Raw genomic sequence first — 63,826 nt, 5'->3', positions numbered from 1 at the left:
TGTCATTCTCTGGCTTTCTCTAAGGTCCTGGCTTGCCTCCCTTTTATAAGTGGGGTAAACCTATTGTGGGGCTTAGCCTTTTCCATTTTTTGAATTCTCTAAATTGTACTGAAGTTGCACATAAGCATCCTGGTAGAAGTCACAACTGAATAGAACCTGTACATTAAATTTATTTAATCAGTTTTGTGTGTAATTTTGGGGTGGGGTGTCCGGGAAAATAGAGCGATTGGTCATTGGAATGGGCTGCCCAGGGAGCTGGTGGAGTCACTGTCACTGGAAGTGTTTGAGAAGAGACTGGATGAGGCACTTGGTGCCATGGTTTAGTTGATTAGGTGGTGTTGGATGATGGGTTGGACTCGATGATCTCAAAGGTCTTTTCCAACCTGGTTCTATTCCATTCTATTCCATTCTATTCCATTCTATTCCATTCCATATCAAAACAGTGAGGCAGCATGTAGTTGATTAGATTTACTGCTGTCACCTACAGTTGAAATGGTGGAACAAGCTTGAACTGTGATAGTACTTCATTAAAACAGTAACCCCAGAAGGCTCCACAGCTGTTTGGTGTGTTATTTATGTGTATTAAGGAGCTAAAACAGCTGCTGATTTCCATAATCAGGCCTCACTTTCCCTAATTGGTAGGGGGAGAGGGTAAAATAAGTGGAAATTGCTGATACTTCCTTTAGAACTTTACCAGTTATCTTTTCTGTTATGTATCTTAATGCATATAATAACTCAAGTATTGGGTAGCATTTATAAATCTAAATAGATGAAAAAAATACATATGAAGGCCAGCAAATTATTTGAAATAGTGTGATTCTTTTTCCTCATGTGCATCAGCCTATAGCACATCATTCTCCAAGCCCAACTGTGTTGCCGACAATTCCAAGGTGGTTTTCTTGCTGAGGAGAGAGACTGTTTACAAAGGCCTGTAGTGATAGGCTGAGGAGCAATGGTTTCAAACGAGAGAAGAGTAGATTTAGATTAGATGTTAGGAACAAATTCTTTACCATGAGGGTAGTGGAACACTGGAATGGGTTGCCCAGGGAGGTGGTGGAGTCACCATCCCTGGAGGTGTTCAAGAGGGGATTGGAGGTGGCACTTGGTGCCATGGTCTAGTCATGAGGTCTGTGATGACAGGTTGGACTTGATGATCTTTGAGGTCTCTTCCAACCTTGGTGATTCTGTGATTCTGTAATCGAGGAAATATTCAGGGTGAGGCTTGACAGGGCTCTGTGCAACCTGATCTAGTTGAGGATGTCCCTGCTGACTGCAGGGGGGTTGGACTAGACCTTTAGAGGTCACTGCCAACTAAAACCCATTCTGTGATTCTATGAATTTAGGTATCAGACTCTCCAAGTACCTTTCCCCGCTATTAAATAAGTCCTTGTGGTACATTTGGGCATTCACTGTGCTGAAAAACTTGCTAATTTCTCTGAAAACAAAGTATGCTGTTGCCTGTGGGTATTTGCAGACCATTCATTTCCTTCCTTTTGTACATTTGGAAGTGCTATAATAACTGGGTGTACCTGGTGTAATTAGCCACTTTTCAGTTCTGTAAATGGTGGATTTTGTTTGTTCTGTAATGAGAATCAGTTGGAAAGGAGCTTAGAGAAATATTTCATCTTGTGAACTGTTTCTAATGAACAGATTGTTTCCTGATGCAAAAGGGAAGCCAAGTGGAGATTTATTCTTTTTTTGTCAGCAGAAGGATACAGCCTCTCCACACATTCTGTCCTTATTTTGAGGCAGATTTGAGCAGCCCTACTGAAAAGCATAGAGAAGCCTCAGCTTATCACAGAAGTGGGGCACTAACCTGCCAAATACAGGGAGATGAATGAACGGGTGAACAATGCAAGTCGGTAAAGTGGGAAAGCTCCTGCGGTGTGAATGATTTCCTATCTAGCATAAGCAAATTTTTCTGCTGTTTATTTCACAAAGCTACACTAAGGAGGCATACATTTTTTGTCACTGATGCTGTTATGAAAAGCAAGCAAGCAAACTCCAGAGATCTCACTGGCTAATGGATGGAATTGCTATTTTGAGAGGAAAAAATCAGTTTTCCTTTAATTCCCCTTCACATCCCCCCAATGTGAGATGACAATTTAGTGCAGGCTTAGGAAATGAAAATGTTTGTTTTCCAGGTGCACTGAAGAGGGTCTGAAATTAGCAAAGGTGAAACTAGATGGAATTTCTCATTGCACAGTGAGAGTCAGCAAGATGGCACTGTAAAACATCCTCAGGAACAGTCAGTCAGCAGGGGATGAGGTCAGAGAAAGGTTAGCAGCTGACATCAGATCAGAAGCCATATGTGCTGACCCTTAATCATAGGCTTTTACAGGCTTTTTTGGGCTGCAATTCAACATAACATTATTGGATTCACCTTTAGATTATGCTGTTCTGCTTTGACATATACAAAGACATATGCAAGTTAATGGCTGTCACCACTACATTATGCAAGCTCTGATGGCAAATCAGCAAGGTGACCACAGCAAGCTCTGCTCCTCAAGGGCCTTCACCATTTGCATGCTCAATGATTGGAAAGCGGCATTCCCCACTGGGGTCAGGTTGGATCATTAGCTTTGTGTATACAGATTAGCCATGTTGCAGTTTATGATTTCAGGTTTTTCTTTTTCCTTGAAAGATTAGTCTTGAGAAGACTGAAAGGGGATCTTACCAACGTGTATAAATACCTGAGGGGTGGGTGTCAAGTGGAAGGCGGCCAAGGTCTTCTCAGTGGTGCGCAGTAATAAGACAAGAAACAACAGGTTCAAACTTGAACAGAGAAGATTTCACCTCAACATAAGGAGAAACCTCTTTACAGTGAGGGTCATGGAGCAATGGAACAGCTGCCCAGGGAAGTTGTGGAGTCTCCTTCTCTGGAGACTTTCAAAACCCACTTGGATGCATTCCTGTGTGGATTACCCTAAGTGATCCTGCTTTGGCAGGGGAGTTAGATCCAATGATCTCTTGAGGTACCTTCCAACCTCTAATATACTGTGATACTGTGAAGTTTATAAAGCTATTTAACGTGGCACTGTTATGATGAAAGTTATCTGCTTGTGCACTGGTGCAAGATCTTTGGTGGGGATTGGTTTCTTCTCCCAGGCACCCACCAACAGAACAAGAGGACACAGTCTCAAGCTGTGCCAGGGGAGGTTTAGGCTGGATGTTAGGAAGACGTTCTTCACAGAAAGAGTTCTGGCCATTGGAATGGGCTGCCCAGGGAGGTGGTGGAGTCTCCATCACTTGAGGTGTTTAGGAGGAGACTGGATGAGGCACTTGGTGCCATGGTTTAGTTGATAAGGTGGTGTTGGGTGATAGGTTAGACTTGATGATCTCAAAGGTCTTTTCCAACCTGGTTCGGTTCTGTTGGGTTCTATTCTATTCTTCCCACTCCAGGAGAGTGAGAAAACCACCTTTCTGACTTTTGTAGACCCAGTGGGCTGAAACTAAGCCTGGTCAGAATTTTTTTAAGGATTAAAATCTCTTACAAAAAAAACTTTGACATTTTCATAAAGGTCTGGAGATGACAAAGTTACAATTATACTTGCAAACCCAAATTGTCCCATTGCTTACAGGATTCTGCAGGCTTTGCTTGTGAAATCATTCTGCAGAGGATTTTTGTGTTAGAATTGGAGTGCAGTTTCTATGAGTTAGTATTTTGGGGTTGTTACTGTAAACTTGAAATAATGACACTGATGCAGTGTTGTATTTATTCAGAAGGTATGTTCCTGGCTTGCTCCCTTACATGGTGCTTACTCAACAAACTGCCAGGATTAATGTCAAGGGCGGCTGAGCACTACTGGATATTGCACCTGTGTAGAATCAAACTCAGGGTTGATTCCCCTCAAATTACTTCATGCAACAAGAGGAAAGGGATTTAGCCAGGAGCTGGCCATTGGGCTTGTGTCCTTTGCCATCTTCATTGTGCATAGTCTGGCTCATGCACTGCGTAAAGCAGGTATGCTGAAGAGGTGGCTTGGTTCTTAGGTTGAATAATATCTGACCCTCTTCCCAGTGAGGTGACTTTGTGGGAGTTGTGTGCTTCTACAGTGCAAGACCATTACTGGGCCCCTAAATGACCTGGAAGCCCACATAAACTGTTAGAATCCCAGCTATTAGCAGGGTATCCCAGTTCTCAGCTACTGAAATCACAGAACTCAGTGTTCTGATCAGCTCTGCTCAGAAGGTGAGGGCAGGCATAGGAATGCATCAGGCTTTTCCATGGTGGACTTCAGTCTTCTGTGTTATTTTTGTATTCTGTCCTTTGTTTGCACTAACTGTTGCTGTGCGAAAGCAGTTAAATCATTCCAACATTTAAGCCTGTGTTTGTGATTCTTCTGATTTCATCTGGGTGAGTAGTTTCAAGCCAACAAGTTCTGGTAGTTCTGTCTTCTCTGAAGAGCTCATGCAGGAGCTGGTCACTTCATTTCTGAGGAATGCAGCTTTGGGGGAAAACTGCTATCACAAATTAAAAACCAGTCTTTGCTATGTTAGGCTGCTGCCGTAGAGCCAACTGCAGTTCCCCAGTTCCCATGACAGGCCTCTGCTTTTTGGTGAAAGTTTGGCACTTCTAAACAGATTTCACCTGCAAGTCATAAGACTTCAAAGCATATACCTATTTTATGGAGGTACACTTTCTCTTTGAGGTCTCATGTGCAGCAGTCATAAATACAGGGTTTACAGACCACAGGGTAGGCATCCATGTTGTGTTGCTTCTCTGTTGGGGCAAGAAGCTCTGTGCAAATCTACAAATTGATGGCAGAGGAAGACATTGAAATCTAATTCACCAGCTCTAATCCTCATGAACAGGGCACCTATTGAGGGTTTGTTCTCATTCTGAAGTGACTGATGACAGCATCAACCTGGTTACCAGGTCCACCTGACAGGGAGGGCATAGATAATACTTTTTCATACCTGAGTTTTAGAGTTCTATCAGGAAATGAAGGCAGTGAGAGTGATTCCTACTCAAGTAGAACAAGACCATGGCTGGTTGATGCTATGCTGTACTGCAGCATGTGGACACAGAACTTGAGGCACATATATACTGAGGAGCTGGACCTATGGTTTATTCCAGCTACATCACTCTTGTGTAACAGAAGAAAGTGAGTATTCTAAAGCAGCTTAACCAAAGTTAAAAGAAGATGTTTGCAGTTAGTTAAATATGAAAGTTTCATAATGAGAACAAATTCCTCTGGCATGTTTTTATTACTTTTCCCACCATATGGACAGCTTTGGACGGAGGTTAAAACAAAAGTTTGATGCTTCTGCTGGAATTCTCCCTATAGAAATAATTACTGAGGGCAACTTCTTAGCTTATCTTTCAATTCCAGACTTGACAACCCTTTTAGATGACTGAGGGGAAGCAGACCTCTCCATTAAATGTTTTCAGGTTGTTCTGCAGACTCAAGAAGATATTTATCCTCTGTTCATGTATTTAAGTTGATCTTTGTGTGGCCAGAAACATCTGTTTTAAACAACAGAAGCTGAGATTATTAATCACTGTTCTATAGGAAGGAATTAATTCAGTGAAAAACTGCATAGCTATAGAATCATGCAATAATTGGAGCCTTGCTGATAGCATGGATAAAACGGGGGGGTTTATTGTGTGGAGATGTCAGTCTTGCATCTGTCACTGCTGCTAAATAATTTTTAAAGGCTTAAAAAGCTCAAGAGGTATCCTGTCCCCCTCTGAAATACAAAATTCATTCATGCATTTGTTCTTGTCTCCTAGGTGCTGTGCTTAGAAAAAGCAAAAGAAACAGGCAAGTCAGTCTAGAAATTATAGTCATGTTTATAGTTTAATCCTTTGACAGGGGGAAGACATAAAGGAATTGTCATCTGCAGAAATCAACATATCCTCAGTAATGTGTTCAGGTTTTCTTTTAGGTAAAAATATTCAGATTGGAAAATTTTCTATCTTTAAAGATTTCTGTCTGAGAAATAAAACAGAGGAGCTGCAAATGGACACAGAAGGACTGTCTGGAGGCAGCTTTCTGAATGCTGACAGGGAAATGATAGGGTGCAAGATAGACTGAATAACCTCAAGTATTTTACTTCACAGTATTTACACTAGTTTTGTCCTTGTGACATGAAACAGTAAATACTTGTAGCATGAAACAACAAATACAGAAGTGATCTAAACAGCAGATAAATCTAATTGGTGCAAATGTTGAGGTCTTGAGTGAGAAAGTAAGTGGAAGTGTTCTGTATTTACTTGAAATCCGGTCCTTGAAGTAAGAGCCCTCAGAGAAAAGGAAAACCAAGACAGGATTCCTGCAGGGAGTTTCTCATGGAAAAGAAAAATAAATGTATAGAATGATGCAATCTCAGCTATAAGTTCTGCAACTCAGCCTTGGAGTTTTAGACCTTTATCTTTGGCTTTCTTCAAACAGAGGATATGAAGTGAAAAGTGCAACCCTGCCTGGCTGCACCGGACTGAGCAGCACATCTTCTGATTATGCTGTGGTTACATGAAGGGAAGGCTGAAAATCAAATATAATCAACCTATTTACCAGTTGTCCCCATTTTATAATCCTGAATTCTCCATATTTCCCCATACTGGGCTCTTCTGGCTTCTTTCACTCTGCCTAAATCACATCAATTGTTAAATGTTTCTTTCTGTCTATATCGGAGGAAAAAACTTCAGATGCTACTCAGGGGGGGTGGGGTGGGGAAAAGGTTATTTATTTATTAAGCTCCCCAAAATCTCAAAATACTAATTTTGGAAAGAAGTTCCAGTATCTGTTAAAGAGCAATTTGTCAAAGTACTTGCTAGAAACAAAAGATGTGCGGCACTGTTTGACAGGTTGATTTAGGGACAGACGTACATTCTTGTTTGGTAAACAGCTCTTAGTAGCACACATTCAAGTTGCCTGCTTTGCTCATGGAAGATAAAACCTGGACCTCTTTTTTGCTAGTCCTTAAATCCTCTCTAACTCAGACACCTCAGGTGGAGGATTGAAGACAAAAATCAAACCCCATTATTTTTTCACAGTCTATTCTAAATGTGGCAGATGTTAGACACATCCTAAACCAGCTATGGGTACCTCAGTAATTTAATCTATGTACAGTTCTGTAATAACTGAAAACAATCTTACAGGGCAGAACTGCTGGCTCTGTGCAACTAGTGTCTGATTTGTTTGCTCAAATCTAAAATACCTCACATGCTAAGGTTTATGAAATAATGTTTAAAGCAGGCAGATAAACTTAACTTTCCTTCCCATTTAATTTTCTTGCTCATTTATATTTCAACCCAAAAGGTTCTATGACCATTACTAAATCCTCCACCAGTTCTATTGATGGAGTTCCATTGAGTTGTGTTTCTGGATTGTATGAGATCAGCCATGGAAATTTTGAGTGCTAAAAGGAGGAAGAAAATTGAATAATGTGAATATAGGATTTAAATCCTTTCCCTGCCTACCTTTGCATAAGATGTATGAACTTGCAGGCATGCTCGCTCACCATATATTCTGTGTTTGATACACTGCAAATCCTTTCCAAACACAAGTAAATTTCTTAGGCAACTGGGACAAAAAAACCCATAAAGCATAGTAATTAACATGCACAGATTTTAAAGTTTAAATAGGGGTCTCTGAAAAACTGCAGTTAATCACCTGCACTTGAATTCACTACCAGAGCATCTAGAAAACCAGGGACCAGAGCAGAGACCAAGGAAGTCTGTTCCATTTATGATCAGCAGGCCAGCTTGATCTTATCACACAAAGGAAAGCTCAAGAAACCCTGAAATACATCTGGAACCTGTGAAATGAGTCCATGCGTTCCAAGGTTGATAATTACTAAACTTTATCCACTATCGCTGGATGTAAGTCAGGTCTGTAGATAAGCTCAACTCTAAACTCTATGAAAAGATGCAATATTACTCATTTTTCTCTAGAAGCCATTGCTTACTCCTTTGCTCTGTTGCCATTTTCACTCCTTCATTCCTGAGAAACCAGTAATGATGACACACCAGCAGCACATCCTGCCTGGAAGTAATCACCCCCAAGTCGAAAAGCAGAGAAGGCAGTGTCCTTGCAGCTCAAGGAAGGATCTCTGATTATGCTGCACACTATATGCAGCTTCTGGCCTCATGGACCCCAAAGTACAGTTAACCCTCCACAGTGGCATGTGGTAGTAGCAGATGGGTCAGCACAGCCTGGGTCTGGGTACTCCTCTCCAGCAAAATGAACCTCAGAAAGCTTTCACCCATGGGATCAGCATCTTGTCTGCTTTATTTCTGTGATTGCTAAATACCACTAACATGCATGTTACTCTGTCATTCATGGTTCAACACAGTGACAGCTAAAAGATGAAACAAAGCTAACACTGAGCAAGGCCACGACTTGCTATCAACCAGTAACTACAGCCAAACCCTGCCATTTGGCTTTCATTTTCATATCTCTGTGGACTTTGCCACAACAGTAAAAATAAAACCAAACCCTGTGGACTTAACTCCCTCCTCAGTCAAATCTACCTGAGACCACTGCTTTAAACCCTGCTCAGACAAAAGTTATTAGAGATTGGATAAAAGGTTCTGTAGCTTCCCTTTTGAAAGTCATGCTCTGGGCAACTGTCTGTGGTGAAGGAGACAGAATTAACAAATGGGGGGAAAAAAATCTGTGAAGTGTCAAAACCTTTTCTGGACATATCACAGTCTAAAAGTAGTAGCTGCAGAGCTGGAAGTTGATCAGTGTAGCCTGGGAATCCTCCAAAAAGCATTGCTTTGCTCCTGTTGGTTTAGTGGTGCTGCAGGAGGATGTTGAGAGTCCCTGATGGAAAATGGAGAAATACTGCTTGCTTTTCTGGCTTCTTTAAACAGAGACAAATGAAGGCAGGCACATAAGGGAGGCAGGAAAAAAACCCCAACAAAACCAAACCACCCAACACCAGACAAACCAATGATCCGTATGAATGAATAGTGTGAGTTTTAAAGTGAAAGCTGATCACTAGAACTATTTCATTTCATTCATGTATGTGCTGTGCCTAAATGCTGATACCAGTGAAAACATTTTTCACATGAAATGGAAAACTATCAAAAACAGCCTTGTGAGATGTGGAAATGGTGACTTCAGACTTCTCTGGGTTTTGTTAGTGAACTAAAGTGGAATAAAGCTGTTAACAAATACGTTTGGAGATTCTAATGAGTTACTCCATGTGTGGTTTTGCTTTGCCTCAGATGGAGCCAAAGTCAGAGATGTAAGATCTGTTTTGTTTTGCATGTCTGCTGTAATCATACTCCTGCCATTACTTTAATAGAGAAATCAAACAACTTGTTTACTTAAGTAATGGTTTAACTAGAATCAACTGCACTGCTTCTAGAAGAGCAGTTACACCAGTTTCATCCTTACTGTTGAAGATAGAAAAGTAAGTACTACAAATGAGCTTAAGCAAATAAAATACGCAATCAGATCAACCTTGGAATAAGGGCCAGAGCACAGCTGCATGGATGTTCTGGGAGGGACCGAAGGCCAGGGGCTCTTGTCTCCGTACAAAGGGGAGTGGGCAGAAACCAAAGTACTGGGAATTGTGTTTAAATGCAAGAAAAAGCTTTCATACTGCAATGGTGGTCAAAAACTGGAGCAGGCTGTCCAGGCAGGCTGTGAGATCTGTATCTGTGGCGATATTAAACACAACTGGACAAGGATCTGAGCAGCTCCCTGCGTTGGAAAGAAGAGCTAGAGTCAAGAGAAAGTGGGGCTAGAGAATAAACAGAACACCCCAGAAGTTGAAACCCGGGAGCAACTCCCTCTCCTAAATGCGCGAGACCACCTGGGTTTGCTTGGAGCGGTCCTGCAGATGGCAGCATTGAGCAATGTATATGCAGCCTTGGCTGCCCACACTTGTCCCGTTTTCTCCCGGGAAGGTTGAAGTTCCGCGCACGGTACGCTGCGCCCCGCGGAACACCCGAGCGTGTTGAATATTCCGTGTAATCCAGCATACCGTGTTTCGGCAAACACGATGGACTTGCACGGCACCAGGCGGGAAGGACCCTCCCGGGGACCATGACCCACCGCCTGCCATGAAAGCCCTGCAGAGCCCGCGCTCCTCACCCGGGACGCGCCGCTTCGGGCCACGTCTCAGCCGGAAGAGGTTTCGGCGGGGCTAAATGAGTCCCGACCGGGCGGGGAAAGGAGGGGACGGCACACCGATCCTCTCGGCCCCCAGCGGCCGGAGCCGTGAGAGAGGAGCTCCGCAGGGAGGAATAGCGGTTAATGGCGGCGGCTCCTCCACACTAGGGCCTGCTCCGCCGCGCAGGGCCGGTAAAAAGGGCTGCGAGCGAACGGACGGGAGAAGGCTGCCTGCCGGGCCACGCAGCAGCTGCCAGCGGCAGTACCAAACAAGGCGCCGCTCAATGGCGGCTGCGACGCCTCGCTGCTCGGGCCCAGCCGGGCACCGCCCCCCGCCGCCCTGACAGACAGGCGGCACCACCAATGGCCGCGCGTCCCCCGGCGGGCGGTGCGCTGCGGCGGGGCTGGGCCCGGCGGTGGTGGCCCCCGCGGCCGCGCTGAGGGAGGGCGGGGAGCAGTGGGGCGGGCTCGGGGCTGCTGCGCTGGGCTGGCCGGGAGCCCGGCGGCAGCTCCGGGTATGGTCCACGCTCTGGCGCCGTCACGTGTTGTTCTCCTTGGAGCGAACCGGAGCGGCGTCGGGCGGAGGGGGCTGGAGTAGCGAGCGCGGCCCCCGCCGCCTGTTTCGGTTGTGGGGCGCTGGGAAACTCCGTGAAGAAGCCGGCGGAGAGGGAGTCGGCGCTGCCCTGCCGAGCTGGGGCACGGGAGGGGGCCGCGCCGCCGGCCGCTGAGGCGCTGCCGCCTGGAATGAAGAGGAGGAGGAGGAGAGGATGTTCCTCCGGCGCTCGGGCTGCCTCCGCTCCCCTCCGCTGCCCTCCCCTCCACCGCTGTTGGGTTGTGCCATGTCGGGAGACGGCACTTTCTCCGCCTAACGAGATGGGACTGAATGGGGTCGCCAGCCTCTTCCGCACGGCCGAGTGGGAGCAGCAGCAGCAAGCCCGGCGCTGATATTTGGGGACGGGAGGGGGGGGGTCGTGTTACGGGCGGCTTTTTTTGAGATTCTCTTTTTTGAGGAAAGGGGAGAAAGCAACGTGCGGTTTTGGGTGCAAACCCTGGACTTTGCAAAACAACCTCCGCCCCCACGAGGATATTTAATCAAGGAGCAGGAATCGCTTCTCGCCGAGGCGAACTCGGGACGGGGAAGGAGGAACCCCCAGCCCCGCTCCCGGCCCGGCAAGCCTCGCCCCGCAGGGAGAGAAAGAAGGAAGATGCGATTTACTTTTGCGGCGGCTGCTCTCGGGACGGGACTTTGGTCTGGACTGATCGGGACTGGACTGTTTAAGGACGTGCTTCCCCATCTAAGGGCGATTTGGGCATAAACAGCAAAGCAAACTCTGATTCGGTGCTGGAAGCTGCCTCTGAACAGCTGCTTTCACCCTGCTTCTGGCCCTCCCCCGTCCCGCACTCAAACGGATCCTGAGCTATTTTGCTTTGCTTTTTTTTTTTCTTTTGTAATTGTTGCATGAATTTTATTTTAGGTGCTTGTTTTTTCCGGCTGGCTTGGCTGCATTGGGGTCTCTCGGATTGCTGGCTGCAGTAACAGCTCCACCGCCTCTCACCATGGCCAGCCCTACGGATAATAACGAGGGCTTCTTCTCGGATGTCAGAAAGGTGGGTTACTTACGCAAACCCAAGAGCATGCACAAACGCTTTTTCGTGCTGAGGGCAGCCAGCGAGTCTGGACCCGCCCGGCTGGAGTATTACGAGAATGAGAAGAAATGGAGACACAAGTCAGGGGCCCCCAAGCGCTCCATCCCACTGGAAAGCTGCTTTAACATCAACAAACGCGCTGACTCCAAGAACAAGCACCTGGTGGCCCTCTACACCAAGGACGAGCACTTTGCCATTGCAGCTGACAGTGAGCCTGAACAGGAGAGCTGGTACCAAGCTTTGCTGCAGTTGCACAACAGGGCCAAGGGCCACCACCACTTCCATCACCATCACCACCACCACCACAGTGATGTCACCTTTGGAGGCAGCAACTCTGGGCTGGGGGAAGCAGGTGAGGACACCTATGGTGAGGTAGCCCCTGGCCCAGCTTTTAAAGAAGTTTGGCAAGTAATTCTGAAGCCTAAGGGCCTAGGCCAGACAAAGAACCTGATTGGCATCTACCGCCTGTGCCTGACTAACAAGACCATCAGCTTTGTGAAGCTGAATTCAGATGCGGCTGCTGTGGTGCTGCAGCTGCTCAATATCCGACGCTGTGGTCACTCTGAGAACTTCTTCTTTATTGAGGTGGGACGCTCAGCCGTCACTGGGCCTGGTGAGTTCTGGATGCAGGTGGATGACTCTGTGGTGGCACAGAACATGCATGAAACCATCCTGGAGGCTATGCGAGCCATGAGTGAGGAGTTCCGGCCCCGCAGCAAGAGCCAGTCCTCCTCAAACTGTTCCAACCCCATCTCTGTGCCCCTTCGCAGCAGGCACCACGTCAACAACCCTCCGCCCAGCCAAGTGGGGCTCAGCCGCCGGTCCAGAACTGAGAGTGTCACTGCCACCTCTCCTGCTGGGGGTGGAGGAACGGGTGGGAAACCTAGCTCGTTTCGGGTGCGAGCATCGAGTGATGGGGAAGGCACAATGTCGAGGCCTGCCTCTGTGGATGGTAGCCCAGTAAGTCCCAGTGCCAACCGGACTCATTCACACAGGCACCGGGGAAACTCGAGGCTCCATCCTCCACTCAACCACAGCCGCTCCATCCCTATGCCCTCCTCACGCTGCTCTCCTTCAGCCACCAGCCCAGTTAGTCTGTCCTCCAGCAGCACAAGTGGCCATGGTTCCACCTCCGACTGCCTGTTTCCACGAAGGTCCAGTGCATCAGTTTCTGGCTCCCCTAGTGATGGTGGATTTATTTCTTCTGATGAGTACGGTTCCAGCCCATGTGACTTTCGTAGCTCTTTTCGCAGTGTGACTCCGGATTCATTGGGACACACCCCGCCAGCTAGGGGTGATGAAGAGCTCAACTATATATGCATGGGGGGGAAGGCCACCTCCTCATGCAGCAGCCTTGCTGCCCCCAATGGCCACTTTATCCCACGTACCTGCCACCCACAGCAGCAGCCCCGCTACCCTAGCACGCCATGCTGCCCTCGAGGTGGTGGTGAGGAGGTGACTGATCTGGAGAAGGCATTCAGGAAGAGGACTCACTCTGCAGGCACTTCGCCCACCATCTCCCACCAGAAGACACCCTCACAGTCTTCAGTGGTCTCCATTGAGGAGTACACGGAGATGTTGCCTTCTTATCCCTGTGGCAGCAACCGTCTCCCCTCCTACCGGCATTCGGCCTTTGTGCCCACACACTCCTACCCAGAGGAGTGTCTGGAGATGCACCACCTGGACAGTGGTCACCATCGAACCAACTCTGCACCACACACGGATGATGGCTACATGCCCATGTCACCTGGCGTTGCCCCTGTGCCCAGTGGTGGGGAGCCCCCCAAGGGTGGTGACTACATGCCCATGAGCCCTAAGAGCGTGTCGGCCCCACAACAGATCATCAACCCAGGTAGGGGAGGCCGCCACCCTCCAGCCACGGTGGACTCTAATGGCTACATGATGATGTCCCCCAGTGGCAGCTATTCACCTGACAGTGGCTCAACGGGCTATGGCAAGATCTGGACAAATGGTGCTGGCCACCACCCCAAACTCTCAGTAGAGAGCAATGAAGGGAAGCTCCCGTGCAGCGGCAGCGACTACATAAACATGTCCCCAGCCAGCGGTTCCACCACCAGCACCCCACCTGACTGTTACTTTGGGGGTGCAGGACAGCCAGGCGTCGAGGAGACCACCACAGCCCACCACAAACCCATCTACTCCTACTTCTCACTGCCACGCTCCTTCAAGCACGTGCACCGGCGGGGCGGTGGAGGGCCAGTGATGGCTGGCGAGGAAGGCAGCCCCCAGCCCCGCATGGCACTCGGATCTAGCCGCCTTCTTTATGCTGCCGAGGACTCGTCCTCGTCGACCAGCAGTGACAGCCTGGGTGGTGGTGGTGGTGGCAGTGGTGGCAGTGGTGGTGGCTCCGAGGTTGGCCCCCTGCCACAGTCGCACCTCCCGCGCAGGGTGGATACGGCTGTGCAGACCAAGGGCCGGTTGGCACGACCGACGCGGCTGTCGCTGGGCGGCCCCAAAGCCAGCACCCTGCCCCGGGCCCGGGAGCAGCCCCCGCTCCTCTTGCCCCCGGAGCCCAAGAGCCCCGGCGAGTACATCAACATCGAGTTCATCACTGGCGATAAGCCGGCCTTTCCCTCGGCCGCCCTGGGGCTGGGCAGCGAGGCCGCCGAGGAGTACATGAACATGGAGCTGGGTCCCCCGCGGGCCGCCGGCTCCGCGACACGGCCCGGCCGAAGTGCGGCCCCCAGTTCGCGGGACTACGTGGCGATGCAGCTGGGGGCGGCCGCGGGCTCCTGCCCGGACTGTGCCGGCGGCGCTGCTCTCTGCTCGCCCGCCGTCTTGCTTGGCTATGCCGACAAGCCCCCGCCGGTGGCCGCGACCACGGCGGTGGCCTCCCCGGAGATTCCGCGGCCGCCGGCCGAACTATCGGCGGCCCCGCCGCGCTCCTCCTCCCTGTTGGGGGGCCCCGGCGCGGGCAGCGCATTCACCCGCGTCAGTCTCAGCCCCGGCCGCAATCAGAGCGCTAAGGTGGTGCGGGCCGACCCTCAGGGTGGACGCCGCCGGCACAGTTCCGAAACCTTCTCGTCCACGCCGAGCTCCGCCCGTGGACCGGCAGCCGGCGGCGGTGGGGGGACCGGGACTGCTTTGCCGTGCGGCGGCGCGGGGGGAGCCGAGGACGTGAAGCGACACAGTTCGGCCTCCTTCGAGAACGTCTGGCTGCGGCCCGCCGCAGGGGAGGCGGCCCGCCGGGAGCAGCCCGCGCTAGAGAACGGTCTCAACTATATCGACCTGGACCTGGTGAAGGACTTCAGCCACCGCCGCCACCGCCATCTCCACCCTCCCGCCGAGGCCGGCGGGAAGCAGCCAGCGAAGTCCTCGGGACAGCCCCGTGGGAACGGCCATGCCAGCGACGACCTGAGCGCCTACGCCAGCATCAGCTTCCAGCAGCGGGAGGAGGTGTAAGAGCCCGCCGGGGAAGGTGAGCCGGGGCTGGGGCGGGGGAGCTGCAGCTCTGCCAGAAGGGGAGGCCTCGTGAGGTGCCGCAGCCCGACTTGTGACGCCTCAGGTCGGTTTCCCTAATGCTTGCTGCATGTTTTGGTGGGAGAAGCAGCCAGGAGCTCAGCATCTTTGCGGGGCTCCCAGCTGCTGCCCCTCACCTCTGGCCCTGGGATGCTGCTAAAGCACTGCTGGGTGCTCCTGTCCAGGCAGAGATGTGACGATGTGGTTACCATGTTGCTACATCTCACTCCGAAAAATGAAAGTGTGCATGGCAGGTAAACCATAAGTGAGTTAGCTATAGTGTAGGGCTGAAAGTGGGAAACTCTTGTTATAATCCTGGTTTGGTCAGGAATCACTGTTCTGGCCAAGAGTGAAGTCATCCAGATCGTGCTTTCCCATGTGCAAAACACAGCTAATGATACCTACCTCACTGGCCTGTGGTAAATGTGCTTTCAATTTGAAAATGGGCTTCAGAAGCTGCAGAGGGTTCTGTTACTTGTGTTGCAGTTGGTACTGAGAATCTCTTGCAGCAGTTACAAACTGTGTGAGGAACAGCCTGTATGAGCTGTGTCTTTGGGATTGACAGGTGTGTTCCCTTTTTCCTTGGAACTTTTCATTTTGAATTTGGGAAAAACTTGTGCCAGGCCGCTGCAGGTTGGTTACAGGTGTGTAAGTCGAGTAAGAACATTGTTGCAGGTAATGTGACGTTTCTGCTATGTGAGAACTTCACGCAGCACAGAACAAACACAGGTTGTCTAGAGCTCATGCCTGTGCAAGTTCTCTTGGGGAAGCTTGAGGACCGTTCTGACCAATTAAGTTCTCTACACCCTTAAGCAGCAGCAATCACAATACTTTGTGTAGTTACTACGAACATGAGCAGTGTTGTTAGGAGAGGAGTCTCGTACTATTGTTTATATTGTCAGTGTAAAGAAACTTAGTTTTTATTGCTTGTTTCTGCCACCCAAGGGAGTGGTGATGGCTGGTCTTACTGTGAGGTCTGGTTCACCATTTTTGTACATTCTCCATTCTTACAATCTGAGTAAAAGCAAACCAATCTTCACATTTTCTGCTTGCTGCTCTTCTCTGTTAGAGCAGTGCTGTATTAAGTGTTACTCTGATGTGATCTGGGAATGCCAGGTTCCTGTCAGATTTGTGGTAAGGTTTAAGATCAGTGAAGATGTTGGTGGTGTGATTTGAATTATAACTGGTAGGAAATGGTTCTTTTAGTGGGTATCTTAACTAGAGCGTGCTGGCTGTCACAACTCCTGGTCTGTGACCAGGATACACTGCCACACCCATTCTCTGTTCTGGGATATGCTTGCAAGAGCCTGTCTAGACTGTCCTCAAAATGCTTCTTGCCACCCTGGGAATCCACTCTGCCCATGGCAGCTTCGTGTTCTGAACTTTGCAGAGTGGACTTTGGCCAGTGGATACAGCGTGTCGTGCTAGTAGTCACATTGCTGGAAGTATCACTTTTCTTTCTCCTTGTTGTGTGCTAAGGTTGAGGGAGCAAGTGTGGAGGAAAACCCATGTCAGCACGTGGATAAATAATCAATGTGTCTGAGGAATGCAGATCTGGGGGAGCAGTGTCATAACTGTTCACATACACAGGGTTTTCCCAAATGCACTGTTTCCTTTTTCTGTAGACAAGTTCTCCAATTGATCCTCTGCGTCGTCTTTGACATAGAAGCTCTGGCAATGTTCTCCCTCGTGGTGGTAGGTAGATACCTGCTGTGGTTGTGCTGTTCAGGATCAGCATGTGGAAGACCTGATGTAGGAACACACTGAAAATGTTATGCAGATGTTTTTCAGGGCAGTGTTGTGAAAGGTGGTGCCTGGCAGAGTAATTGCTGTTTGAAGTCAGTTACTTCCCCAAATTAGGATCGGACTGAGCAAGCACAGCTTCTTCTGGGAGGCAGGAGAAGAGGCAGGCTATAATTATATGGGGAGTTTGTAGCCATGGCTGTTGCTTTTTCCTTCCCACTGTAAAGCTCTGTTGCTTGTAGCTTTCTCAGGCATTAACCCTTCAGACTCCTTGTTCCCAGGCTAGATTTCTTACCATCAGCTGAAACTTCCCTCAAAAAATTCAGCCCAGCTATCCCATCTCTTGTTGAACATGTTAAGGTAAAACCACAGCAACATTTTGTCCATGTTAGACATTTTAAAAATTGCATGTCCTGATACCTTTTTTGCTTTGGAAGTAGAACTTAGGTTTGGCAGGGCATTTGGCGGGTGTAGGTTGTACCTCATGCTGTGTTTGAGAAGATCTGCCTGGAGGTGAGTGATTATGGGCCTGCAAGTGTCTGTTTGCACATGCCTGAAAAAGCTGTTGAGCACCTTCAGCTAAACCGCTCTCCTGAAGGCTCCCTGTGCAGTGAGGGTGCTGCAGCTTCCTGAAGCTGTGCATGCCCTTCCCAACAAGCAGCTCAGCGGGCTGTGTGGCCTCAGCCTTGGCCGGCTTCCCCCTGTTCCTCCTGGCAGTGAGGCTGCTTAGGCTCTGGCTGCTGTGCTTGTTTCTCCTGCTGATGTCACAGCACTGTGGAAGAGGAAGGAGAAACTACTTGGTATGTTTTAAGGTATGGCAGAGAGGAGAGAGCATTGGGACCTGGGAAGGGAGAGGTGAGGCTGCATGTGTCAGAACAAGGGCTGGGGAAGGCTGCTTTAAGTACCCTGTCTTTGCTCCTCACATCTTTCATGGGCTATTGTTTACAATTTTAATCTCTGAAGTGGCAAAGCACTTTTGTTATTTTTATGCCTCTCCATAGAGCAGCCTTCCACCCCATCCCAGTGGCCAAAACTATCTGTATAACTCTTCTTTTAGCCATTCTGGAATTGTCTGCTGTTCCAGACTACAGGACAAGGACCCCAAATGTTGATGTTCATCTGCTAATGGGTAAAATGATTGTTGCTGCAAGCTAGCTAACTCCTCTCCTCTTCCCTGCTCCCCTTCAGCCACTTCCAGTTGGCTCAGGCATTACACTTTGAACCTCATTCCAGTGTAGTTATTTCTTCTAACGTTAAAGATCCTAGCTGAAGTAATCACATGGTTTTCCCGATTTTATTTACCATTTCTCTTGCACCCACAGCATTCGTCTGTGTTCTCCAATCCCACTGCCTTCCCTGTCAATGTTCTTGGCTGTCTCCTTGCCCTGCCTTTCTGCCTCTCTTCTCTCCTCCTGTTAGAAATGCAGCAGTTCCAGTGCTGTCTTGTGTGCTTCCCTGCCCAAATGCTTCTCTCTTCTTCAGGAAACTGGATGCTGCTGTGCGTGCCTCATCTAGCTGGCAACTCTGGTGCTTGGTGCCTCTGATGAGTGGACTTGTGCTCTAACTGGGAGGTCATGTTGCCACAAATGCCAAATACTGCTGGGAAACACCAGCCCAAGACATGGAGATTCTTCTCCTGTACTCAGCACTGGTTAGACCACACCTTAAGTACTGTGTCCAGTTCTGGCCCCTCAATTCAAGAAAGAGGTTGAGTTGCTGGAATATGTCCAGAGAAGGGCAACAAAGCTGGTGGAGGGTCTGGAGCACAAGCTCTATGAGGAGTGGCTGGGGGAGCTGGGGTTGTTTAGCCTGGAGAAAAGGAGGATCAAGGAAGACCTTATTGCTGCCGACGGCTACCTGAAGGGTGGTTGTAGCCCGGTGGGGGTTGGTCTCTTCTCGCATGCAGCCTGTGACAGAACAAGAGGACACAGTTTCAAGCTGTGCGGGGGGACTTGATGATCTTGGAGGTCTCTTCTAATCTGGTTGATTCTGTGAAAGCGAAGTAGGATAATGAGAAGTAAACCCAAATCTCAAAGCACCTTCCCCCCACCCCTCCATTCTTCCTGAATTCAACATCACTCCCAACTTCTACACCTACTCTCCACCAGTGCAGCACATGTGGATAGGGGAATGCTTGTGGTCAGCTCATTAAGTGCTGTCTCTGCCACTTGTTTCCCAGGGGAAGAACTTCTCACCATCCTTTCCTGCTCCAGCATGGGATCCTCTCTCCTTGGGTCCACAAGTCCTGCCTGGAGCCTGCTGCAGCATGTGTATGTTCCCATGGGGTTGTAGCCTCCTTTGGGTGTATCCAGCTGTTTCACTGTGGACCTCCATGGGTTGCAGGGGGACAACCTGCCTCACCATGGTCTTGGTGAACCACAGGTAGCATGGAAATATCTTCTCTGGCATCTGGAACACCTCCTGCCCCTCTTTCTTCCCTGGCCTTGGTGTCTGCAGGGTTGTTTCTCTCATATATTCCACTCCTTTCCCTGGCTGAAGTTGCTTGGATATTTTTTTCCCGTCTTTCTAAATATGTTATCCCAGAGGTGCTATCACTGTCTCTGATGGGCTTGGCCTTGGCTTAGTGGTGGCTTCATCTTGAAGCTGGCTGGCATTGGCTCTGTTGGACATGGGGAAACTTCTGGCAGCTTCTCATAGAAGCCACCCCTGTATAAAACCCTTGCCATGCAAACCCAGTACAACAGTTGAGCAGATATTGTGGATGTGCTGTAGATTCTGCTTTTGGGACTGTTGTGATAAAGGAAGCCTCCTAAAACAAGCAGGGGTTATGAAGATTGACTATTAATAGCTTTTGTTCTGAGTATATAGTCAAAAAATACTCCAGAAAGGAAACTATTAGCTGTTGTCTCTGACAAAGCAGGAGAAGCTGTAGTAGGGTAGTTGCAGGAATCCAGGTATGTGGCTTTGATCTCGGAAGCTTCAAAGTGAAGCCATTATTCCCCTGCCTCATTTCCATTTGGTTGATGAGTCTGAGAACTGTTGAAAGCCAGCACTAATAACACTGACTAGAATATGTGGAGTGGGACCAAGAAGTAGCTTGGCACACTCACAGTCTTAATGATGCTGATTTACCCAGGGCAGGGGTGGTTGGGTCTTTTTTGGTGCTGTAAGAAAACAGAACACAGTACAGCGGGAATCAGTGCAGTGGGAATGGGTTCAATGGCATCTATCCTCTTGTTGTGTCTTGTGTCTGGTTCTGGTTAGAGCAAAGCACTACTAAGAGCTGACCATTTGTTTGGATGTCATGACAATACATGATGGGAAACAGAAAATGCCTCATGTAATTCTTGTATAATACACCTGGGTGGGTGTTTTTTTGTAGTTTTCTCTCTTTTTTTGGACACTGGTTGTTCTTTTGTTTCTCTAATAGTTTTCAGGATTTGGTTTCATTTCCTCAGTTTAAATGGTGGAACAACTGAAGCACAGCAAATGCCAACATGAGACATGTACAATGAAAATAAGGTTTTGGGGGGAGGTTGTTTCCAGAACTGAAATAACAGAAGTTTCTGTAGTTTTGGGTCAGCACCAAGCTAAATAGTGGAAAGTTCTAAAAGGTTTCCGTGCTTTATGTGTATGACTGCAGAGAAAACAGCATATTTCTTACTCTATGCACACACCAGGTTTTTATCCATACCTATCCTCATACATATCCTCAGTTTAGGAAGGATGTTGACTTGCTGGAGCATGTCCAGAGAAGGGCAACAAAGTTGGTGAGGGGCTTGGAACACAAGCCCTATGAGGAGAGGCTGAGGGAGCTGGGGTTGCTTAGCCTGGAGAAGAGGAGACTCAGGGGTGACCTTATTGCTCTCTACAACTACCTTAAGGGGGGTTGTAGACAGGCAGAGGTTGGTCTCTTCTCCCAGGCAACCAGCACCAGAACAAGAGGACACAGTTTCAAGCTGCGCCAGGGGAGGTTTAGGCTGGAGGTCAGGAGGAAGTTTTACACAGAGAGAGTGATTGCCCATTGGAATGGGCTGCCTGGGGAGGTGGTGGAGTCACCATCACTGGAGGTGTTCAGGAGGAGACTTGACAGGGTGCTTGGTTGCATGGTTTGGTTGATTAGATGGTGTTGGATGATAGGTTGGACATGATGGTCTCGAAGGTCTCTTCCAACCTGGTCTGGTCTGCTCTATTCTATTCTATTCTATTCTATTCTATTCTATTCTATTCTATTCTATTCTATTCTATTCTATTCTATTCTATTCTATTCTATTGATTTGCCAGAATGGAGCCTGTGTCCCCACATACCTGTGTGTTTGCAGTTCTCCTGTTTAACAAGGTCACAAGCTTATAATTCATGACTTTTAGCTTTTATGAGTGTTTATTGGCTTTTTTTTCTTTTCTTTTTTTTTTTAAATTCACACAGTAGATCATTTCCTTTAATCTAGCTACACTTAGTTGTCTTATTGATTATTTCCCCACCTTGATTCTAATGGTAGGTTTCTTGGGACTTTGGTTTTTCTGTCATGAAATTGGCACGGCATGATTTAGAAACCAATTCAGTTGATGATGAAGTCCTCTCTGGACTTCTGTAGCACAAAGATTTTATATTTAATGAGTGTTTAAACTGCTTTCTGATCATGGTTTACATTTGAAAATGAAAGGGCAGTGATGATGCTTAGTTTTCACTAGCAGCCGCGGAGAGATCGTAGTTGCTCCAGGATAGCACTGGTAAATAGGGAATTACAGCTCTTAAAGGCAATACAGCAAGCAGCTGTGGAGTGGCAATGTTATTTGACAGATATCTTCAGTATGTTGTTTCAGGAATGCTTTATAGTAGCTGAAGATTTGGTAGTCCTTAGGAATGTAATTTTCATGACTTTATAAATGTATGGGTGCAAGTAATGAAAGCAAAATGTATTGAATATTCTTTTGAAGAAGTTGCAGTAACTGTAGAGCAGCTCGTGTGTGAGGGAAGGGGGGTGGTTTTGGTGTCCAGTGGTAGGGAAGAGAAATTAGATACTCTTTTCCAGAATTGATCTGATACTAGATTTAACCTCTCTACCAAGTTTGATTGAAAACTAGTTAATGTGACTGGCTGACAGTTCTGAAATACAGCAGCCTTAAGAGGTAGGAGGGAAAAGAGGGGAAAATGCTGTTCATGGAGCTGTGTTGTTGCTAGAGGAGAGACTGGAAATACTGACATAGATAACATGGAATTAGAGGGATAGGCTGGGGCATGGTTGTAGAAACTGGTGTGGGAAGGAGATGGAACTGAGGCAGCAATTCTTTGGGGGCACACAAGCCGTGGTATGATGATGTGAGTGAGGGAATGATGTTTGTGATCTGTAGTGAACTGGGATGTTTGTGAAAGTTTGAGGGTGGGTACAGAGAAATGCGGAGAATGTGCTGCCCAGGGAGGTGGTGGAGTCACCATCCCTGGAGGTGTTCAGGAGGGGACTGGATGTGGCACTTGGTGCCCTGGTCTAGTCATGAGGTCTGTGGCAACAGGTTGGACTCGATGATCTTTGAGGTCTCTTCCAACCTTGGTGATACTGTGATCTCAGGTGTGCAGAGGGTTTATTCCAGAGGTACTCGTTCTGTGTGGTACTGCAGTTTTCTGGAGTTTTTTTTACTTCTGTGTTTTCTGTGTGTTCCTTACTTCTTGTTTGGATATTCTGCTGAGCTTAAACAGGATGATGTGCACAGTAAGGTAAGCAGAATTTGCCACCAGCTCTTCCTGAAATCCTTTGTCTTCTAGCATCCCTGTGACAGCCACAGCAGTGAACTCCAGGTAGGAACCTGAATTAAGTAAAAGACCAATAAGAATGAGTGAATTTTAATACTGAACCCACTTGCCTTTATAAAATACATACTATGAAAAGAGAACTATACTCACACAGGATTTTAAACAGCAGTATTTTGTTCTTTATGCTCTACTGCTTGGACAGGTATAAATTTGATTAAAAATGAGGTTCATTAGTTTCACTGTTTGTCTTATGAATTAGTAATTATGGATTCGCTTAAAACCATTTAATTCAAAGAACAGCTTGTAAGAGAAAATTTCAAATGGCAAAATACTTGTGGCTTATTGCAGCAAATCTTCTGCTTTTCATTTTGTGGTAAGAGCTGCAACACAAATAAATAAGTATTAACAAATACATCTGAATTTGCCATTTGTTGGAATGCTACAAGCTGGCTTTTGATCATCTGTGCAGTCTGATGTGTGCGGGTGTCTGCTCGTCAAAGCGAATAGCATCGCTCACTTTTTCCAGCATTCTATGGGGTTTATTAATGGTGATTGTGATGATCAATGTTTTGGTGGATACATGAGACAGAGGTGGTAAAGAAGAGATGTACATAACTTTAAAAGATTCTCAAATTTAACAGCTTCACTCTCTGCTTACAGGAGTGGAGGGAGATAGAACAAAAGCCAAGGTGTGAACAGATAAAGGGGATTTAAATAAGCCTGGCACTCTTAACTAAAAGATGTCTTGAGATATCTCTCTCTGATCATGTTTGACATATCTAGGTCATGTTCTGTGAAGACTGTTATTAGTGATTTAACCTTGGGTAATTGTAAAGTGTATTTTCTTCAGAGCAGTTTTTGATCAGGTGAGCGAGACAGTGGAAGTTTGTTTGTGTTCAACTGCTTGTAATAATTTGGGAGCCCAGTTAGAAGATTTGGTGTCAGGCACGTGAGCTGTCAGGAAGGTGCCCTTCCCGCGGTGTGTGACCGAAGATTTGCCTCTGTAGGTTTTGTCAGCTGTGGTAAAAGTCTGGGGTTTTGGAAGCTGGGAGGAAATGACCTGTTAAATTTTCAAATAAGATACGCTTCAGGAAGAAGGGAATTGCGTTGTGCACTACCCAGCCAGTGGAGCTGGTGATGTGTGTGTGTTTGAGCTCTCTGGTGACAAGCGTTATAAAATGTAGGAATGTCAGTCTGGGAGCACATACAGCTTTAATGGGCTGTATTTCTTCTCCCCCTCCCCTGGTCTGTGTAGGTCAGGTGTTTGTAACCCACTGCCATACCTAAGCATTGGATGATCTTTCTCTAAAATATGGAGTCAGTGTGAACAGAAAAAAGTGGATTGTCTGTCAGCCTTGCTTATTGTCCAGTACAGCAGTCTGGCTTCCAGCATGGTGCACAAATATTTGTTAAGACATAACTATGGGGCAGGAACTCCATAAGCTGCCTTTGCCAGTCAATAAAATACATAGCTAGTCTGTGCACAGGAGCTTTCCTTCCCTGGCATTGTTCCCTGAAAGAGTACAAACCTCAAACATGTGGAGTGGAGGAGACTAAGCCAGTTAGGGTAGGAGTTTCTCCTGCCCCAGCCTGTGTCAGTTGGGTATCTGTAACCCACTACCCTTATTTTGCTGATTTGTAGACTTAAAATACCAAACAAGCCCAGCCTTCCTTCAGTCTCTTTTGAAGAGACTGGATGTTTGGATGACACTAGTAACATCCGTGTTTGAACCCTGTGCCCCGAGCTGTGGAGATGTGTCTTGTTGGAGACAGTAAACTTCAGGAAGTGCAGGCAGGAGGTAGAAGATTGAGTACATTGCTCCTCTTACTCCATATCTCAGCTGGAGTCTTGCTCTTTGTCAATGTGTAAGTGACAGCAGAGAAGTGGAAGGGAGGTGGGGAGCTCCAAATGCTGTGGCTGAAGCTGTGACTTGATTCAGTTCGAACTTCCTGTGCCCTGTGCTGTGTATGAGAGATGCACAAAGACATCCAGACTGACAGCTGATGTGTATCAGTGAGGGAATCTTGTAGATTAAAGCACGGCGTGGTAATTCATCTTCAGCAGAGCTGGCCTTCATTTTGTGGAGAAGATTGCAGTGTTAGAGAAGGAAATGCTAACCCTTAGAGAGCAGGGAACAAGTGACAGGAGACTTCTCAGCTTCAGAGACAAATTCAGGGCTTGGCAGCCCTCTGTGTGCACTGCACACCAGGGCTGTGCTGGTGCCCAGGTGTAAATAACCTTTACTCACTTTGCTGATGCACCCTGAGAATCATTAGAGCAAGGAGTCTCTGTGATCTTCCAGTAACTCCTCAGTTTAGTTTGATGATTACTATGCAAGTGGTGGACAAGGTGTTCAGGGATCAGTGTCAGCAGTGATGCATGTGATGTGTCTTCATAACTAAAACTGAAAACGGGAAATAAAAGTCCTCGCTTCCCTGGAGAAGATTCAGGTGCCACAGAATGGCTTCGCTGTGCCTGCACCTACTGAGTCGTAGGGCTTGCAGTCTACTTCCCTGACAAGGCACAAGCTGCTTTTTTATGATGCTTGTTCTGTAATGGCAATACCCAGAGAAACAAAGTGTGATCTTTGTGCTGAAATGACAGCTGCCAGTCTGTTTCTGACTCCTGCAGGTAAAAGCTGAAGGTGTTGGCTGAACAGATTCGTATTCATTTCCTCAGTAAACTTTGTGCTGAGTCCCCTACTGCAGTTCCTGGTCACAACCTCTGAATTACTTGTTACTTCCAAACAGCATGCTGTAGTATTTAAGGAGCAAGATGTTATGGAATAATGAGGAAATAAACTAACAAGTTGTGTAGTCAGTTGAGGCCCAGAGGATATTCTCTCACTTTATTATTTTCTTTCACTTCCTCCCCCATTAGGATTTTCCTTTTGTAGTGCAGTTGTATTGCATGGAAGTGACCAAGAGCAGGGAGCCCAGCTTCACACTCCTGGAAGGGGATGGGACAGCTGGGCTTTTACCCAGAGGGTTTGAAGTGACTGGCAGAGTCAGTCAGGTATGAATGTATGGCTTGTTTTGGTGGGAATGGCAGCCTGTGTGATGGCTGTGTGAAGGGGTACGAGCAGTGGCCATTTTTCTGCAGTGGTCAATTCAAATGGAACCATTTCTGTCTGGTGAAAAAGAAAGCCAGGAATTTAAATCTTTAGGAGGATAAAAGGACAGGTAGCAACTGCTTTGTTAAAGTGGGGGAAAATGGCCTTTCTTTAACCTGCTGCTTTTACTCTAGTTCTCTTCTTGACTTCTTTGCAAAGTACAGGCACAGTTACATTCCTACCTGCTTTGCTCTGTTACGGTGCTTTTAGCACGTGATCCCCTTTGGGTTTTCTGCATTGCAGGATGTGGTTGTGTGTGTGTGTGTGTGTGTTTGTTTGTTTTTAATATATATGTATATATTAGCATTTCCAACACATACATGTGCTGAAAACCATCAAAAACAAAAGGAAAGCTACTACCTACTGTCTGTGTTTAAGGAGTTTCTAACAGTAGGTTGGCTAGCACACCCAGGGCTTAGCCCTGCAAGATGTCTGGGCAAATTTCAGCAGCATGGGTTACTGAAAAGGGAGGTGTCACCTCAGTCTCCTTTGGCTCTCTTCTGCTTGCTCCCACTGTTTCACTGTGCTGGCTCCATACAAGTAGATGACAACTGTCGTTGGGCTGACATATTGTTTAGTAACTGTTTTTATTTCCATATTTTACTCATAATGGCATTCAGATTTCAGAGAAACAGCAAAACAAAATGTATGAAGAGGAATCTAGTGTGCTTAGGAAGCTGTAGGTTGGAAACTGTAAATATTTTTGTCATTGAAAGTTAATATTTGTTCTACCATCAGTGTTTTGGAAATAATCTTGGATTTCGTTGACTTCCTTATCATCTGGGGAAAGTGATGCAGAATGTTCTTGAATTCCTTGGGTATCTTGATATGGGTGCATAGCTGTGTGTGATTTGCATCTATGTTATCAGTTTGAGATGAAAACAGAGGCAGATGAAACAAAACAATGAACAGTGATGAAAGCCAAGCAGCCTCAAATCATCCCTCTTCCTTTTCCAAATCCTGCTTCTCAGAGGGAGCAGAGGGTGAAGAAGTGGTGTCTGCGTCTGCTCACTGAGTATAGACACTTGCATTTCAACACAAATGGGGAAGTTGTCCTTAAATGGGTTAACATAGCCGGTCAATTTATATGCCAGACAGACTCGAATACTTTAAACGGTTTAAGAGTTCTTAAAAATAAAACAAAACTCTCAAATAGACTTAGTTCTTCCCTGTAAGAAACTTTTCCCTAGCAAGCTCTGATAGAAGGGAAAAGCCCTTCTGAAGGTGTGCAGACATGTAGCTAGGGCATGTTTTTTCAGGCCTTTGAACTCGGTTAGGAATGTGTCTCAAGATGGAAGAATGAATAGTTACTTGGTGCTTTCAGCCTCCGGGCTTGAAACTCGCAAGAGGAATGTTATTGTGTCTTCAAAGCCTGTTTCACACAAGCCTTTGTTGAGCAGGAACTTGGAGAGTCTTTGTATTATCATGCACACAACAAAAACATCCAGCCACCCAATTTGATCTAATTGGGCAGCGGTGGTGAGATGTTTCTTCTGTAGGAAAGCTCTGGAAAATGGGGGTGCACGTTTGTAATTAGGAAATACCCTTCAGAGCAAGGGATTGCCTGCCCCGACATTTCCATCTTGATAGAGCTCTCTAACGACACCGATGGGCTGCCCATCTGCACAGCCCCTCTTTTCTCCTCTTCTGTATGTAGTGCTTTCCCAGCAAGACAGCAAATATTTACATTTCTTTTAAACTCTGTTGCGACCCCGAGGTGGTGGTAGCAGATCCCTGGAGAAGGCAAGCTGAGGCTGAGAAAGGGGGTGGTTCAGGTTGAGTCATTTTTGTAATGCTTTCTCAAAAATAAATGTGTTTTTGGGACTCCATATGCTGCGGTAGCCTAATCGTGCCTAAAGTAAGGCAGATCTTTTAATCAGCCTAACTATCAAATGTTTAGAGGAAATTAAATCATTGCTCTAATGAACACAGTTGATGGAGTATCCAGAATGGGGGGGCTTGAGGTGCTAAAAACTCCTTTTTAAGAGCAAGTGGTTTGGAAGATATCTGGAGAAATTGATTTTTCATTTTGAATATGACTAGACTAATTTCACAAGTATTCAAAGTCATGTGAGAGTCACTGAAACCCAAAGATAGGAAAACAGATCCTTTCGAAAGTTACTTTGTTTGAAAACAAAAAGGCAAACATGACCTCTACTAAACCTGGATTTTTGAAGTCTGCAATAGCCAAGCTCACCCAGTTTCACCTACTAAGTGAAGGGGAGGCTTTAAAAGAACAGGAATTGCCTTCAAATGCAAGGTTTATTTTGAAATCATAGAATGGTCTGGGTTGGAAGGGACCTCTGAAGGCCATCTAGTCCAACCCCCTGTGCAGTAAGCAGGGGCATCCTCAACTGGATCAGGCTGCCCAGAGCCTGTTGAGCCTCACTCTGAATATCTCCAGGGATGGAGATTTTGTTAAGCAACTTCATGTTGAGGCTAGTTTGAGTTTTCATTTAACTGATAACTAAGTAAAGGGAGAGTTTACAGCTCATCTTGGGTTTCATTCAAACACAGCTTGAAAAGTTGTAAACCAGAATTTAACCAGCTGGCATATAGTGACCTGTATTGGTCTGCATTAAAATCTGCATGAATTATGTTGTCCAACTAGGGGCTAATATCAAATACTGAACTGAAAGGTTATATTGCAGATCAACATGATTTAGTGGTTATTCTTTGACCATTAAGAGCTTAAAAAGATAAGTTTCCTCATTTGCTAATCTAAATTTGATTATTTTAATCACTTTAGTTTTTAATCCACCGTGAAGCCAAGTGTCACTGTATACATGATAATTAAGTACATTGGAGTGGATATCATCCTGTGGAAACAAAGCATAGGCACAGAGAAGACCTGGTTACTGGAGCAGGCAATGAGTGAGATGATGAGGGATTGGGAGGGTGAGAGGGAAGGACAGAATTCCAAGTACAAAAAAAAATGGTGGTGAAATGCATGGAAGAATGAGAGTGACAGGCTGTGTAAATTGACTGTGTCTTCTCTAAGAGAGGTTTCCTCAGGTTGGAGAAGGGCTGAGTGAGCAGCAGGAGAAACTGGGGTAATGCTGTGAGGCTCAGATTTCAGTTAGTATAATTAGGCTTTAATGGTTTGGATGATTCATAATCTCTTGGTTTGATAGGTTGTTAGAAAATGTTAAAGTGAGGTGTGAATGAATTTACCCACGCTGGTAACGCTGTGGGAGTGCAGCAGCAGAGAGCATCCACGTGCCAGGGATTTAGAGGGGGAGGGAAATGTGTAAAGATGTTGGTAACATTTGTGTACACATATTTTGGAGGAAGGTTGAGTGATGATCTTTCTGCATGAGTGTGCTACGAAGGTTTCTCATCTTGATAGGGAAGAGGAGGAATCTTCATCTCATGTAAGAATTAACTCCAGCTCAGTTCAACCCAGTACAACCTGCATGAAGACGATGGGACTAGGGCAGCTGCCTGAGTTTAGAATGTGGCCCTTCAAAATACTTTTCTCTCTCTCTCTCTCTTTTTTTTTAAGCTGTTTCTACACTGTTCTGTTTGAATTAATAGCAAGTCCCCATTAATTTTAATTAGCTATAGTAATGACTTGGTTCTCAAGTGCTACAAAATGATCTGTAATTCAGTGTCTAATTTATTTCCTACTTTGGGTAGTTTGTATTTTCCAAAAATTTCTCTCCTGTTATGTTTGATCTGCCTTGAGTCAAGCTTGTTTATTGCTCTGTTTGCCAGAGTAGCTGATCAGCTTTTATTCCTTTATCAAACAACTCCTATAATGTTAATTGTGCTGCTTGGATTTGGGTCACAGTTCAGCATTTGCATTTGGGCTGAAGGAACAGGTAGAAGCAAAAGGCTGTTAGCAGCACTGTGTTATGCTTAGAATAACCAGGGCTACAGAGCACTGGCATAGGACTCCTGATGTTCATCCCTGGAGCTTTGCAACCCTGCTTGTATTTACCTGATCACAGTGTTGTAGAATCATAGAATGGTTTGGGTTGAAAGGGGACTTCAAAGGTCATCTAGTCCAACCCTTCTGCAGTGAGCAGGCACATCATCCACTAGATGAGGTTACTCAGAGCCTTGTCAAGCCTAACCTTGACTATATCCAGGGATGGGGCCTCAACCACTACCCTGGGCAACCTGTTGCAATGTTCCACCATCCCCATGGTTAAGAACTTGTTCCTAAAATCTAATATAAATCTACTCTTTAATTTCAAACCATTGCCCCTCAATCTGTCACTGCAGGCCTTTATAAACAGTCCCTCTCTAGCCTTCTTGTAGGCCCCCTTCAGGTACTGGAAGGTTGCTATTAGATCTCCCTGGAGCCTTCTCTTCTCCAGGGTTTGCCTTCTGGGCTTCAAGTGCACGCTGTTGGCTCATGTCCATTTACCAGCATCCCCAAGTCCTTTACTGCACTCTTAGAGTATCTTGCTGATCTTCACTGTAACTTTTGAAAGGTTATTGTTTGGGGTTTGTGCAAGTCAAGGGTGATACAAACCACTCTCTGGAAGTTGTTTTCATGTCTCTGGCTGCATCTGCATCCTGGGACATTCTCTGGTTGGAGTATTTAGGCTCAGTTTGTGCAGGTAGATGTGGCCGTTTTAAGGCCAGAAAGAGTTGTGGTAAGTAATCCTTCTACTTCAGAAGCAGAATGCAGGGTGCAGCATTGCCATCTGCTCAAAGCAATTGAAGGTCACCCTGTTGTTGCTGTCTCCTTGACCACATGTTTCCCTGGAGAATTGGTTTTGGGCATCACCCATGGTTGCTCACAGCTGATGAATGGTGAAGGTGAGCACTTGGAAATGTCTTGAGGAAGGAATGCTGGACCATTTTTCCAGGCAGCAGTTTGCTCCCAGTTTGGTTAAAACCAGCTGTGGAATCTTGTCTCAAACATACATATCTTAGGCAGCATTTGAATTTCTTTTTTTTTACCCTAATCTGGCCTTGAGTTATTTAAAAATAATAAGCTGTATTTGAGGACAGACATCTTCACTGGCAAACCTGCACCTGCTGCTTTAGTAGCCATACTAGTTTAGCTGTCTGTTAGTCGTCATCTCCAACAGCCCTTCACCACCAAACCCTAAATCCCCACTGACAAATTAGCCTTTCTAGTTTAGATAAGGTCATGTGTCTGTGGGAAACATTTCCAGGTGAAAATGACAAATACATGTAATGGCTTCAGACAGCTGTCTTTCAGACCTTCTGATACAGTTACTGCAGGTGTCATCCGAGGAACAGGCAGGGTTTCCACCTTCCTGCCCTCAGATCTCCTTCAAATGGAGTAATTATGGGAGCATTCAGTAAGTAACTGACTCGGATAGAAGGAGACATCAGCTTCCTTGAAATATTTCTTCCTGATCTCATGGCAGCTCAGATGAGTCTGTGGAAGAGCATTTTTCTTCTTTTATTAAATGATCTTTTTCCCATTGTCCCCTTCAGTACCACAGAATTGAATGTGTGTTGTCCAGCTGCTGCATGATTGCAAAAGGAAACCTTGCCTTTAACTCCTTGTCGAGCTGAGGTTATGATACACGTTGGGAAGAAACCCTTAAAGATCACTCTGCTTTCCGCTGCGCTCTGCGGCATTTCCAGATGCATTTGAGCACAGCTGGAGGATTAAAATGATCCAAGAGCTCCTACAGTCATCCATAGCTTGATGTTTTCTTCTCTTTGCCTCAGTTTTCTGTAGATTTCTGGTTGAAGCCTTATTTATTAAGAAGTGTTACACTGCCTTCTGTCTGTTTCTTCAAACTACTGTGTCCTTTACTTGGCAGGAGAGGGGGAAGGTTAAAGTTCCTCCTTACCTCCTCCCCCTCTCTCCAGTGACATTTTTGATTGTTCTGTTTAATGAGTCATGTTCTCTGCAGCTGAAGTTAATTTTGTGGCTCATCCAAACAATGAGTATTTTCTGAGCAGGAAATGAGGGAACTGTAGTTCTTTTCCCCCTTCTGCTTTTTTCCTTTTTTTTTTGTAATGTAAAGGTGTGTCTTGTGTTGGGGACAAGAAATCCTGTGCTGTGTGAGCTTTCCTGTCGTCATGTTATGTGCTCCTCCTCTTCACAGACTTATGGAAACCTTCCAGTCGAGATGGATGGGTAGTTTTCTTCCACCTTAAGTAGCACTGGCAGTGCAAATATTTGGCATCTTCTAGTGGACATGTTTGTCAGTGACAGGATTCTCCCAAGCTCATTGTGCTTTAGCCACTGAAGGTCACACAGTCCACTCTTTTCAGTTGCCATGTGGCAGTTTATTGTTAGCAATGGTGTGGAAACCAGAAATAAGAAAAGCTGGAGCAAAACATTCAGTGTTTTGCACCAGATGTTCATTGCAAGCTTAGTTGACCTACACTGTGTGTTGGCATCTCCTTTCCAAGGGCCGTCCAGCCATTTGATACACGAAGCAGTTTTGCCTGCTGCTTGAAGTGCATCTCCCCAGAGATCCTTCCTTGTGTCCCCAACTGCCTTTGGACCTGTCTGCAGTTTAAATTGCAGTGCTGTAGGAAGATAGGCTAAATTTTGATTCCTTTATAGCAGTTAGATTTTCAAGCCAGGGAGTCCTTTGCACCATTATCCTGAAGTCAGTTGGGAGAGATGGTTTTGCTAATGTGTGCACGCTGTTGGAGTTGCCTTATCATTTAGGGACTGGTAGCACAATGCCCACTGGCTTGACTAGAGTGGAGTTTCCTCAGTAGCAGAGACAGAGTGGAGGGAGGGAGGTGAGGTTTGCAGTGGTGTGTGTTCATAAATGCTCTTTTCCAAGGGTTCTTTATCGGTTTAAAAACTGATAGTGAGTGCCATTGAACTCTTATCTGCCCTGGCTCTTTCTTTCCTGTAGAAGTGTGTGTGTGCATTAGTGAGAGATGTGTGCTTTGTGCTGGTCAAGCCAGTCTGCCCAAGAGCAATGCAAGATTTGGTATCAAATCACTTGTGCAGTATTTCTGATGTGTATGTCAAGGGTTTGTGAAATCTATGTTACACTTCTGTTTGCTGAGCACAGGGCATTCTGATTGGGCTGAGGCTTTGGTTAAGCAAGAAAAAAAATGCTATGATATTAAAAGTCTGGCCTGCATACAGACTTGCACAGGGAAGCAAAAAGTGTGAGCTAAGAAAGTTAGAATTTTCATACAAGTGTTAGAATACCATGCATAACAGCGACTGGTCTGGGCAAAGGAAAGTGATGGCATCAAGTGAAAGATGCATTCATGTCTTTGGGGAAGGCACAAAGTGTATCAGAGATTGTGTTTGGTTTGTTGTTTGTGTGTGCTGGTTTTGTCATTTGTTTTAACAACTGGGTGTAATTGTAAGCAGGGTAAGTTCAGTGAGTTTGTTTGCTTAGGTGGACCACAGGTATGAATGGCTGTTCAAGGTTCAGTCATCATCTCATGTTCCCTTTAACTAAAGCAGATTTCCGTCCCTCCCTGTAAGTCCTTTGTGGTTTCAATCACAGTGTATGATGTGATATTCCTGAGTCAGGCTGCTGAGCTGAATGTGCTCTCTGACTTGGATCTCCTTTTTCCCTGGAAGGAAAGGGTTCCTGGAGCAGGTACAGCTAACTGACCCACCTCTGAACAGCCTCTGGCTAGGGCTGTTTGTGCCATGTCAGTTCAGACCACGGAGGGGACTCTACAGAGGACTTGCTGGAGGCTCTGGGTGTGTCTGTACACCATCTTGCCACTACTGTGATTTAGCCTGTCACTGTGAAAGAGTCATCTTACTCCTGCTCCCACACTTGCCACTTCCTTCATCTGAGTACAAGTATGCCTGCAGCTGAGCAGGCAGCTGCATAAGGAGCTGCCCCATACAGGAGCCTCATCCAGGCTGAAAGTAACCTGGCTTGGGGAGGGGAGAAACTGGTTTTTAATTTGGATCTAGTTCATCATGCTATCATGCAGTCCTGGCCAGCAAGGGAGATGGTGCATTTGGTGGGGCTGTGTAAAGAGAGGGGAGCACTTCAGGCAACAGCAGAACAGGCTTGTAATGGCTTCAGGTCGACATGAAACTGTGATCATCTTCTCCTTTGTAATGCTTTCATTCATTTTTCAGAGCGCTTATTTCACTGGCTGGACCATAGCGGTGCCTCGAGGCACTGCACTGATGGTGTGAGGCAGCAGGAGCTTGGTCTTTTCCTGCATTAGGATCATAGAATTTTTCCAAGTCTAATGGCCAGGACTGAGCCTTATGCACAAAGGTTCTTTTGTTTTGTTTTTGTATAAACCCATTTGACATTAAGCAGCCAAATCTCATCTTTATGATTAGTGTAGTGAACTTTTTAGAGGCTCCTGGGCTTCCTGCTTAGCTTTCAGCAGGGTATTTATCTCCTTACATGGTCCTGCCTCATACCTGCTAGGGCAGGAGTGCTGACCAAAATGGCACTGGGCACTTCCAGTCAGAAACCTGGATTTTTGCTTAGAGGTGCTGATTACTCTAGTGATTTTCTGTCTTTCACCTATGCAGAATTTTGTGTGTGTGTGGTGGATTGGTTGTTTTTGTTTGTTTCCTTTGGTTTGGTTTGGGTTTTATTTTAATAGGAATTCCAGTTAGAAACAGGAGTGAATGTGCTGAATTGTGCAGTGATGTGGGAGGGATTGTTCTTGTTCTGCATTTTCTCTTGCATCTTCTTGTGGTCTCTTCTTACTCCTTGGGACGTGTGTCACATAATCTCTTGGTAACAGTTAGCTAGTAGAGCAAATTCAATGTTTGTGGCTATTGTGTAAGCCTGTCATTATCAACAACAGATGAGCTGGTGGTTTTACCTTGCCCAACATACAACTTTGGCGTGCAGGGAGCAGATCAGTAATTTCCTTGGCTGTTAAGCACTGGAAGGACACACACTGTTTTGTGCCAGAAGGCAGATTTTGTTCCTAGGTTTTGTTCCTCAGATCTGCAACCAAGTATTTTGATGTGGACTTCTTGCCATCAGACTACTCAGAGTTAGGAGCAAGTGTATGACTAAGTGTGTTTGTGACAAGGATTAAATAGTTTAAACTCAAGGCATTCTTTGAAAAAAGCAGAAAGAAATTACTTTTGCTCATGCTTCAGAAAGAAAGGGAAACATAATGAACTTCAAAAAACCCAACCTTCTGGGACCTTTCAGGAAGTGCCAAATAGGTCTCAAACACCAAAATTAGGTAGGTGATGAGATTGTTAACTTTTAAAGTAGAAACCTGGAAGTTCACATTTAGGATAGCTGATGGGTGATCTCTGCAGTGGCCTCAGTGAGCTGAGTTTGGAAGCTATAACCACATCATCTAAGGCTTTGTGCCATGAAGGAGTTCATAGCCGCCATACCTCTGTAACCCATCGCTGGTCATTATCTCTGGTTGTCGCTTCAGTTGCTGCACTCGGTGTTGTCCAAATGTTTAACATTCTGCTGCTGCTGACATTCACCAAGTTCCTAATCCCCAAATCAGTAAATCTCAGAAAAACCCCACTGTCAGGCTTTCCTTCATCCTCCTTCATTCTGGGAGCTGTTTCTGCTGAACCGTGACCAGAAGTACTGGTGGTGAGATGCTTCTCAAGCCTGCATCTTCAAGGTTGTGGCCAGGAGTGTGATAGGTCTGCCATCTTCATCTCCTCTGCACTGAGCTTCAGATCATATGTGTGATGGCTTTCATTGGCCTATCATCTGTCTTGCTGATTGGTATTTAAGGATAACAACAATCTTCCTAAAAGGCACATCTTTCATTATTAAATAAGAAATGAATCCTTTTTAACAGCAAGTGGTGCTTTGGCACAAAGCAAATGACAGATGATCTGTCTGGTTTTGCTCCCCACCATGGCTGTGTGGTGTGCTCCTTATGCCTTGTGTGAGCTGCACCTGCAACTGCTTCTCAGTGGAGCAGATCTGGGTCAGAGGTGGTCGCTCCCTGGAACAACCTGGAACTGTTGCATTTTGAAGAAGGGGAAAGAGCTTCTAACTCCTGATAACCACAACCATCCAATTAAGATCTTCAGTGATTTCAGGGGTGATGAAATCAGATCACCTGGGAGGTTCCTTTTGGGAAACTGAGAGAGAGAGCACCAGCAAGGCAACTAGTACAGATGAGCAAGAGGCATGGAAAGGCACAGCACAAACTCTTAGGGAGAGCTAAATTTAACAGATAGGAGTGCTAATAATGAGCCTTCAAAGAGAGCACACCCTTTCCTTCCACAGCTGTGCTCTTCCACACAGTGGAGACAGGGGAGTGTTTCAGTGGAAGTCTGCTTCGTGTCTTTGCCTTGGGGAAGAAGTTCAGAGAGCTCTGAAATTAGCTTAGAATTTCAGAAAGGCAAAAGGGAGAGAGAAGATCCGAGGGTAATTACAAATTTTGGGGCCAGACTCATGGTTCTGAAACAGAAGGGGGTTTTTATCCATTTTGTACTTCAGGGGATAAAAAGGTTTGGGTTTTTTTTTCCCCCTCTGTTCTTCCTTTTGCTATGAATTTTCAGCAGCGTTTTTCACCCACTGCCAGTAAAAGATCCCCTCTGTTTCTTGCTGCAAGCTGTTTGCTTAGCTCTATTGAAGCACAAATAGACAGTTGGACTATCTTTTTGGACAAAACATTCCCAGTCCTTTCATAACTGAAGTCTTTTCCATAAGGTAGGGTAGAGCTTTGATTCTGTTTATTTTCGAGTGGTTTTTCCCCTCACAGATGAAGCCATAAACTGTAAAGGGAACTTGATATACTTGTACTGTATTTGCAATTTAGATTGTAGAGAGTGTTTTGGAGTGCACATGTTTGGCTGCCAGTGAAACCACTGGCTGTGAGTCAGAAGGCATCGAATGCTGTTTTCAAACGTGTCCTTAAGGATGAGGTCACGTAAATGGTGGAAAAATATTTCAGAGTGTTCTGAGAAGCAGTAGAAGGCTATTTCAGATCTTGTGAGTGGTGGTGACCTGGGGGGATGGAGGGTACGTGTCAGCTTTCCTTGCCTGTGTCAGTCTGATTAACCATTTTAGAGGAACTATCAGGGAATCTAAACTTCTGTGAGACAATCTAAGGCAAGGAATTAATGGACATTCCGTTTTCTCTGCCCCTTCCTTTTCCTTTTTCTTTCCCCTTTTAAGTTAATTAAAATATTTCTGCATCAAACTTGTAAATTATTTTGTTTTATGGTTTAGAAATCCTGAAATGTTTTTGTTGTTGTTGTGGTGGTGTTAGAGGCTTTTAAATGCCTCATCAAGAACTGCAGGGTGACAGGCACTGTAGGAAGCAAAGGAAAGCTGTTAAATGAGGTTTATTGGACAGCCAGCTTTGCTTTTCCTTCACAGATGTGTTTGATGAAAGGGCTAAGGTGGCTTACTGAGGGGCAGAACAAAAATGCTTTTTTTAGTGCTACCTACTCTGCTGGTTTGGATCCTAAGCTAGAAATGTGTCACTTCAAAGCATTAAAGGTTAAGAAGGTTCCCCATTGCCTTTGAGGATGGGGACTGTTTTGTTGCTGTCACCTCCCTGGAGCTGGATCACAACTTCTGCTCTCAAGCTGGCTCACCAAGGTGTATGCTGTTAGCATTCTAAGTTACTATCAGTTTAAAAAACTTTATCAGATGGTGAAGCTGACTGCCAGGACAACTGACAGCTTTGGGTTCAGCTGCTGCTGGAGGGGCCAGAAGAGTTTTGAACAAGTAGGAGGAACCAGCTGTTGGAGGAGAACCTGTTCCATGGCTAACCAGGGGATTGTGTTTTCCTGAGTCAGCATAGACTGGAGTGAGCACACTGCTTGTGAGCTCTGGAGTAACTCTTCTTGTTAAAGTGCATGTGCAATACTGGTTTTAATTGGCAGTATATTTACTGCTTCTCTTGCAAACTTGGCAATTTGTTTTACATTGCAATTCTCTTTTCTTCAGACTTACTAATTAGTACTAGATTTCCTCTCTTGTGCTACAAAGTGCCACTTCTTTAGACTATCATACCTTGTTTTGTGCAAATCACATGGCTTGTATTTCACTAGAGCGAGTGACAGGGTTATCCATGATAGCACACTTCACCACTCCACCTCTATAAACATAATTCACTGCAGGATCTGTGCAATTGCATGTGCAGTCCAAGCTGTGCCTGCAGCACTAATGACTTGTATTGCCTCAGTGGCAGAAGCATCTTCTCAGGAACATGTATTGGCACATCTCTTATTATGCAGTCTCTCTAAAGGTTTTACAGGTTCCTGAGGCTTGGTGATGAGCCTGCACTGATTTACCAGCAAACCCCTCTGTTATATACCTAAGGGATGCTCTTCATGGATTGGCAGAATGGTGCAGTTTGACCTTGCTGGAAATTCTTGGATGAAACAGTTAAAGTTTACTCCTCTAGACTGTGTTCATTACCTTGTAGTTGAGCGTGACCAATTCATACAAGCTGTAGGAGAACGGATAATCATCTCAGATGCACTACCCTGTCATCATCATGTGCTTCACCCCCCCCTTAATAACTTAGTACCTTAATAGATGAAAGTCCTAGCCCAGGGAACCTCAGATTAATAATTAGTGCAAATGGAATAGAAGAGATAGTGAAAATGATTAAACAGTACTGGTCAAATGAAGATCAATACATCTTCCATTCTGAGGTCCAGGCTGTGGTTTGAGATTAAACCACTTAAAAGTGCCCTCTGAAGATGGCAGGATGAACTGTGTTCAGCTCAGACATTCCTGGGGCAGACTCTCAGAGCCTCTGAACTGGCTGAGTGTTTCTTTGCTGCTGTGGATAGAAGTGTAAAGCAAGAAGTATCCAAGTTAGGAGTGCAGCCTTAAGGCAGCCTCTTAATTTTGGTTGTCAGCAATTCAGTTTTCTCTTACTAAGTATTGTATGTTTTAAAGGGACTTTAATGGTTTTATGGCAAATGAAGATCAGAGAAATGAAAAGATGACTTAGAGCAGGGAATTGGAACGAGGAGAGGGGTGCCTGCAACATTTAACACATTGCCCTTGCCTGTCTTAGATGATAAATGATGTTATTTGTTGCCTTTGACTTAAGTGGGGCATACTGGTTTTAGGTATAGTATGCTGAGGTAAATGTGGTATTAGTGATATTTTGTGCATAACTAAGTTAAACAAGCTTGGAGTGTGCAGGTAAAGAAGCAGAAACCTGAGCTAGCACGTGCTACTATCACAAAAGTGTGTGTACTGGCAACGTAGTGGCTAACAAGTTGTTATTGCATATACAGGTTTCAAGATGTTTTGAAAACAGATTCTCCAGGCAAAAGCTGTAAGGAAAACAAAACCTGAAACACTGAAATGGGAGCTGTGTTAGGGTTTAAAAGTGAAGACTTGTCTCTTCAGACTTAAGCTGTTCATCAGGAAAGGACCATGGACATCATAGGAAGTTACCTTGGAACTTTCAGTGTTTTCTGCAGTTTATAGAAGTCCATCTAATGTGTTGTGATGTCTTGTGTGATCCAGGTGCACAGAACATCTAGAGTTGAGCCAGGCAGGAAAGAATTTATAGGATGAAAGGAAGAGCATTTGAGAATGGCTTAATTTCTATGAGCTATTTGTACCTTTTGTTTGAAAATGGAAATGGACTTCATCTGAGTGCAAAACTTCTGTAAATAGTATGGGAAGTAGAAGAGAGACATTTATATAGGTAGGAGTGTTTGGAGTTTTACCTCATCCTTTGATAAGGTTTAAAATGGGTTTTCCTTAAATATTAAGGTGAGCCCCATTCCCTATTGTGAATCAGAAAACAGCAGCACACTATGTGAAGAAGCAGTGCTGCAGCTGAATTGCTCTTTCCTGACAGTCACCAGAGGAATTTGGAGCTGCTGATTTTGTGTTCAAGATTGAGAGGCTCCAATATGTAGCACCATACAGTGTAATGCTTTGAGCTATTCTCCCTTAAGTAGGCTCTGCAACAGCATTACAGTCTACTTTGTAAAATTCCATATTACACAGATCCTTCCTTTTTTTTCTTCTTCCCCAAACTTCCTGATGCTTTCCATGTTTGATAGCTTTAATTTGCTCCTGTTCTGAACTGTTCTTCCACAGGCAGATTTGCCTTTTCTATCTGCTTGGAAACTTAAAGGCAGCTCTGACTTCTTCATAACAACCCTCTGACCACTACTGCTGGTGGTAGAGGAGGAGAGAAGCTGAAATGTAACTCTTCAGCTTTCAAGCAGGAGAGCACTGGAAAAAGGTTTCTTTTTTGTCCTGTGGAAGTAGATTACTAATGGCAAAGTCCCTTCATACTTAATATACTTCAGAGTAGATGCGTGTTCTGGCGTTGTTTCTTTCTCCTGGAGTTTATTTTACCATCCAGGTGACAGATGTGTGGGGAATGTGCCAAGCAGTCTGGTCAAGAAGCTAAATGGCCTTGAATATGGGCAAGTAGCTAGACCTAGGAACAGTCTGCAGTTCTAGGAACAGTTTTTTGCAGATTTTGTACTGTTCTGTTGTCAGACATGGGGGTGTGATGTGTGGGGTTTCTTTCACTTTGGTTAAATCTTGTGCCTGATTTCTGTCCTGCTTAACAGTCTCCTGTTTTGGGAAATTTTCCCACAATGATAAAACCAGCTCTTGTAGGCTTGATGGATCTCAGGTGCCTTCCCCGTGGCTTCTAGACATCACTCAAATCAACAGCTTGATTTGTTAACTTGCACCAGCCTCCAAATAATTCCAGTTCTGATGAAGAATGGTACTACTGTTGGGTAGTGAGATGCTTTGTCAGTGCTGAGCAATTCCAGAAGGCTGTCTCCAACTAAGTGAGCAAAAACACAGTGGGCAGATGTCACAATAGGTAAACATAGGGTTTTAAACATACATTTTTTTTCCCCTGAGAAAAAGTTATATTAAACCATGCCTGTGTGATGCTGAGCTCACAACTGAGGGTTGCAGCTCGGGAAGGAGCCCTTGTGGTTGTCACTGACCTTTCTCCAGAATCACTGTCTGCAACAGGCAGCAGCAACCAAGGAAAGCCAGAAAACCCCAGGCAGTGCTTTTGGGCATCATCATAAAAAGGCCCTGAGGATAACATAGGGGTGTCCTTTTGTTGGGATTTAAAACACTGCCGTGCACGCAGCATTTTGAGCACGGGGCACAGGCTTCGTGTCCACATCTTAAGAAAGTTCAATTAGTATCCTTAGTGTAGGGAATGTAGAGAGAAAGACACCCCTCAATCCAAGGGCATGGTGTTGCTGCCTTTTGTGGTGTCGCCATTTGGAAGGCTCGATTTAGGAGATGAGAGGCTGAGAGGGGCAAAGTATGCAAGGGTTACAAAACCCTGAAGCTGGTGGGTAAGGCGAATGCAGAACTTGTTGACAGAAACCTTGCAGGACCAGAATTACAGGACACCTGATGAAACTGGTTGGGAATGGGTTTCAGACAGATTAAAGACAGTGCTTGTTTACATAGCAGGTAGTGAATTTATGCAATTTGCAGCCAGAGGATGTTTTGAAAACAGGCAGTGTAGGCAGGTTCAGAACAGGGTTCATGGTCAGCAGGTAGAACATGAGGGCAGCAGACCACAGCACATGGTGTAGGAGTTCTCCCTAAATAGCACCTTTCCTGCTCTGTTGAGAAGTGTTCTGGACTAGATGAACCATTGATCTGACCCAGTTGGCCATTTCTTGTATTCCTGAGCTCTCAGGCTTAGTGGGATCTTTTTGTCATTGACTCACAATTCTGCTCTCGTGTGGCAGGGTTAGATGGGAGGCATGAAGCTTCTTGTCTTTTCTTCACTTTCAGGAAACTGCACCTCTGAGGAAGACCCTTTATTTACTTGCTTAAATTCGTGGGTGCTGCAAGCTGAGATGGCTGTTGCTTCATAGTGAGCTGGAAAAGATGTCCTTCTGCCTGGCCAGGGAACAAATACCGAGAAGTCTTATCGGGGAATGTGATTCATCTGGGTCACACTCATGATTTTCCTGTCAGGTTACAACAGAGAGGTTCAAGATAGTGCTCAGCTACCAGTGCTAAGATTTTAGTCAGACTTGGCTCCCCTCAGTATGTGATGACAGGAAGGTACACTGCTGCTTATGCAACAGGGCTCCAAATACCCTTCTATCACTTCATTGCTGTGATGTATTCCTTGGTGTTTGCTTATGTCCTGGTGTCCTTCCAGCAATGTGAGTTCTTCATCCCCTGCCTCATCCCAGTGTTGCCTATCACAGTATAACTAAGGTTGGAAGAGACCTCGAGGATCATCGAGTCCAACCTATCAACACAGACCCCATGACTAGACCATGGCACCAAGTGCCACGTCCAATCTCCTCTTGAACACCTCCAGGGATGGTGTCTCCACCACCTCCCTGGGCAGCACATTCCAATGACGAATGACTCGCTCGGTGAAGAACTTTCTCCTCACCTCGAGTCTAAACCTCCCCTGGCACAGCTTGAGACTGTGTCCCCTTGTTCTGGTGCTGGTTGCCTGGGTGAAGAGACCAACCCCTTCCTGGCTACAACCACCCTTCAGGTAGTTGTCGAGGTCAATGAGGTCTCCCCTGAGTCTTCTCTTCTCCAGGCTAAACAATCGCAGCTCCCTCAGCCTCTCCTCATAGGGCTTGTGCTCAAGCTCTCCCCAGCCTTGTTGCCCTTCTCTGGACACGTTCAAGTGTTTCAATGTCCTTCTTAAACTGAGGGCCCCAGAACTGGACACAGTACTCAAGGTATGGCCTAGCCAAAGCAGAGTCCAGGGGCACAATGACTTCCCTGCTCCCGCTGGCCACACTATTCCTAATGCAGGCCATATCGATGGGAATTAGTGAGCAGGAGTAAACCCTACAGCTGGAAGGCATCAGATGATACCTGAAGAACAAGAGTAGCTCTGCTGAAGTCAGGGGAGTACGTTACACTGTTTTCAAGACAGTGTATTTTTAAACCCTGGCAGAATTCACTTCAGCGTAGCAGTGGTGTGTCGGGTGGTAACCATGGGTAACTGGAAGCCAGTGAGCCCAGCGCTGCTAGTGGTTTTCTTTGGTATATTTTTAGAATTAATTTGGGTGGAAATCATCTAAAAGATTAATAAAGAGAACTTGGAGCTTTTTCCTGCTTTTTTTTTTCAGATTGGAAAGACTGCAAGGGTGAAAAATAGCATTGTGAACAGGCTAAAAATGGCATGATAAGAAAAAGAGGAAAAATGAGGAGGGCATTCCTTGCAGAGTGGGGGAGTTTGTTTTATTTTTAACTTTGGTTTCTTACAACAGAGAAATGAGTGTCCTATTTTTAATGCAGTGTTCTACATTGTATTTTATACTGCAGGAAAAGCTCAGTGATGAAAAGAGTTGGGTTATATCTAAAGCTGGACAGAGTCAAACTTTATATTAGTCCAGGATTGAGCTGCTCTAGAATCCTATCACCAAGAAGGCTCTGCTAGCAGTGGTCGTTATTCATGTGCATGCATCCATCTGAATTTTGTTGCTGAAGCATTGCCCTGCTTTCTTCCTACCTACCCTGTCCCCTCTTGCTCCTTCTGTAACCCTGCAATACAATTTGATAGCTCAAATTAATCTGAAGTTACATAAAGGTCTTTCCTTGAGAGACCAGAGATCTCAGCAGTACACTTCTAAGAACACAGAAGTGCCTGTTTGGGAAAGGATGAGGAGGGCATTGCTTTGCATTTTGTCACTTTAAATGCTGAATACAAGTGTATGAGTAAAGCTTGCTCAAGAACTTCAGACAAACCAACCAAAATATAACCTGGAGAAGAGGAGGCTCAGGGGTGACCTCATTGCCCTCTACAACTACCTGAAAGGTGGTTGTAGCCAGGAGGGGGTTGGTCTCTTCTCCCAGGCAACCAGCACCGGAACAAGGGGACACAGTCTCAAGCTGCGCCAAGGGAAGTTTAGGCTGGAGGTGAGGAGGAAGTTCTTCACCGAGCGAGTCATTCGTCATTGGAATGTGCTGCCCAGGGAGGTGGTGGAGTTCCCCATCCCTGGAGGCGTTCAAGAGGAGATTGGATGTGGCACTTGGTGCCATGGTCTAGTCATGGGGTCTGTGGTGACAGGTTGGAGTTGATGATCCTCGAGGTCTCTTCCAACCTTAGTGATACTGTGATATAAAAGCCAAACCAGCTATTCTTCTTTGGCCAAGAGAAGTCTTTCTTACTAAATTGTGAGATACTTACATTAAATTTGTCAATATTTACTATTTTGTGAACACTGTTACTTACTGTTTGAGGCAGCTCTGTGCATTGTTTGTTCAGTTCTGGTAGTGTCTAGCATTTCCACCCAATGCAGTGAAAACACTCTCAAATGTCAATGCTGTACTTAGTGATTACAATCATCTTTTCATTTTCATTAAACAAGTTTGATGAGGCAATCTGAAAGCTACTCTTGGTGGGTGGAAAATAGGCCCTAGAAGAGTACTGAGTGGTTGGTAATTCAGAGTGCACTGACACTGGACACCTGAGCTTAGAAAAGTATTAGGATTTTGGTTGGTTTGTTTCTGGATGTGGCATTCAACAAGAGAAAAAACAGCATATGGAAACCCCCCCCTTGCTTCTTGTCTTGCTCTGGGTTGCACCTGGTCAAGTGCCTGGAGAAATGACTTTCCCCACTTACAATACTAATGCTCTAGTGGTGGGGAAGGAGGATGATGAATGTTATACAGGTTGTTTTGAGACTATATCAGCTATAAAGAGTGAAGGAAGTGGGGGAGGGAATGGAGTCTTCCTCAAACTTGTTTGGCCTTCGATGGAAGGCTGCAGTATAAAGCTCTGTAGGGACAGGGTCCTGGTGACAGGGGGCAACTTCTGAGGTAACATGGAGCCCACCTCTGTGTGCTGGGGCCCACCTGAGCCTGTGCATTGCATACAAGTACTCAGGGGTAAGTGTCTGCATCTTTTGGTTGGGGAAGGTGAAGGTACAGGTCTGAGTGTCCTGAGATAGCATTTAACAAATGCAGCATTAGAGGAAGTGCAAGATACTGAGGCTATGTAAAGCTGTAAACTGCATGCGAGCAGTGGTGAATTCGGTGCTGTCAGTATCTCTTCAAGTGGCCTTGCTGCTAAAAGCATAGGTGTTACTCTTCCTCTGATGGATGCTTACAGAGAATGTTAGAACCTGCTTACTACTAGAGGAACAGAGCTAGGGCTCACAGCCTAGAAAATAGTAGCAACTATGTTCAGATTCTCTTTTCTATGGAAGGTTGATTTTCCCCCCCCCCCCAACTATATTTGTAGAATTGAAATCCAGCACAACCTCCCAATATATTGTGTTCCTAGTGGCAGCTGGATTGGAGGCTGTGCTTGGTTATTTAGCTTTGAGAGGCTGGCAAAGGCTGTCCAAAATACTCTGCTCTAACAATGAGGTAACTGACCATAGTCTAGCATGTTGGGAAGGCTTCTTGGGCAGCTGCATCCCAAGAGCAGCCAGAGATAGGCCCTGGAAAACAAACAGCTCCAAACCAGCCAGAATGAGGGGACAGAGAGACTGTCCTCTGCAGGCTGCTGGGTGGTACCACAGGCAGAAAAAGGGGCAGCACGGTTGAATCAAATGGGAAGGAGCATGTTAGAAAGGGAGCAAAACTACCTGTAAGCTGTCAAGGTGTGTTCTGAATTCTGGCTAGCAGGCTCTCTGTTGCATTTGAGGGTAGAATGGAAGAATTGCTGTAATAAAAAGGTGAATTCCTGAAGGCTGAAAGCCTGTGTATTCAGGCTGGATCCCAATCCTCTCCTTGTAGCAGTTTACTGGTGCTACTGAACATCATGGTGCTACAGAACACCATGGCAGCCTCGCTGTCCCAGCTGCCTCAGTGAGGAGTGCTCAGTCACATGCAGAGATTATTGGAACTATTAACTAGCTAAAGTCTTGCCATTGATACTTTGCCCAGTTGGGTTCTCATCCCCTAAGTTCTGTGAGCAGACCTTCTTTTACTTGTGGAAAAATATGTGAAGTAGCCACATAATCTCTTCAGCCTCTCTGTTCCCACAAGTCACAGGGTGCCTTGATGGGCATGGTTGTTCTTTCCTGGGTGTTCTGCAGTGACGCAGTCACTATGAGAAGGCTGAAGTCCTGTTGTCTAGTTTCAGAGTTAGCTTTAACACCTCCTTGGAAGTTACTGCAAGCTGTGAGATTTGTGGCTTCTTATATTTAGCTCAAATTGTCTTCTAGAACTAGCATTTAGAGTAGTTACACAGGGGGAGCTGGCTCCCTATGAAGTGCCCTTGTATTTCATGTTACTTGCAAACACACATCTGTCTCTTTGTCATCTCAAAATCAGTGTAAGATTTATTGGCTTAACTCTTTAATTTACTTTCTCTGTTTCCATACTAGATTAAGAATCAGCTCAGGCTCTCCCTGTGTCTTCTGACGTGGCTGCATGTTCATATTCACACCTACCACCCCCTGATGGTGCTCAGCTTGGTTTCTAGTTTGACGCCCACAGCCAGCCATGAAACCCAGAGGGGCAGCTCTGCTGAGAGACCCACAAGCTGGACTGTAGCAGCATGGCCTGTAATTGCAGAAGAAAGCAAAGTCAGTTACAGGCAGTGTAGGAATGATTGTTAGTGCAGTGGAGGTGCAGCAAGGTTCTGGGCTGGATCTGCTGAAGCTTCTGTGCCATGGTTGCCATGTCCAGCTGTTTGCCAGGTGCTGCAGGGTGGCACTTGCACATGGCACAGACACCTGGATTCCCTTAGTGTGCTACCTGGGATTTAGTTCTTCTCCTGTGCTTTGAACCCCAGGATCTGCTGTGTCCAAAAGGAAGGTGCATGCAAAATGATGGGAGAAGAGTTTGAGTTTTTCTGTGCTGTGAATAGAATTTGTTTAGTGATGGGCTTCCAAAAGTGTAACCAGTGTGTTTCACAGATCATAAACTAAGCAACCCATTGCAGTTTTCCTGTGTCCCAGCGCTGAACTGATGTTTCACAGTTCAAATGGTTGCTACAGACAGAGCTGCCTGTCTGTGGTCGGGCAGGAGGGCAGTGAGCTTCCTGAGCTTGAATGGGACCAAATCCACAGAACATGAAGAGAGATTGGTGGGGCCTCTCTACCGTAAGTTAATCCTGAGAGCAGATAAATTCTTTCCAAAGTAAAAGCAAAAAATGGGTTCCCTCTTGGTTGTAATGATGTCTACATGGCTTCTGGTTTTGTGTTGTCAATACAGCCTCTGATATTTTCTCAGAAGAGAGCTGAGCCTCTGTAGAAGCTATCTTTTTGGAGAGAAGATTTTCACTTAAGAAGCTGTGTGAATGCCTGCATTGTCTATGTTTTGGATGGTGAAATAGCAGAACATCTAATTTGCTTGTATTTTTGACAGCTTTCAGGCTGAAATTTCCCATGCTTGTTACCAGTCCTCTCCATTTGAAATTCACTGGAAAGCTTCTATTTGAAAGAATTTAACCCCTCTCAGTGAGAACACTGTTCCTTTCTCATCCCTTCCAACTAATACTTTGGACAGCTCTGGTGCTTCACAGGTTGTGCAGTGACCTTGAAGGTTGGAAGGCAGTAATTGTTACATTTCAGGTGCTAGGTTTGTTTGCAAGCCATGTGTTGTTATGTCAATACTCCAGGAAACTGGAAAATGCCAAGTTGTGTTTAGAGTAGAAGTTAATACAGTTTGCAGTTGTTATTTCTACAAGCTGTGGCTCCCACCAAGCATGCTTTGCAGGCCCAGGTGCACCTTCTCCTAGAAACCAGGACTTTCAGCTAGGAGAGAATCACAGGGAGAAAGTCTAAAAGTGGTTTAACCTTGCTGAAATACTTGCAGAAAGAAGAGGTTCCTGGGTTTGTATTCCTCATGGTGGCTCTGTAGAACGAGATGCCTACAGAGGTACAGAAATGCTGACTTTCAATTGTTGTGATTCTTACTTGCAATTAACCATTGCAGTAAGCATTATTCATAGCTGGTCACTAGAAATTAAGTCAGTCTGAAAAGTCAGAAGGAATGTTTTTGACAAGGTGAAGAGGCAGTGATTAAAACTGGGAAAAGTGTAATAGGAAACAGTATAGGATGTGTTATCAGGAGGAAGTCAGTGCCCTTGGTTCTTCAGTCTCCTCCTGAAAAAAATACCTTCTTTTTTTTCTGACTCCTTGGAATTTGACCTGGGAACCATAAATTGTGTCTGATAGTATGGAGGATTGGGGTGGGTGTTCTGTTGGTTTTGTGTTGGGTTCTGAACTCAGGCAGGGAACTGTGCTGGTTCTGGGGTTTTGCTTGGTTAGATTTTGTTGTTGTTTTCCCCAGTAATGTGATGGAAATGGTGTGGGTTTTTTCATGCTACTCCAGCCTGCTTTAGCTTCTTCATACTTGCACTTAGTGGTGGTATGCTCTTACGTTTTGTCCAGTGTAAGTAGGAAATTGATGTGCAGGAACGTGTGCTAAGCCTGTATCTTCTGATGAAGTTCTAAACTGCAAGGTACGTCACAGTATCACAGTATCACTAAGGTTGGAAAGGACCTCGAGGGTCATTGAGTCCAACCTATCAACACAGACCCCATGACTAGACCATGGCACCAAGTGCCACGTCCAATCTCCTCTTGAACACCTCCAGGGATGGTGACTCCACCACCTCCCTGGGCAGCACATTCCAATGACGAACGACTTGCTTGGTGAAGAACTTTCTCCTCACCTCGAGTCTAAACCTCCCCTGGCGCAGCTTGAGACTGTGTCCCCTTGTTCTACAACACGCTTGGAAAGTTGTTTTCTTCTGTTCCTTATGTGGTTTAAGATGCACCTTAAAAATAACTTCCTAATAATGTGAAAAATCTGATGCTCTTGGGAAACACAGGGATGAAGTAAACTGAAAGATCTTTGGTTGCTGTGCTGTGTCCAGGGTTTTGTTCCAGAAGGTTGTGAGCATGCAGTTTTTATAACAAAAGCACTGGCTTTGTCTCTCTCTTAATTAAAGCCTTCATTTAAGAGAACTGGAGCTAAAATTAGACTTAAAATCTTTTTGGCTCTGGCCCGTAGGCATGGATGGAAAGTAGAAGCCAAGATACTTCTGCCATTCTTCATGTGTTCTCCTTACTGTAGCAAGGACATTCGGAGTCCTGCCACTGGAGCTGCAGGGAGTTTCCAAACATAGACAAGATCTTCAGAAACAGATGCAGTGTTCTGTTGGAGAAGGGGAGGGATACAAGGCAAGTTTCATAGAGATAGCTAATGAAAGCAGAAGAGGCTTTCAAAAGGACCCTCTTACAACTCCCTGTGGAACACTTGCTTTGGATAGGACTTAGTGTCAGGTACCATCAGGGGACAGCTGCTTGGAGGCAGACTTACTGTGGTTTGAGTTGTCTTTGTAAGGAGTATTGGAGTAATGAGAACTTCCTTCATGCTTGCACTCTTGCTGGTCACAACCAGTAAGACTTTTTACTTCTTTTTTCTTCTTTTCCTTTCCATTCCTTTCGCTTTCCAATCCCTTTTACTTGTCTCTGCATTTCAAGCTGCTTTCTCCTATCTTGGGCATGTGTTTGAGCTCTACTTGCTTTTTGAAATGTAGTGCAGGCTTCTGGGGTTTAAGTTGTATCTATGAGGCTGAATGGAACATTGCCCTCCTTGTTTGACCTCCCACATGTGATGCACAATCCATTAAATCTCATGCAATGTTTAAGAATTTAATACATTCTTTGCATAATATCATAGTAGCATGACAAACCACTGCTCCAAGAATAACTGCTTATACAAACAAGGAATCTGTAAGTGGTGGGGCTAGCCTGTTTCCTTTAGGTTTGTCTGTATGAGCTGGCTCTGCTGTGCCTCCAGCCCACCCCACCGCTGCTGTGCTCAGCGCTATCTGCCAGTGCAGGGCTGCTGAGAAGGTGGGTGCAAGGGGCTGATGGTGGGTGCTGCCCAGCCTATCTTAGTTCTTCATGGAATACTGTGTAATCACTGAGGCTATCAGCAGTCTGAGACAGTTAACAGTTCCTCTCTTGCTTAGAACTCATTGGCTGATGGTGTAAGTTCATATGGTAGGTTGTGAGGACACTGAGAACTTTTCGTTTTATGAAATTCTGTGGTGTGGTCATAGAGTGTAATATGGCTGCATTTTTCTGTTGTTCAAGATCAATGTTTAGTGGGTGTGTTTTCAGTCATTGATTAACCAAGACATCTTAATGACATGTGATCTCATGTACAGATCCTTTAGTGTACATGCTAAGCCTTTAATCTGTATTACTATATGCTTTTAATTTTCAATTGACTTCTACTAATAGCTGCTGAAGGTATAACCTTAGTACCAGATGTGACAGCTGGTGGAGGATTTATAGGTCACAATAATTTAGTATTCACCATACAGTGAGGTGCTTATGCTCAAGCTGTTGTCAACAACTTTCCATTATTTGGGCAATAGTTCCACTGAGCATGTTGCTTAAAAATAATTAAAGGAAGAATTATTGAATTAAAATATCTGACTGCAGATTCTGAGGTAAGACAAAATTATACCTGCTTTGACTTTTGCTTGTGGAATTACACAGCAGGTTTGCTGATGATACGAAACTGGGGGCATGGCCAACACCCCATCAGGCTGTGCTGCCATCCAATGAGATTGGGACAGGCTGGAGAGCTGGGTGAAGGCAAACCACTTGAAGTTCAACAAGGGCAAGTGCAGGGTCCTGCACCTGGGGAGAAATAACAGCAGGCACCACTACAGGATAGGGGTTACCCTATCCTGTGCTTGTACTGTCTCCAGCTCCATGGAGAATGACCTTGAGTCCTAGTGGACATCAAGTTCTCCATGGGACAGCAATGTGCCCTTGTGACCAAGAGGGCCAGTGGTATCCTAGGGTGCATCAAGAAAAGTGTGTCCAGTTCTAGTGAGACTACACCTGGAGTATTGTGTCCAGTATTGGGCTCCCCAGTTCAAGAGAGACAGGGATCTGCTAGAGAGAATCCAATAGAGAGCCATGAGGATGATTAGGGGACTTGAGCATCTCCCCTCTGAAGAGAGACTGAGAGACCTGGGACTGTTTAGTCTTGAGAAAAGAAGAGAAGACCGAGAGGGGATCTGATCAATGTCTATAAATATCTGAGGGGTGGTGTCCAGTGGAGGGGCCCAATCTCTTTTGGGTGGTATGAAGTAATAAGACAAGGAACAATGGATACAAGAGTTTTCATCTCAGCATGAGGAGAAACTTCTTTAGAGTGAGGGTGATGGAGCACTGGAGCAGGCTGCCCAGAGGGGTTGTAGAATCTCCTCTGAAGACTTTCAAAACCTGCTTGGATGCATTCCTGTGTGGACTACCCTAGGTGATCCTGCTTGTGGAGGGGGTTTGGACTTGATGATCACTGGAGGTCACTTCCAGCATTCTGTGGTAATGCTGGATTAGTGTTAAAATTATGTCAGATAATTAATGTAACTTAATTAGTTTCCCACTTGAAATCATGGTAACTGAAGAGTGAAGATTAGGCCATTTAAGCTGCTGGTGACTCTAAAATATAATAATGGAAGTCACTCAGGCTTTTTGGATTTCACTGAATGAAACTCTAAAGAAACAGTCGTAAAAGACTTGGTTTCTCTGCTTGGTCTTTATAATTTGGGCTTAATTCACTGCTCCCCCTCTCCAGGAGTCTGCCAGGTGCTGCTTTCTCTGTCCATACAATTCAAACTGGAGATAGCTCCCTGGTGCTGAGTCAGAATTACATCTCCTTTGTGCCCTTCCATTATCTTGCATTTACTATTTTTTCTTATTACTAGGGTTTCTGGAAACAAATTGGATGGCAATTGGTTGGAAGACCTAATCTATATACAAATGAGTATTTTGGTGTTTAAATGAATCATTTAGCCTTAAACCACCTTAGAGCTTATTAAAGTTCTCAGCATTGCTTTTGAGGTTAGACTCATTGCAATCCAGAGTATCTCAACCGCTAAATCAGTCGAGTAGAAGGGCAGAGCTCTTGCTCTACCAGCAAAGGGTTATATTCTTATTCTGGAGCTTTGTTCCTTTTTCTAGCTAAAAATTCTATTTGCATGTAGATTTTACTTTATTTTCAATGTGGAATACTGCCTGGTAGTATAGAGAGGGCACAGCATTCTCAAATGTTATTTATTTTCTTAAGCTGTGCTGCTTTGCCCCCACTCTCATGCATATGCATTCTCATAGTTTAAGACCACATGGTAAGAAACTAATATTTCCCACATATGCCATAGTCTTCTTCAGTTTGCAGTCAGTGTTCAGGAAGTGAGGCCTTCTTTTCACTTCTTTTTATTCTCATCAGTGTCTGGCTTGATGCTTTATTTATAGCACTTTGTCCAGATGCTGCCCTGCATCTGTCGGCATGTGGGCACTGGCAAGATACTCACCACCCTGCTGCCTGGCCCCTGGCACCGTCTGAACTCTCTGTCAGGTAGCAGCTCATCTCACTGTCAGGATGCTGAGATACAGGAGGATTAAAGCACAAACCTAATTCTCCAGATGTCATAGTGACTGTGTATTTGAGACATCATGGCTTCCTCCTCCTCACAGGAAAATTTCATGTAGGAAAGAGATGAGGCAGATGTTTCATCTGTTTTATGCACCACAAAGACTAAATTGGGTAAGGCTCTACAGCAGATTAAAGCAAGACACAGAACTGGGTTTCAGTTTCTGCATCCAGCTGTGTGCTTTGTCCACCTGCCTCTAGGTGCTGTACCTCAGATGCAGCACTGGATTGCTGCAAAGCTTTTGAGCATGGCTGATGCTTGGGATTTCAGTTGTCAGCTTAAGTGTCAAGGGATTCTAAAGTTCTGGGAGGAGGGAAAATGCTGTAAAACTCTACCCACGGAAGTTATGTAATTTATGGCAGAGAGAGAGAAAAGGTAGAAAGGTCAGGTCAAAGGAGTGTGAATTACTAGGAACTAGAAAGGTGGAAGAAGTATGTGGATGTACATGAAAATATGGTCTTACTGAAACAAATCATACCAGATGTCACAGACTTGTTGAGATTTGTTATCTTGCTGGTCTGCAAATTTTAGGTCAGACCGATGGTGGTATCTTGGTGAAAAGCTAAATCTGTGGTCAAATAGTTGTTTTGTAGTCCAGCTTTAAGTTGTCACAAGCTTTGCCAGTGCTTTTTGCCTTTTACCAAGAGCCTTCCTCTTTTACTTCATTAAAACACTCCCTCTAATTTGTTTTCTGCTGTGTGCTGCAGTTTTTGTGTTAAGGCACAGCAAACAGTGTCAAAATAACAGATGTTTTGCTTCTACCTTGGCTTTTCAAGCTCCTTGTTACCATTCTGTCAGCTTTATGACATTTCATTTGTTCTCATCACCTCCTCTAATTTTTTTGTCCTGTTTTTCAGAGTGTGTTTTCCAGCACTTCTTTATTACCCTTTTTTGATATTTAACACACTGTTGTTGGGAATTGAGGAAGTGTTTCATCCCAGATCCCTGCAGAACTTCCTTCTCATGCTGCTGCCAGAGCTGCTGCAGACCAGCTACTTAATTTGCACTGGCAGGATTTCAAAGGGAAGGTCAGCTGGCCAGGTTATCTCTCCACGGGGCTTCTCTATGTCTTCCTTTTAAGTACCATTTTATTCTGTCCGTCCATTGGGAGGGTAATGGCTCCAGCTAAGCTGAATGGTGTGAATCCTTGCTTTAAGTTTAGCATATATTAGGAGAACAGTTTCAAGGTAGTTGAGACCCTTTATGAAGGGTTTTTTAAGATTTTGTCAGAGGAAAGTAAATCTGGCAGAAAATGAGTATGATAAAGTTGGGGCAGAAAAGCAGAGGAGAAGGTGGCAACCTTTGGCTGTGGGCAGCCAGCCCACAGCACCAGGAAGGCACCTAAAATGCAAATTCATAGGAGGGTGATGAAAACCAGAATTCAGCAGTTGGAATCTACTTGGATTGTGTGGTAGATGTGCTGTTATGTGTTGCTGAGCTCCACTGCTGATACAATTTCATTGATGGAACACAAGCACACTTTCAGTGCACTCAAGTTTGGTCAAATTGAAATGTGTATTTTTAAATTGCTAACAAGCTGAGGAGTTGAGTGTGCACCTGAAGGCACACAGGTTATCTGCTTCCTGGAGGGGAAGCTCTGATAGTCATTCCCAGCATTGGGGAGTTTTAGCAAATTCCAAAGTACCATAATAGCCATTTGGAGGAGAAAAAAAAAAGTGCTAAGAAAACTCCTTTGAGAGAAAAAATTGCATAAATTATGCTTCTGGGTTCCCCTGGTTAACATGGTTGCTGTATGGTTAGATGTTTGATAAACACTGAACAGCCTGTTCCTCTTTCAGTGATACAAAGAGTGCTGCACTGCAGCCTTCCTGAGCAGGGAGTGGATTTTCAGGGCATTGGGGGAAATGCAAGTGCTGCAGATTCTTCAGAGTCAGGCTCTGAAAACTTGGTGAGCTGAGCAGTACCACTTCCACAATAATGAATGAGCCCAGTTGTTCAATCTGCAGCTTTCTGTGAATATGAAAACAGAAGCAGTGTTGTCCTGTGAAGGATGAAGCTCTTCGCTAGATGATACACGTTTAGGTTTTGATATCCTTTTGCATTATTGCAGTCTGGGAAGGGAGCAGACCCCAGGTCAGCAGCAGGTTTATATGAGGGACACAAAGCACAACCAACAACTGCCAAAAGTATCATAGAATTGTCATGAGACAATTTGGGATGAACTTGGGAGTATTGGTCTCCTCAGATCCTGCATTCACTGGCTTCAGAGAAACACCATTATTGTCAGTCCTGAAGCAAAGGGGAGTTTCTGTGTGTAAGCTGGATTCAGCCTTTACCTGATCAGTCCTCTGAGCTATTGGTAGCAGAAGAGGACAGATCCAGATATTCAGCCCTTACAAAATGGGAAGAAACAAACATGAGACCCCATTTACATTGTAGTGCTTTTTGATGAGGGATACTCTTCCCATATTTCCATTTTATAACCGACAAACAAACAGAAAACTCCTGCTGCATCTTGGGGTTTTTGTAGCTTGCAAGTGTTGAGGAGTTGTTCTGTTTTATCACCTGGCTGTACCACAGCAAGGATAGTTGCAGGATTTGTTTACAAAACAGACTACTGAATTTAGGGTTGTTCTTCCTAGATTTAGTCATAACCTTCTGTTTTTTAACCATCAAGAAAAAACCAAAAACTCTGGAGCCTTTTTCCCCCAAAATGAAAAAGATGAAATAACTAATCAGCAATTCAGTACTTGGGTCAAGTCAGTTGTGTTCAAACTGCAACCTGCTGCTGATTTTGTGTAATAGAGCAGATCCCTTAAGTATTTTTTCCACATGCAAACATGGTGAATTCCTTTTCCCAGGCTCTTTACATACCAGTGCATAGAGCTGGCTCTTTTCATCCTCTTTCCAGGTGGAAGGGACAGATCTGACCTTTTAAGACCATGTAGTCCATTATGTTAACTCTGCAAAGTCTGGTGCTAAACTATGTCTCTTACCACCACATGTCTTGAGGGAGTTGGAATCATGTTGACACATTGTGAAGCTGAAATCAAATACCTGAATTCTTTGCTGGGACGAAGCTCATCCAAAGGACATGTATGGTTTAGTTTTGTGTTTTTCCAGTGTACTTATACTTCGGAATATAGGTTCTGCAATGCAAGAACCTGCCTATGCTCAGCATCTAATTTTAGAAGTCTTTTAGTTTCTGTTCTTTTTCCCACCTTCTCTTTCTGGGGAAAAGAGGAAAATCTTTCTCTCTGGTGAGGATGACTTTTTCATTGCTATACAGGAAGGGAGTGAACATTGTCTGAACTCATAGCAGCAAGACTGAATTGTTACTGGTCTATAGGTTCCTCTATCAGTGAGTGTTTATGTATATAAAGATGAAAACACTAAATCCAGTTACTTGGTCTGACAGGAAAGGACTTAGTGAAACCGAATCCTCAGGAATTCCCTATTTATTACATTCAAAATAAAGCTGAAATAAGTATTTTGGGGTACAAGGAAGAAAAGCTTAGCTTATTAAATGTAGATTACAACTCATCAAGTTAAATACCAATGTTGTAATGACTTTGTTTCGTTCTATTTTTAATTCCTTTTGTTAGTTCTCAGGCTGCAATTGCCATACTGCAGCAACCTTTGTTTCTCCCTGCATTCCTTTGCTCTTTCATTCGTCCATGTGAGATTGGGAAACAGTACAGCATGTTTGCATCTCTTTGAAAAGAGGTTATTTGAGCTCCTTTAAATTTTAGTTGCTGTTTTTAATTTAGCTGATTGGGATCCTTCCCATATATGTGCTTATGTTAGGCATGCCAAAAAAAAATGTAAACACTCACTGCTTATCGTCATTGGTATGGGGAACACAAGAACATGTGGGTGAACTCAGATTTTAAGTAGGTGTGCTCCATTTGATTAGAATTAGGTGATGGCTCATGCAAATGTCACTGAGACAAGAGCTGCAAATGAACTTTTAAGGACGACTTACTGTGTTCACTTTGTATGTGACTTGTGAAGATGCTTGATGATACCTGCACAGAGGAAGGTCCCCAGGCTGGACACACTGATTCACCTACCTATATGTTTCCATAACACTGTCTTTTGATTTTGAACTGTTGTTTCTGAAGTTTTTCTATGAGGCAGATGTGTTTATTGTGCAGCAAAGAACTGTTTAATGTACACGGAACAGGACACTCAATACAATCCTACAGTAAACAACAAATAACATTTACTCATAAAACATAACCAGTGATTTGACAAGGGAGTTTTCATCCAATCCATGGTGTTTGTTTCAGGTAAGATGCTGGTGGGACAGGTACTGATCTGAAGAATACATTAGGGTTTAAGCAAGGCTAGGAAGTAATCCTCCTTTAGTAGATGTGGAAAATCTGCATTTTTCTTCAGGAGGGAGTCATCTTTTAATTTTCCTGGCTCTCTTCCCTGTCCAGCTACTCTGGAGAGGTGTCACTGTGTGTTAAGCAGCACTGGTGTTTGGGAGACACATTTTTCCCTGACACATTAATCAGTGACAAAGTAATTGTGTTTATTTGCTGAAATGATTGGAGCTGCACCAGAGCCTCTTTATTATTTTACTTGTTTTGACATGGAACAACCCATTGGAAGGACATTTCTCTTGGTGTTCTAAGGGCAAGACACATTATTAGCCCTTAATAGTAAATAGGAGTTTAAATTGCCTTCTGGAAACTCTTCCGCTTCAAGATTCAGATTCTGCTGAGTTTTCACATTGTTTCTTTTGATATAATTGTGAGGATCTACCAAAGAGAATGGGTTGCAAGCAAGGAATAGCTTTTAATTGTATTTTAACAGCACATCTACTTTATGTATGAAAATTTTGCTGTCTTTGGAAAAGATGATTATTAAATTGTCTAGACACTCCACTCCCAGAGAGTTCAGATATTAAGTACTCCTTCTCCAGCTCCCTGATAATGGAAATAAACTGAAGGATCATCTTATTTTTAGTTACTGGATTTAAGAATGGGACTTCAGCTGTAATCGGAACTACAGCTCGCTGTGTCGGATCCTGCCTGGGCTAATAGATTTGAGGGGAAAGCCTGCCAGCTGGAACGGGCAGGAGTGTTAATCTGCCCGTGTGCCGTAACAGACGTTGAGCAGAGGCTGCTTGTCAGAGGTACCTCGTAGGAACTTCTAAAGATGCTCGTTTGTTTCGGTACATTCTTCTTGCATCACTAATTTTTTCCATAAAGCAAACCGCAGGCTGCATTACTGGGGACTCCAGCTGAAACTTGTGCTGAATAGGAAATAGATTAAATGCAGGTTTTCCCTTTTCTCTGCTTGCCAACAATGATGTCAGGTTTTAATGATCCTTACCTCAGCTTGCTGTGCTCCTAGCACCCTCTATGAAAACCCTCCTTTCCAGTCCAGTTCTTGTATGTTGTTAAGGAAATGCTGATGGCTGTTGATAAGAAACAATGAGGTGTCCAGCTGATGACTTCACTTCCCAGTAAGGTGCCTCTTTCAGCGTGGAAGCATACTGAGAAAATTCACTTGGGAGAGAGGAGAGGCAGATTGTTTCATCAGAAATTTCAGAGGGACTCTTAAATCCAGCAAAGAAAATTTGTTTGCTAAAAGAGAGGACGGGGCTTTTGGCTCTAAGTCAAGCATAAAGCAGAATTCTGTGGATCTGAGTCAACGCAGGTTGAGTGTGTTCCACTGACTGTGGAGGAGCAACTTTGCTCTTGGAGTGGCTGTTTCTAGTTGTCTTTATGTGCTCAGATAGAACAGGCGCTGCTGTCTGTAACAGCAGCACAGGAAATCATTCTCAGTTACACATTTTGTTTTGTGGAAAGAGATTTGTCAGAGGAATTGGGGATGTGAAAACAAATAATTGCAATCAGTAATTTCAGACAGTCTGGCAGAAAGTCTGAATGTTTTTGCTTCACAAAGCTAGAAGAAAACTGAAGCTTCTGATACAATGAATTTTTATGTTGTCCTGCTGAGGATCCTGGAGGTGTAATTACAAGCTCTTTGAGCCTGCATCTTGTCGTACCTGCAGCTGAAGTCTGTATGAAATACAAACTGTGTTGCTTTTTGAGCTGTGTGATTCTGGTTCTTCATCCCAAGCCTCAAACTCGTGGATTTTTCAGCCTGATGTGTGTTTTCACTCTTTTTACACATGCTACAGAATTTCAGTACACAGCATGTGAGTTTTTCTCAGTATTATTTTCTTAGTGAATTCACCTGGGAAGCCTTTTGGTTTTGAAATAGACTTGTTTCTCTTCCTCTGCTCTCCTGACTTCTGAGTCTAGGGGTTAATGCCTGCTAGTAGCAGTTGCAATGACTTGTAGGCCATATCGTTTGAATTGGTGAAGAATTGGCTTGGACAGGCCATTCTGTTCAATACACAACATATTTCAGTTGAGATAACCTTAATACTAGTGAAGAGGTGTAGCACTTGGCCCTGACACTGCAAAGGCTTATTTGTATACTTCAAATCCCTTAGCAGAAGGTGTAGCGATGCAGAAAAGCTGTTACTCACTTTCCTTCTCTTCTCCATACGAGCAGGGTTGTGGCAGGCACCCAGCTGTTGGGCGAGCACCCAACTGGTCCTCTAGTCCCCTTGCTGGATGGGAGCTGGGTGTGAAACACCTGCTTCAGGGTATGCAGCAAGCAAATCACACTTTGCTCCTCCATGTAAATGAAGCCATTTCTCCTTTGTCCCTTGTCTTTCTATTAATAGAGTATGGCATTACTGGCTCGTTCTATGTCCAACATAACCTGAAAGCTGCAAAGCGATGTCAAGCTGTATATAGATACTTGGGCAGGAGCATTCCAGGAGATTGCAATGTGAGCACAGAAGAAAGTTGAAAGTAAATAAGAGATCTGTGAGAGAATTCTCCAGGGAGTTTTGGCAACATACCACACATCATTTGCAGGGATAGGCTTTCCTTTCACTTGAAGGACCACACAAAGTAAATTTTGTTTCTTGGGCAATTAAAGAATACAGGATAGGAGTTCTTTTCAGTTATTTACTTCAATGTATCTATGGGGAGCCTGAGGAACATTCACTGTTTCCCTGTGTTTTCAGGAGCATAGTTAATATCAAATATAGACATGCTTTTATGTAAAACCTGAGTCTTGCTTCATCAGATTTTAGGAAAAACTCCTAAACTGTAAGTGATGGTAGTTCTCTAGCCCCAGCAGTTAAAACAAACCCAGTATTCATTTCACTGCTGTGTTGGTCAGTCCCTGGTGGGTATGACTGTGGTGTGATGAGGCCAGGCTGTGGTCTGCAGTGGCTGGGGGATTGCACAGTGACAGTTGCATCATAGAGTGGAACAGGGAGACTGGAGCCAGAAGATGAGGAAGACTGGTGGGACTTGGTAAAAGGCAGTTCCTGACATTCATTTCCACTAGACCTGTGCTGTGCATCGTTAGGGTTACAGGACCTTGCTATTCACCCAGTCCCCTCTCAGAGGGAGAAGCAGAATGTAGATAAATATAGGGACTTCAACAGGATTTTCTTTGTATAGGTTTTCTGGCTATGTGTATGTCAGTAGGGAATGGTGATGATGCTCTCCTAATGTCCTATTCCTTGGTTGTCCTTGTGCAAGCTGTGGCTATGTGCAGGCTGCCAGGAAGCCCTACAATGGGGCTTGATAGTAGAATCACTTGTAGTGGGTAAAAACTCCCAACAGCAGGTGAGTGGTTTGAGCTTTGCTTCCTTTCATTACTGGAGCTTGTCAGAGTTAATCTGTATGGACACTTAAATTGTTTCTGCTTAGGTGAATCTCTTGCAAGTTTTAGATGTAATTCTGACTGCTTTAAATTTTATTGCCAACATCTGTTTTAAATGCTTTTGGGATTCAGATGCTTGAGTACAGTTCAACTGTGTGTGTCATAATTTTTCAAGGTGCCTAATATTTCCAGTTTGGATGATAACTCTTAAAGGAGAAAACAAAAGGAGGAAGAGTTTTTTAAGTGCCCCTGATGCTAACTTTCTTTCTCTTTCCTTTTCAGAATGATGACCTCTACAACCTCAGCAAATCCTTTGTTTAATTCATGGGTATCAAGACTATAAATGTTTCATGCTATCACAACTAGGACCTCACCTCCTTCTCCTCCTCTTCCTCTGTTAATGGGTACGAAGCATCCCGTTCAGTTTGTTTACTTTACACAAACCTCAGGAGTTAGTTGACTGAGCTGCACATCCTGCGTTGTGCCAAGCAGAAGCACTGTGACACCTGGACAATGAGTCTCTCTTCCTTCATCTTTCACCACAAGGACTTAGCTGGCCACCATGAACTGATGTGCCCCACCACTATGTCATGGTGAGAATGGGTATTTTACTAGCACATTTACACAACTTCATTTGCTGCTGAAAACCTGTACGACAAATCATCATTGTAAATTATTGCATACCAGACTTAATGTTGGTTGAAGAGTATTAAATATTTAACATAGGTTCTGATTTATACATGTACTTTTTTTAATTAAAATGTAACTTTTCCTACAGCACATCTTTTTTTGATGTGGAACTGAGGTATACTATATTCTGTTGTAAACAGAGTGGGAAACCTGCTTAAAACAAGGCTTCTAAGAATAGAGTTAGGGTACTATTCTTGTTTTAAGATTGTAACTCAGAAAATAATATAATATGAGTCATTGGTCCCTGGGCCTTGATTGTACAGTCATATTTACTGATACTATCAGTTGTAAGATAACCCTGATGATGAGCTCAGTTCTTTCCAAAAGAAACAAATTATTTTGTACTCCTTGTAAAATAATATTCTGTATTAACTACAGCGAAGACAAACGTTACTGTACATGGTATTTACAAGTGTCACCTTCCATTCATCAATTGCACAGGAACTGGCAAAAAAAAAAAAAAACCAACAAAACATGGGAAAAAGAAATCAAAGTCTTCCATTGTATATATTGTAAAAAACAAATAATTAAAAAACAAAAGACCTGAACCAACAGAAAACCACAAAGCGAAATGAAAACAAATTGGCTCTCTCCCTGGAATGAAAATGTAGGTGTTTGTAAATTCTGGAAATCTCTTTCTATATGTAATAAACTAGATACTGTTTTATCTGCTGGAGTGTGCTGTGGGGTTTTTTGTTTTCTTGGTAAGCTGTCTTAGATATCTCAAACTGTCCCACCAGGTTACTTTGATGTCTCTGTGGTGTATAATGGAGAATGGCTCTGGATCACCAGAGATTAAGAACAAAATCTGGTGTCATGAAGTGTAGTGGGGAGTGGGCTGCTTTGAATTATTTCACTGAAGCTCTTGTTTTCAGTTTTCTGGAGAATCTTCAGGGTACAGCCCTCCTTCCACTGAAGCTGGTGGAAGAGTTCACAACAAGTGAAATAATGGGAAGTCACCTCAGTGCTTCATCACAAAATTTACAAAGATCAGCTCAATGATTGTTTGGAAATCAGTGCAAGAGGGAATGACGAGGAAGAATTCTTTCACAGCTCTGCTCCCCAGTGGCTGTGGGCAGATAGAAAATCTTTTGTGCATAGCACTTGCGGAGCTTTTATTCCTTTGGAGACCGGAAAAGTACTGAGATCATGGGTTTCCAAATAAAAAGTTGTTGAAGTGATAATTGAACTTGAAGCCATGTCAGGTCCCTGTTGGTCCCTCCGCTTCTGTGAAGCAGCTCCACAGGCCAGCGCACACTGGAACAGATTCCAGTTACTAGGAGAAGGCAGACACTTAAAGCACCAGCTCTCCCTGCAGGAAGACTGCCAGACCCTCCGAGAAGGGATTTCTCTCCCCCCAAGATGTTTATGGCATCTGGAGTTAGGTCATGTTTAATGCAATGTCCTCTCCAGACTGTAGTGTAGATGGAAGAGACTGTAGCACAGCTATTTATCAGCTCTCCCTTTGCAGGAGGTTTCCCACTGCCTTAGATCTGCTGGGACTATTACATGTATATGACCACTCTACCTCTGTCAAGTCAAAATATTCACTTAAGAAAGGACTTACAGCTTGAGAATACTTTAATCATTCCGGATCACTGGGAATGCGAGTGGTTGTGCTGGCAGGTTTGAGGATGTGGTTGCATGAAGATGCAGCCTGAGGAGGACCTCTGGCTAAAAACTGTGGCCTTGGCTGACAGAACAGCCTTCTCACTGATGTCAGTCAGTGAAAGACATGAGGCTTTGCTGCTTTTTTGTGCAGGAAGGGGCAGATCAATCCACACAGCAGCTTGCCTGTTGCTCTTGACAAACTTTGATCTGTGTTTTTCCAAAGAAATATTAATATGTAAGAAGGCAGAACTTGCTTTAAATAGAAAGCCACATGCATCAGACCAGTATTTAAATCTGTAAGTTACCTATTGATAGTTCACCTTACCACACTTCTTTTTTTGTTTGTGTTTGGTTTTTATTAATGGAGTTGAGTTGCAGTGAACACTTGCATATGTTCTGAAGTAAAAACATATAAACAGCTCACCCCCTAGCCCTTTGCCCACAGCCTTCTCCAGCTTAATGAATTAACATGAACTTTCACTGTGGTGATTTGGTTGCTAAATATTAGCTGGTGTTGCTGTTTCAGTGCCTCAGACAGAAGTATTTATGGCCATTGTGCTTTGCAGTGTTTCAGGTAATTTGCATGCTTTAGCAATTACTGAAATAATAGGTTTGTAGGTACTGGAAGCTGCTGTTAAGTTTTAAAAGGCATTAATGAGTACATTTAATCCTGGTAGAACTTCACAGTGGTGTATCTATGGGCAAATTTTGTTCATAAAGTATGAATTTAAAAAAATTGGCAGTGGTCATTATTGAAAAGAACAGTGGGAGATGGATAGTGCTGATCTGGTGGGTTTCCACAGATGGTAATGGGAATATACAGCCAGAGAAACAGCTTGTTAATGGTATTAACCAGCACTGGCTCCCTGTTAGTCACTGTGTTTTTTAACTAGTAAAATGAAACATGCCTATTTAGTCAATGTTTTGAAAGGCTTTTGAAACATAAGGCATTCATAATCAAACTTAATTCTTTCCTTGCATGGATTTTTATTACAAATTGCAATCTTTAATAAATAGACTATTATGAACTGAACTCTTTGAAATTGCAGCATAAATACCTCAAAAATGTGGTGCTCTATCTTAATTGTCTATGAATTATTTTGTTCTGTCTGCCACAGAACAGATTATCATTTCTCTAAGTGTAAAAATGAGCAAATGGGATCAGTCCTTTATCAGCTTATAAAACTCAGATACTCAGGAGCTGATTTTGCTTTGATTTTTCTTTTGTAAAGTGGAGGTTTCTGGTTATTTGAGTTCTTTCTGGCTTCACTACTGGGGCAGCTTCAGTTTTCATAAACTCTGTAGGGAATTGCATTTATTTGTGCTATTGGCTGAAAATGAATGGGGTTGTAAAAGCCATTTGAAACAGTCTCCAGGAGCAACACTCACATGCTTGGGCTTTTGCAGGGATTGTTGTGTGGAAGTTTAATTTGGTGCTGAGTTGACATGTATGTTGTAGAACTCTAAATAAATTTTCATCTTTTTAATCTTTGATATTAACCTCTTTAATTAGTATTTAAAATGCCATGTCTCTTTTATGGTGCTTATTAACTTTTTTTCCCCCCCAGCAGAAGTACCAATTCAGAAAGTAACATGGAAACACAGTTCACATTTACAAGCGTAGTCTTACTTTCTGCATATTTAAGAGCTAAGCATCCATGTCCATCTTGCGACCAGCTGACTGAGCTGAAGCTATTACTCATGCCCTCTATTACACTCCAGGGCTGTGTAATGAGTAGTATGTGCTTAAATGGCTTCGATCAACTTTGTGTGCACTGTCTTGCCATTGCATAACTCTGCTCTACAAGCAGCAGATGAACACAGCAATATGAGGAGCC

The 63,826-nt window shown here is 44.6% G+C and overlaps 1 protein-coding gene across 1 annotated transcript; it reads left to right on the top strand.

Annotated features, from left to right (window-relative positions):
• Window positions 1-10,551: 10,551 nt before the first annotated feature.
• On the top strand, window positions 10,552-63,452 carry IRS1 (insulin receptor substrate 1). The gene is made up of 2 exons (XM_068145518.1): window positions 10,552-15,159; window positions 59,970-63,452. Exon 1 carries the CDS (start codon window positions 11,631-11,633, stop codon window positions 15,141-15,143), a length of 3,513 nt encoding a protein of 1,170 aa, XP_068001619.1. The 5' UTR covers window positions 10,552-11,630; the 3' UTR covers window positions 15,144-15,159; window positions 59,970-63,452.
• Window positions 63,453-63,826: the final 374 nt, after the last annotated feature.

Source organism: Melanerpes formicivorus, unplaced genomic scaffold, assembly GCF_026170545.1.
Source record: "Melanerpes formicivorus ecotype bairdi unplaced genomic scaffold, bMelFor1.0.p_v2 SCAF_12, whole genome shotgun sequence".
Taxonomy (NCBI): domain Eukaryota; kingdom Metazoa; phylum Chordata; class Aves; order Piciformes; family Picidae; genus Melanerpes; species Melanerpes formicivorus.
This window is presented reverse-complemented; position numbering and strand designations above follow the sequence as displayed.

Bases quoted from the DNA above. Each gene is read 5' to 3' on its own strand.
- IRS1 (XM_068145518.1), top strand. From the start codon at position 11,631: ATGGCCAGCCCTACGGATAATAACGAGGGCTTCTTCTCGGATGTCAGA.